The 72,089-nt window shown below is 32.2% G+C and overlaps 4 protein-coding genes and 1 non-coding gene across 6 annotated transcripts; 2 read left to right on the top strand and 3 right to left on the bottom strand.

Annotated features, from left to right (window-relative positions):
- Positions 1-25,710: 25,710 nt before the first annotated feature.
- On the bottom strand, positions 25,711-26,196 carry LOC133039723 (uncharacterized mitochondrial protein AtMg00860-like). Its single transcript, XM_061118651.1, has one exon. The coding sequence runs from the start codon at positions 26,194-26,196 to the stop codon at positions 25,711-25,713; it is 486 nt and encodes a 161-aa protein (XP_060974634.1).
- A 3-nt stretch (positions 26,197-26,199) lies between these two features.
- On the bottom strand, positions 26,200-28,422 carry LOC115696821 (uncharacterized). The gene has a single exon (XM_061118650.1). It carries the CDS (start codon positions 28,420-28,422, stop codon positions 26,200-26,202), a length of 2,223 nt encoding a protein of 740 aa, XP_060974633.1.
- Positions 28,423-28,720: 298 nt separating this feature from the next.
- On the top strand, positions 28,721-28,829 carry LOC115698431 (small nucleolar RNA R71). Its single transcript, XR_004008178.1, has one exon. It is a non-coding gene; the product is annotated as a small nucleolar RNA R71 (small nucleolar RNA).
- A 5,003-nt stretch (positions 28,830-33,832) lies between these two features.
- On the top strand, positions 33,833-35,387 carry LOC115696822 (uncharacterized). The gene is made up of 3 exons (XM_030623705.1): positions 33,833-34,663; positions 34,760-35,009; positions 35,152-35,387. The coding sequence occupies exons 1-3, from the start codon at positions 33,833-33,835 to the stop codon at positions 35,385-35,387; spliced, it is 1,317 nt and encodes a 438-aa protein (XP_030479565.1).
- Positions 35,388-45,352: 9,965 nt separating this feature from the next.
- Positions 45,353-49,591, bottom strand: LOC115698317 (14 kDa zinc-binding protein). 2 transcript variants are annotated; one of them, XM_030625534.2, is made up of 6 exons: positions 49,432-49,590; positions 49,232-49,321; positions 47,840-47,926; positions 47,316-47,463; positions 45,841-45,958; positions 45,353-45,676 (listed from the first exon to the last, which is right to left on the bottom strand). In XM_030625534.2, exons 1-6 carry the CDS (start codon positions 49,461-49,463, stop codon positions 45,609-45,611), a joined length of 543 nt encoding a protein of 180 aa, XP_030481394.1. In that variant the 5' UTR covers positions 49,464-49,590; the 3' UTR covers positions 45,353-45,608. The 2 variants fall into 2 exon arrangements, with proteins under 2 accessions (XP_030481394.1, XP_030481396.1); XM_030625536.2 differs by lacking the exon at positions 45,353-45,676 and having other exon boundaries at positions 45,902-46,038; positions 49,432-49,591.
- Between the last annotated feature and the right edge of the window lie 22,498 nt (positions 49,592-72,089).

The raw sequence follows: 72,089 nt of genomic DNA, 5'->3' as shown, positions 1-72,089 counted from the left end.
CACTTATAAAAGGTATAATTTCTAAGCATTAAATGTGTTACAATTTAATGAAACTACACAAAATTAAAGAAACTATGTTTAGGCAAAATATAACACTTATATTCTAAGAATTAGATGTAAACAATTTAATGAAAGACATTTAATCAAAGAGTATTATATTTTTGCATAATGAAGAACTAAGTGGAAATATGCTTTAACAATCAAAAATACATGATATTGAAGATGAAAAAGACATATTTTTGATAGAAAAATCCATAAACTTTATAGCACAAATGGGAAATCAACATACAAACATAAACACTATCTAGTTACATTTTGCTTCATCATCATCTTAATAATCTTGAAAAAAGATTAGAAGCTCATAACTAGATAAAAATTACAAAAGATAACCATACTTGACATGCTCTTCAAAATGTAAAAATGGTAGAAAGAAAATGGTAAAAATGACGAGTGTGGAATGGAGAAGTGTTTTGGGTTGAAGAGGTGTTTAGGGAGGGTGAAGAGATGTGTTTTGAAATGGTCTTCCTACACCATATTTATAGGCGAAATTTGAGGATTAAATTAATCAAAATAAAATAAATAAAATGATTAATTTAATTAGTGTTGGGAAGAGAAAGGATAAATAGAGTATGTGTAAGAGTATTGAAAAAAAATAAATGTTTGTTTGGATGGAAAAATAGTGAAAAAGATAGGGTAAAATAAAATAGGAATGTTTATTTAGGTGAAATAAATTGGGAAGATAAAATGGATATTTAGGTGTTAAGTGTAGGAGAAAATTATGGATTTTTTGGATTTTATTTGTAATTTTTGGCTGAACACATTTAATCAGCCATTTTTTTCTTCTTTTCCTTCTGCAGGTGCCACTTGGCGCGGCTTGAATGGAGGAGGAGCTGACGGAGAGCTCGCGTGGCGCTTGCTGGTTGGCTGGGAAGGCTGACGGTTGGGGACCACGCAGGCAAGCTGGAGAGAGAGGATTCTAGGCGTCACTTGCGCCTGCCTGGGGGTGACGTGCACTCGCCCATCTGGGCCGTCGGATCAGAGCACGGACGGCTCAGATCGGGTCAAAAGTATGACCGAAAGTGAGCTTTGCAAAGGGCCTCATCTGATTTTCTTTGAAAATTACACTTTTGGCTCAATTTCTCCAATATTTCTTCAATTTAATCCCAATCTTTTTCTTCCAAATACACCTAAAATACATAAAATTAATTAGAAAATTAAAATAAAATTAAAAATAAATACCACATAACATATTATAATAAAATAATTATAAAAACACACAAAAACATATAAAATTACAAAAAAAAGCTAATAAATTCAAAAATAATTAAAAGCTTACTAAATTAATTAAAAACTTAAGAACTAAGCAAATTTTAGTTAAAAAAAATGTGAAAATAACTCTAATTCCTAGAGTTATCATAACCCCAAACTTAAAATTTTGCTAGTCCTCAAGCAAAAGAAAAAATTAAAAACACACACATTTTTTTTTTTATTTTGGTGATATCAAAAATGTCCTCAAAAATTGCACATTGAAAATAGCTTATATAAAACATGAATAAAAATTAAGCTTATCTAATTAATTCAATAGTCAATCTTGCTTTGAAAATATATTTTAAATTCTAAATCTAAAATCTATTCATAAAATTATTATGTGAATTTTTGAAAAATTATTGTAACAAAATATTTATTTCACATAATAAAATGAATAATTTTTTTTTTTTTTTCAAAATTTGAATTTTTTTAAGCAAAATTGAGCCAAGAGTTAAAAATAAAGCTTAAAAGATATTCATATTTTTATAAATTAAAATCAAACTCAATCAAGGGTATTATCATAGGAAAAGGGGATATCACCAAAGGTTTTTTTTTTTTTTTAAGGCATAAATAGATATAGAAAATAAATATATTTTCTGGTTTTTTTTTTAAAATAGAAAAACGATAATAAACATTTTTTTTTTATAAAAATATATAATATAACTACTTTAGCATCCAAACAACAATTTTTTTTTTAGTGAAAAGTATTCTACCATTTCTAAGCACATGAAAGAAATAACCATAGGAACTCACCACCCCAAACTTTATTTATGCATTGTCCTCAATGTATCAAAATACAAATATAAATTGAAAGTGAAAGAGTTGAGAGTTTAGAATGGTCATACCTCATCTTGGAGCAATGTCAAGAGCAACAAAAAGATAACAACAATCAAAACAAAAAGTTAATCTAAAACATAAAGAAAACACATATTGCCAAGAATTGATGAGAGCAATTAAGGATCATGGTAAATTGGATCCTCAAGGAGGATTTCATCCACTTCTACATTTTCAATTCTAAAAATGGTTTCAATTTTTGTCCATGAACTTTGAATACATTACAATTATTAGGATTTTTCGATTTCAATGGCTCCATGTGGAAAAACAGTGCGAACAATGTATGGACCTACCCACCTAGAGCGTAATTTTCCCGGAAAGAGATGCAAACGAGAATTGTATAAAAGGACTTTTTGACCGAGAGAAAAGTCTTTTCTCAAAATGTTTTTGTCATGGTAAAATTTCATTCGGTCCTTATACTTTTTCGAATAGTCATATGCATCGTGCCTAAGCTCTTCTAACTCATTCAATTGAAGCTTTCTTTTCTCACCCGCTTTGTTTAAGGAAAAGTTTAGTTGCTTGATAGCCCAATAGGCTCTATGTTCTAACTCAACGGGTAAGTGGCATGCCTTCCCATAAACAAGTCTATAGGGAGACATTCCAATGGGCGTTTTGTATGCAGTACGATATGCCCATAATGCATCAATGAGTCTTAGGGACCAATCTTTCCTAGTGGGGTTGACAGTTTTCTCTAAGATGTGCTTAATCTCCCTATTTGATATCTCAACTTGGGCACTAGTTTGTGGGTGATAAGGTGTAGTGACTTTATGTGTAATGCCATATTGTTTCATTAAATGTTCAAAAGGCCTATTACAAAAGTGTGTACCATTATCACTAATGATCGCCCGTGGTGAACCAAATCATGAGAAAATATTCTTTTAAGAACTTAAGCACAACTTTATGGTCATTAGTGTGACATGCAATAGCTTCTACCCATTTACACACATAATCAACACCAACAAGAATGTATAAATTACCAAAAGAATTAGGAAATGGACCCATAAAATCAATGCCCCAAACATCAAATATTTCAACAATAAGAATAGGATTTAAAGGCATTGTTGGAAATTATTTTACCAGGATCTAGATTTACTAACAAGTATGTTGGATTAACAACCTAATATGAATTCTAAAACAATGAAAATAAACACATATAAAGTTAGAAAATCTTACAGTGGGTGCAGCGGAATAATATGACTCCTTCCGTTCAGATCTCTAGCCCTTGATTCCTTTCTGTAGCAGAGCATCACCAGGATCTGAACCTGGATCTTCTTTTCTCCTTCTTTGATGCAGAAATTCCATAGTCTTCCATACTATGATTGAGATGCCACTTGATGTGTGTGGGCACTACTCATTCACTCAAAGTTTCGAAATTTAGAGAGAAGAAAAGAGAGAGAGGCGTGTGAGGCTTTTTCTGAGAGAAACAAAGTGATCAAAGATGTGTGTGTTAGTTTCCTCAAGCCAACACTTTCTATTTATAGAAAACCCTCTAGGTTTAGGTTAGAATTTTATGGCATTAAAATAATGGAAACTACAAATGGTATTTCTCATGCATAGGGCTGGCCATACAAAGGGTATTGGGCCTCACTTTGCAACTTTCCCATTTTGTTATTTTCCATTCCCATTTTCTCAAAAATGCCAATTTTCCAATTTAACCTTTTAAATGCCAATTCTAATTATTTAATAACTTGGAAATAATTATTAAATAATATTGCCATTTAATATATTTATTAATTTAGACATATAAAGTCTCTTAATCAATAAATAAACCTAAAATCTCTTTTCTTTACAATTTCGCCCTTGCTTAGTGAAAATTCATAAGGTAGACATAGTCTAACTTTTAGAATTTTAATTGATTAATTAAAATCAATTAACTGAGTCTTACAAGCAGTATGGTCTCAACTAGTGTGGGGACCATGGGTCTATATAACCGAGCTTCCAATAAGTCGAACCGAATTTACCAAGTAAATTCCCTAACTTATTAATTCCTCATTGAATCCACACTTAGAACTTGGAATTGCACTCTCAGTCATATAGAAACGCTCTATATGTTCCACGATATAGACACGTCATTAGTTATCCATTGTTATAACCCTAATGTGATCAATGATCCTCTATATAGATGATCTACATTGAAAAGGCACTACTGTTACCGCTACACCTTCAATGTATTTTATCCTTAAAACACTTAACCCTGTATAAATGATATTTCACCTAAGTGAAATGAGATCTCCACCATTTATCTTCGTTTGGTTAAGCTCGAAGGAAATCATCCTTTACTTCTATTTGCCAAATAGAAGCTATAGATTCCATATTTATGTTAGCGCTCCCACTCAATTGGACTACCGTGTTCCCAAAATGTCCGTATCACCCTGACCCAAAAGTAGGCTTAACTAACAAATCAAAGAACACGAGTAACACTCTTGAGATTGAACCTAACCATATCAGGATTAAGATCATTTGATCTAGGATCAATAGGTGATATTGAATTGAATAGATATTACGGTAAATTTTAATATATCTAATCAAAGTTCAATATCGGTCCCTTCCAATGTATACTCCATACATCCGATACTGGTAAACTTTGCCAATGTCCTGGAAAGGACATAACACTTTTCCAAGGTGTAAGAATACCTATCGCTGATTATACCATGTCAGTCTAAATCCAGTGTTCTGACAAATCAGGGAATAAACTTTTGAACATATGATTAAGATTATATTCCACTGTGCTGACAACACTATAATCTTTAACCAACTCATATGTTCTGGACTTAAAAAGAATTCATACATTATATACATATAATCATGAAATAAATCATGTGAACCATGCAACATAAAATGTTATTTCTGATCTTTATTAATAAGTAAATCTGATTATATGAAATGAGTTTTATTTAGGGCATAAAACCCAACAAACTCCCACTTGCACTAATATAAAACAAAAAGTGCATTTCAAATAATCATTAACACCTTGATATACAAATCAAGTGTAATAGTAGTAAACTCCTCGTAATGGGATCTGACAGGTTGAATTAAACACAACCTCATCTCCACCATTACTCTTCCTTAATCACAAAATCCTTGATAATGTGAAATTCCTCTCTATATGTCTACTTTCTTGGGATACTGGATTCTATACTTTTGGGCAACTACTCTTTGGTTATTCAGGAAGTAACCCTAGTAGTTAAGGCAAGTTGGAACAGTGCCACAAATGTATAGAACTTTCCTTAGACTGAATAAGTATCTTTCCTGCAACTTTTAACATTCAGTCTCTCTCTGGTAGACCAAGAGATTTCAGATAGGTTTTTACACTTCTCCAAAATCACTATTCCACCCCCAAAGTAATCACCATCTCATCAGCAAACTTTCTAGCACACAGGCAAGTCTCGAAATCTGATGTGGTGTAGTCTAAGAGTTTCAAACACACTCTTATTGACTAACATATAGTTCCTCTTCTTAATCTTAAGATTTACTTGATTGTCTTCCAATGTTCTTCTACTAGATTAATCTGATACCTACTCATTACTCCCACTCAACAGCAGATGTCTGGTCTAAGGCATACTAAAGCATATCTGAGACCTCTCACTGTTGATTTAAGAAACTCTTTCATGGCTTTATCTTCTCTGGAATAGTTGAGACTCTGTTGGAAATTATTTTACCAGGATCTTAGATCTACTCACAAGTATGTTTATTAACATCCTAAATAAGAACTTTCTAAAACGATAAATTAAACACATATAAAGTTTAAGAAACCTTACATTGGGTGCAGAAAATATAATGACTCCTTCCGTTCAGATATCTAGCCCTTGATTCCTTTCTGTAGCAGAGCATTATCAATATCTGAACCTGGATCTCTTTCTCTGAATCTTTGATGCTGAAACTCCTTTACTGATGATCTTTCTTCACGATCTTCCTCACTATGATTGAGGTATCACTTGATGTGTGTGGGCACTACTCTAATCACTAAGGATTTCGACATTCAAAGGAAGAAGAAAGAAGAAGTGGCAGCTAAAGATAGGGAGAGAGAAGGCTTAGGTTTTTCTGATTCAGAAGTCTTAAGAAAAGTGTAATTTTCCTGAAGCCTTCACTATCTATTTATAGCATTCCACTAGGGTTAGATTTGAATTATATGGCATTAAAATAATGAAAAAATCAACTTAAAATACACACAATAGGTGGTCGGCCATGCCTTAGTGGATTGGGCCTTGGGTTTTGCAATTTTGCAATTTTAACACCTTTTGTATCTGATTTTCTCAAAAATGCCAATTTCCTAATTCAACCATTTAAATGCCAATTCTAACTATTTAATAACTATAAATAATTATTAAATAATATTGTCATTTATCATATTTATTAATTGAACCATACAAAGTATCATAATTAACAAATATGCCCCTATAAACTCTTTCTTTACAATTTCGCCCTTACTTAGTGAAAAATTCACAAATAGACATAGTCTAATTTGAGAATTATAATTGATTAATCAAAACCAATTACATGAGTCTTACAAGCAATATTATCTCAACTAGTGGGGGGACCATGGGTCTATATAACCGAGCTTCCAATAAGTAGATCAAGAATTTAGCACTAAAATTCACTAAATTATTAATTCTTCGTTGAATCCACGTATAGACCTTAGAATTGCACTCTCAGTATATAGAATGCTCTATATGTTCCACCATATAGACACATCATTAGTTATCCATTGTTATAATCCTAATGTGATCAATTATCCTCTATATGAATGATCTACACAGTAAAGGGATTAAATTACCGTAACACCCTACTATGTATTTTATCCTTAAAACACTTGACCCCGTATAAATGATATTTCAGCTTATGTGAAATGAGATCTCCACCATTTATTTTCGTTTGGTCAAGCTCGAAGGAGATCATCCTTTGCTTACTATTCGCCAGATAGAAGCTATAGATTCCATGTTTATGCTAGCGCTCCCACTCAATTGCACTACCGTGTTCCCAAAATGTACGTATCACCCTGACCTAAAAGTAGGCTTAACTAACAAATCAAAGAACACGAATAGCCTTTCAAGATTGAGCCTAATCATAACAGGATTAAGATCATTTGATCTAGGATCAACTAGGCGATATTGACTTGAATAGATTTTACGGTAAGTTTAATTAAATCTAAGTCAAAGTTCAATATCGGTCCCTTCCGATGCATACTCCATGCATCCAACCTGAGCTTTACTTTAACCAATGCTCTGGAAAGAACATAGCACTTCTCCAAATGCAAGTAAACTCTGTTGTAGATTATCATATCAGTAAAACCCTATGTCTGATAAATCTAAAAAACTTTATTCACATAGTCATGTTTACTTTCCAATGTGTTGACGGCACAATAAACAGGATCAAGTATGTGAAAAGGGTTTCAGATGAATCTATACATTATGTACATATAATCATGAAATAAATCATGTGAACCATGCAACATTAAATGTTATTTCTGATCTATATTAATAAGTAAATCTGATTATATTGAAATGAGTTTTATTTAGGGCATAAAACCCAACAAACTCCCACTTGCACTTATATAAAACAAAAAGTGCGTTTCAAATAATCTCAACACCTTGATATACAAATCAAGTGTAGTAGTAGTAAACTCCTCGTAATAGGATCTGAAAGGTTGAATTAACCTCAACCTTTTCTCCACTATTACTCTTCCTTTAATCACAAAATCATTGATAATGTGAAATTCCTCTCTATATGTCTACTCTCTTGGGATACTGGATTCTATATCTTTGGCAACTACTTTTGGTTAATCAGGAAATTAACACTAGTAGTTTAAGGCAATTTGGAATGATGCCAAAAATGTATAGAACTTTCCTTAGACTGAATAAGTACCTTTCCTGCAGCTTTAACATTCAGTCTCTCTCTGGTAGACCTAGAGACTCCAGATAGGTTTTTACACTTCTCCAAAATCACTATTCCACCCCCAGAGTAACCACCATCTTATCAGAAATATTTACTAGCACATAGGCGAATTTTGAAATCTGATATGGTGTAGTCTAAGAGTTTTAAACACACCCTTATAGACTAACATATAGTTCCTCTTCTTAATCTTAGGATTTACTTGATTGTCTTCCAATGTTCTTCTCCTGGATTAATCTGATACCTACTCATTACTCCCACTCAACAGCAGGTGTCTGGTCTAAGGCATACAAAAGCATATCTAAGACCTCTCACTGTTGATATAAGAAATTCTTTCATGGCTTTATCTTTTCTGGAATAGTTAAGAATTTTCCTTAGATAAATAAAATCTATACCTAAGAAGTTGTGAAGCTTCTATAGATTGTCATTAGAAAGAAAATGCTTCAGCATCTTACTAAAGTAAGTTGCTTGCATTAAAGTAAGTAATTCCCAGGTATACCACAAGCCATAGGTTTAGATAAACTCAAACCTATAATACTAGGAACAGGAAGTTTTGTTAAGTCCATTGAATGGACTTATAAACGAAAATTTCCTTTTATGTCCTTGTAATAGAAAACTTTAGGTTACTCCATGTGAATGGATTAAACCATAGTTCTATTGGCTTTCTTCTTAGTTTCTTATCTTGACAATCCATTACTTGTTTAAACTCACAATGGATTTTAATCACTAGTGTCTCCCAAGTCATAAGAAGGTGAGTTCCTAGAAACTCTCCCACTACGACAAGGCACCGTGAATTATGTCTAAGAAAACTAAATGGTATTGATCCACTACTACAATTTAACCTTTTAGTGACACGATTTAGTGACATGCACAAAAGTGCGTGTCACTAAAGAGTTGGGAGTGATTTTTAGTGACATGCACAATTAGACTCTATATATTCAGTGTTAGTCTCATATAATGTGTGTCACTAAAAATATAGAAAGTCACTAAAGAGTAAAACTCAAAATTTTCTAATTTTTATTTATTTGAAAAATGCTGGTATATAGTGACGCGCTAGGCACGATTGGATAAATATATCCCGACCCACCTGGCGCGTCACTATATCATAATCATAAATTAATAAAAAAAATACAGCTGTTATGTAATTAATAAATAAATAAAAATAAAAAATAATTAATAGGTTCTCTCTCTTGAAACCCTATTATCATTTTGCTAAAAAAGAGGAGCTAAATATACGCTATCTCTCTTTCTTCCCCCTCTCATTGCTGCTCTTTCTTCTTCTTGCGCAGGGTGACCATTCAATGGTGTGGGGTTAGATTTTCTTGACTCTTCGAGCTCCAATGGTAATGGCTGATTTCTCTAAGTAAAGAGGCAATGGTGGTTTTTTAATTCTCTTTGTTCATGCTTCGCAACATATACCTTGGAGTTTCATATCGTTTTCTCTGTCGAATAAGTCGCTGAGATCGATTTCCTCAAGCGCCCAATCTATTTCGAAATCAACATGGTTTTCTTAGCAGATTCAAAATTAACACCCATATTCGAAATCAATTTCCTCACCTAACCTGTTTGAAGACCCATTTTCCTTTTCAATCTTTCGTTCCCCATCTCCCGAAACTCCATTCGACCGGTCATCGTCTCTGCTTCGTCTCTCCAATGCAGGTAATCGGTCGTCGTCTCCGCTCGTCATTTATGCGTTTCTCGTCGATAACCGAAGAGCCGACCCAAGAAACCCAAATTTTTTTTTATATAATATTTTGATTTTTTTTTTGTTCTGGGAATATTGTATATTATTCTGGGTTGATTTTTTTCGTTCGGGATTGTATATTATTACGGGTTTGTTTTTTTTTTTTTTTTTTTTTCGTGTCTTTACAATTGCATTTTAATAGAGTGGTCTTGAATTCAGACTTCCCAAGCAAAGGTGGTATTTCAATTGTGTGATACATATTTTCCATTTGGCAAGAGGATGCTAGAGCCAAGGCAGCAGCTAGTTTGTTGTATTTATGTTTGTAAATTCTTTTTCCTAGTTTGTTAATGTTGATTTTAGGTGAAAAAATGGTGGATCAAAATTGTTGGTAAATCATTTGCACTATGTTTGTTTTTGTAATTTCAAATAGTGTAATTTGGATCTTGTGTAAGTTTTGAATTTGTCTTTAATTAATTTTGATTAAAGTTTTTAATTTATTTTATTTACTGTACTTTGATTTTTTTTTACTATTAATATATTTTTTTGATTGAAGTTTATTTTTTTTAGTAAAAAAATAAAAAATAGATATTTCTTTTAAATTGAATATGATTATATTTTACATTTATTTAATTTAAATTATTATTGTTATATTTAATTGTATTTGTATATAATTAATAGAAATTATTATTTATAATATATAAAATTTGAATTAAAGCAAATTAAATATTATTTTTTTTAAAAAAAATATTTAATATAGTGGCACTTTTTGTGTGTCACTATATCTCCAAAAATAATAATAAAAAAGAAAAAAAAGGGATATAGTGACACTTCATGTGTGTGGCTTTTACCTTTTCAGTCTGACAAAACATGACTTTATACGCCTATAGTGACACGCAGAAAATGAATGCAAAAGGTTTCAGTGACGCGTGTGAAGTGTCACTAAAAATTGTCTTTCCAGTCACCCTCATTAGTGACGCGCGTTGAAGTGTCACTATACACTTTTAGAGTTACTCAATGTGTGTCACTAAAACCCAATTTTCTAGTAGTGATCTCTTCGGTTGTGACAAGACAACAGAGGCAGTGGGATCATCATCTGTTATATAAGATGATAGAACACTTTTGGAATCAAGAATTAAATATCTCCTTTATTTGCTACTTGTTTTTCAGACTTAGTCATTTTCTTAGAAAAGTAGTATTTGTTTGAACAAACACTTTCTTATCTATTGACAATGGGATGGTCCACCCCTAATCACTTAGAATAGCTAACAAACCATGGTTAACAGTTCTAGCTTTTCTTAAGATTTTTATTAGGTCATCCATGAATCTAGTAATGATTTACATTAAGTATACAACCATTACATCATTCTGAAATTGTATTACCATAGAAGGAATTAGGCAACCACTAGTAACTAATCATCAACATGCAACTCGAAATTTTTGGGGAGGTAAGTTTGGATATAATTCAAAAATCAAATTAATGATCTTTGAACTGCATATCTACTAACTATTTCTCCACCCCTATCAGTTCGCAAGATCTTTAACCACTTACCTTAATGGTTTTAACCATTGCTAAAAATTAATGTAAATTTTCAAACATTTCAAATTTCTTACTAAAAGGTATAATCTAGAGTTTTCGTTTGAAGAATACAACGAAAAACTCATATCCACCCCTGAATGTACATCCATCTGCGAATGAGATGAACTACTTTCAGTGGATATAGGCACATTAACTCTTTGCAGAGATTGATCTTGTCAAATCCACTATGAACAAGATACAAATGCCATAGATTAAAAAAAAATGTGGTAGTGTCTTTTGATGACATAGGTTTATAAAAGAATTCTTAGAATAGTGCAAGTGGATCCTGGTCACAGAATACCTAACTCATATTCCATACAGTTTTAATCCATTAATAGAAGATGGATATTAAACACTTGAGAAAGTGTAACTGTATTGTATTCTGGAATTAGAAATATAAGAAAATTTCTATTTGGAATCTAAAATTAAAGTCAAAGACTTAAATTTATACCAAATATAATGAGTAATTCTATCTTGGACCACCACTACTAATATAACTATAAGTCTGATTTGCCCATACAAGTAGGAGATTTCTAAGATTGAGGTTTTATATCAATTGGGAATAGAAATTCAGGATTATAATCATATGCGACATTTAATTTCTTAAGAGAAAATATAGAATGACATGAAATGATTTATAGACCATTCATCCAATGATATGTTTTGAAGCTAATTCAAAATGAATAAGCTAAGAGGAATTAGGATAATTTCGTTTATAAATAAGAATCCAACGATGCTTCGATTAGCGAATGTCAAAGTAATCTTATTTATACAATCTTCTTGTTTCATATCGTAAAAATACTAGTCTAAGGTGTCATCAATTGATGAACAGCTAGATGTCGCATATACAACATTTATCTTTCGAGATCTAACACTATTATGTATGTCTAATGGTCAAAATCCACTAGGGATTTATCTCATTAGAAAAACAAACATGTTAGACCAACAATGAAGATTCGAAATTAAACTACAACTTAATAACAGAAAATAACATGGTTCAATATAAATTCATACACAATTCAGAAATTATAAACATATAGCAAGTAGGAATGACTAGTGAAAATACTAAAACATACAATCCTAAATAATTTCCAAGGTTTTCAACAAACTGATACAGTGTCCCGGTAGGCGAGAGTCAAAGCATCATTTATTGAATAGAGTTGTCAGCTCATCTAAAATAGAAACCATTCTAGCAACCTTTTATTCGATAAAAATAGGAATCCAACGTTGTCCCGGTAGGCGAGAGTCAAGGTTATTCTCATTTTATGAGCTTCCACCATTGTTTCATGTTTCATAAGTTTATCTCTAAGTAGTCACCGTAGGGGAGAGTCTAATAGAGACGAAAACTTACAAAACACTTATCAAATGAAATCTTACGGTGTTAAATGCGTTCAACGAATAACCATCCATAGGGGGACGAAGTCTAGCGTCTCGAGGTTATATTGAAAACATTTAACTTTTGTAAGACCAACAATGGAGATTGAATATCTTAATAATAATCAAGCTCATTATTTAAAGTGAGTTGTATTTTCTTTGATTCTCTTTATTTAATCTATTTATTTTAAATATATATTTATTTAAAATTTCCAATTTAGAATGAAAAATTCTAAATATAAATTTTAATTTAATATTTATAAATTTTACTTAGATGGATATGAAAATAACATGTATTTCTTTCATCTTAGTAATAATTTCCAATAAATATTTAGAAAAATATTCAATTTAAGTTGTTACAAAATTAATATAAATTAATTTACAACTCAAATTTAATTTTCTATAAATATATATTGCATTTCGAAAAATTAAAGTATATAAGAATACAATTTTCAAAAAATGCATATTAAAATAAAAAATAAATTCTGGAAAAAATTATTCTAATTTAATGTTGGCCCAAAATTAATTAATAAAATTAATTTACAATAAAAATATAATTTTCCTATTTAATTAAATATATAAGAAAAATTTAAAATATTTAAGTATGATGATGAAAATCAACTTAAATATTAATTTTCTATTTAATTAAATACACTAGAAAAATACTTCAAGCAAAAATATCATCTATCTAGATTTTCCTTTGACTAATTAATTCAATTTCTAATAATATACTTTAATTAAATTTATTTTAAATTAATCAATAAATTAAAAAATCATTGATTTAAGTTGATCCAAGAATTAATTAAAATAAATAATTAATTTACAACTTAATCTATTTTTCAAGATAAAATTCGAAATTCTAGCATTTAAGAAATGCAATTTCGAAAATTGATTAATAAAATAAAGAAAAAATATATTTTGAAAATTATTTAAATTTAGTTGAAAAAATAAATTTCAACTAAAAATAATTTTCTATTTAATTAAATGTCATGAAAAAGAAATATTTAAGTATGATGATAAAAATCAACTTAGATATTTAATTTTCAAATTAATTAAATGTATTAAATTCAAGAAATAAATAATTAATTGTAGAGAAGGCTTAATTATTAATCTCTAGTTTAATACTAGGAAAAATATACTTAAAATAAATTGTACCACAATTAATTATTTAAATAATTAATTTCACAATTTATAATATTTTCCTATTTAATATTAGAAATAATAAGTAGTCTAGAAATAACTATCTAGAAAATATCTTATTTGGCTAAGTATCTTTTCCACAAAATTTGAAAAAATATCTAATTTAAGTTGTATTAGAAAAAATCTAGAACTTAAATATTTTTCAAATTTAAATTTAATTAAATATCAAAAATTAAGTTGTAACCACTTAATTTGAAAATATTCCATTTTAAGTTAATATTCGAAAAGATATTAACTTAAAAAATATCTAAAGAATCTTAATAACCAATGCCTAAAATTCCTCAACTTAATTTTGAAATTTGAAATTCAAAAGATATTCAGATTTAAGTTGGTTAGTTGTAGATAACTAAATATCAACTTAAATAAGAATATTTAATGAAAAATTTAAATTAAGTTCCAGAAAGAATCTAGATGGTTATAATTCTATATTTAATTAAATACAAGAAAATACATATAGTTTAGCTTAGAATAAAAAATTCTTTAAACTATAATTTTCTTAAATTAATTTCAAAATAAATGAAATTAATTATGTTGCTAATCAATTTTATTAGGTTAAACTAGTGTAATTAACCTAGTACAGTTGTTCTAATCAGGCAAATGGGCCTTCACAATTGGGGTGGTTCATGTGAGGGGGTGCTGGGTTCATTATGTCGTACCCACTTCTATGGCTCCCAACTCTCACACAAGGCCCAAAAGAGAGGAATTCAACCTTAATAAGAACAACTGTTATTAATTGAATAGGCCCAAAAACTAAATGGGCCTAAATAAATTCTATCAAGAACTATGATAATTTATTTTAGCAACAACAACCTATATGTATCTATAATCAAATTAAACACATAGGCTCACACAGGCACACTTTGGATGGGTCCTATCATGTTGCTAGGTCATACACAGATGAAAGAAGATTGTAAATATACCTGTTACAAATTATTATCTTGACCAAGGGAGCCATCAGATCATTAGATCTGGCAAAAAGTAACCATGGCTATTTGCAATCAAGTAATAATAGGTTTTTGAAAACTTACAAACAAGCTAAAACACATACTCCTGCAACAAGGTTAGCTGAATAGTTGGATGTAGGATTTATTTAATTTTAAATTAAATAATTAATTTCGAAAATAATTAATTAATTAAAAAAAAAATCGAAAATTTAAAAAAAAAATTGAAAAAATTCGAAATTTTTAAAAAATTTAAATTTAAAATTAAACCTACAATTTTTGAAAAATTAGGTTTCAACCAACCTAAATATCATTTCAAAAATTTGCTAACTACTTTTAAATTTTAAATGTTATTTTATAAATAAAAATTAAATAAAAAATTAGAAAAGATAAATAAATATCTTTTCAAATTTTAAATGTAATTTAAATAAATAAAATAACAAAATTTTAAAAATTAGCAAAATATCTTATATCATTTAAAAATTACATGATTATAAATATCTTATTTTTAAATTTAAAATAAATAAGATAAGATATAATCAAATTTTAAAATAAGATAGATTTTTAAGCAAGAAGATAGATACTAATTCTATTCAAATTCAAATTACACTAATATCTTGAATTAAATTTAAAAAATATTAAATTAATTCAAAAAGATAATTAGAATTGAATTAGGAATATTAATAGTATAAATACAAAACTATACCAAAAATCGGAAGTTAATTCATGAAAAAGCATGAAAAATCGAAGAAAAACAAAAAAATTGTGAACTGTACGGACAGTTTCGCGATGGCAGGAAAATTTCAGCACAGCCCCGATTTTTTCAGATCTTCAAAAATTCATAACTAATTCAAATAAAATCGAAATTGAGTTCTGTAAAAGGCTAACTTGCTTAATTTTTTCCATACTATCCAATAAAAATAATTCCAGAAACAAAATCGCAATTATTATTCACGAAAATTTACAAACATCAATCAATCATCAAATAACACTCAATACAACATGATACCATCCAAAAACATACAAACAATCGTTTTAAAGTCCAAATTTCTTGCAAGTAAATCAATTACCATGGCTCTGAGGCCAGTTTTTGGAATTTATTTTACCAGTATCTTAGATCTACTCACAAGTATGTTTATTAACATCCTAAATAAGAACTTTCTAAAACGATAAATTAAATACATATAAAGTTTAAGAAACCTTACATTGGGTGCAGCGGAATATAACGACTCCTTCCGTTCAGATATCTAGCCTTTGATTCCTTTCTGTAGCAGAGCATTATCAATATCTGAACCTGGATCTCTTTCTCTGAATCTTTGATGCTGAAACTCCTTTGCTGAAGATCTTTCTTCACGATCTTCCTCACTATGATTGAGGTATCACTTGATGTGTGTGGGCACTACTCTAATCACTAAGGATTTCGAAATTCAAAGGAAGAAGAAAGAAGAAGTGGCAGCTAAAGATAGGGAGAGAGAAGGCTCAGGTTTTTTTGATTCAGAAGTCTGAAGAAAAGTGTAATTTTCCTGAAACCTTCACTATCTATTTATAGCATTCCACTAGGGTTAGATTTGAATTATATGGCATTAAAATAATGAAAAAATCAACTTAAAATACACACAATAGGTGGCCGGCCATGCCTTAGTGGATTGGGCCTTGGGTTTTGCAATTTTGCAATTTTAACACCTTTTGTATCTGATTTTCTCAAAAATGCCAATTTCCTAATTCAACCATTTAAATGCCAATTCTAACTATTTAATAACTATAAATAATTATAAAATAATATTGTCATTTATCATATTTATTAATTGAACCATACAAAGTATCATAATTAACAAATATGCCCCTATAAACTCTTTCTTTACAATTTCGCCCTTACTTAGTGAAAAATTCACAAATAGACATAGTCTAATTTGGGAATTATAATTGATTAATCAAAACCAATTACATGAGTCTTACAAGCAATATTATCTCAACTAGTGGGGGGACCATGGGTCTATATAACCGAACTTCCAATAAGTAGATCAAGAATTTAGCACTAAAATTCACTAACTTATTAATTCTTCGTTGAATCCACGCATAGAACTTAGAATTGCACTCTCAGTATATAGAATGCTCTATATGTTCCACCATATAGACACATCATTAGTTATCCATTGTTATAATCCTAATGTGATCAATTATCCTCTATATGAATGATCTACACAGTAAAGGGATTAAATTACCGTAACACCCTACTATGTATTTTATCCTTAAAACACTTGACCCCGTATAAATGATATTTCAGCTTATGTGAAATGAGATCTCCACCATTTATTTTCGTTTGGTCAAGCTCGAAGGAGATCATCCTTTGCTTACTATTCGCCAGATAGAAGCTATAGATTCCATGTTTATGCTAGCGCTCCCACTCAATTGCACTACCGTGTTCCCAAAATGTACGTATCACCCTGACCTAAAAGTAGGCTTAACTAACAAATCAAAGAACACGAATAGCCTTTCAAGATTGAGCCTAATCATAACAGGATTAAGATCATTTGATCTAGGATCAACTAGGCGATATTGACTTGAATAGATTTTACGGTAAGTTTAATTAAATCTAAGTCAAAGTTCAATATCGGTCCCTTCCGATGCATACTCCATGCATCCAACCTGAGCTTTACTTTAACCAATGCTCTGGAAAGAACATAGCACTTCTCCAAATGCAAGTAAACTCTGTTGTAGATTATCATATCAGTAAAACCCTATGTCTGATAAATCTAGGAAACTTTATTCACATAGTCATGTTTACTTTCCAATGTGTTGACGGCACAATAAACAGGATCAAGTATGTGAAAAGGGTTTCAGATGAATCTATACATTATGTACATATAATCATGAAATAAATCATGTGAACCATGCAACATTAAATGTTATTTCTGATCTATATTAATAAGTAAATCTGATTATATTGAAATGAGTTTTATTTAGGGCATAAAACCCAACAGACTCTTCCTTAGATAAATAAAATCTATATCTAAGAAGTTGTGAAGCTTCTATAGATTGCCATTGAAAAGAAAAATACTCCAGCATCTTACTAAAGTAAGTTGCTTGCATTAGAGTAAGTAATTACCAGGTATACTACAAACCATAGGTTTAGATAAACTCAAACCTATAATACTAGGAACAGGAAGTTTTGTTAAGTCCATTGAATAGACTTATTAATGAAAATTTCCTTTCATGTCCTTGTAATAGAAAAACTTTAGGTTACTCCATGTGAATGGATCAAACCATAGTTCTATTGGCTTTCTTCTTAGTTTCTTATCTTGACAATCCATTACTTGTTTAAACTCACAATGGATTTTAATCACTAGTGTCTTCCAAGTTATAAGAAGGTGAATTCCTAGAAACTCTCCCACTACAACAAGGTACCGTGAACTATGTCAAAGAAAACTAAATGGTATAGACCTCTTCAGTTGTGTTAAGACAACAGAGGCAGTGGGATCATCATATGTAATGAATAAGATGATAGAACACTTATGGAATCAAGAAAAAATAATCTCCTTTATTTGCTACTTTATTTTCAGACTTAGTCATTTTCTTAGAAAAAGTGGTATTTGTTTAAACAAAACACTTTCTTATCTAATGACTATGGGATGCTCCACCCCTAATCACTTAGAATAGCTAACAAACATGCAAACCAGGGTTAGCAGTTCTAGCTTTTCTTAAGATTTCGATTAGGTCATCCATGAATCTAGTAATGATTTATATAAAGTATACAACCATTGCATCATTCTGAAATTTTATTACCATATAAGGATTTAGGCAACGACTAGTAACTAATCATCAATATGCAACTCGAATTTCTGGGGAGGTAAGTTTGGATATAATTCAAAATCAAATTAATGATCTTTGAACTGCATATCTACTAACTTTTTCTCCACCCCTATCAGTTTGCAAGATCTTTAACCACTTACCATTGCTAGAAATTCATGAAATTTTTCAAACATTTCAAATTTCTTTTGCATAAGGTAAAATCTAGAGTGATCGTTTTAAGAATACAACGAGGACTCATATCCACCCCTGAATGTACATCCATCTGCGAATGAGATGAACTTACTTTCAGTGGATATAGGCATATTAACTCTTTGCAGAGAATGATCTTGTCAAAACCACTATGAACCAGATACAAATGCCATAGATTTATAAAATGTGGTTGTATCTTTTGATGACTTAGGTTAATTACATCAAAGAGTTCTTAGAATAGTGCAAGTGGATTCTGGTCACAGAATACTAAACTCATACAGTTTGAATCCATTGAAAGAAAATGGTTATGAAACACTTGTGAAAGTGTAACTGTATAATTAGTAACTCTTTCTTGGACCACCACTACTAATCTAACTCTATGATTTGCCTATACAAGTAGGAGATATCTAAGATTGAGGATTTATATCATTTTGGTATAAAATTTCGGGAATAAAATCATATGCGTCATCTAATTTCTTAAGAGAAAATAAGACTTTATATGATTTATAGACCATTCATCCAATGATATATCATTAAGCTAAGACGAAATGAATAAGCTAAGAGGAATTAGGATAATTTCGTTTTAAATAAGAATCCAACGATGCTCCGATTAGCGAGAGTCAAAGTAATCTTATTTATACAATCTTCTTGTTTCATATTGTAAAACACTAGTCTAAGGTGTCATCAATTGATGAACAGCTAGATGTTGCGTATACAATATTTATCTTTCGAGATCTAACACTACTATGTTAGTCTAATGGTGAAAATCCATTAGGGATTTATCTCATTAGAAAAACAAGACAAGTTAGACCAACAATGAAGATTCGAAATTAAACTACAATTTAATAACAGAAAATAACATGGTTCAATACAAATTCATACACAATTCAGAAATTATGAAGCACATAGCAAGTAGGAATGACAAGTGAAAATACTAAAACATACAATCCTAAATAATTTCCAAGGTTTTCAACAAACTGATATCAGTGTCCTGTTTAGGCGAGAGTCAAAGCTACCATTCATTGAATAGAGTTGTCAGCTCATCTAAAATGTCAAACATTCTAGCAACCTTTTATTCGATCAAGATGTGAATCCGCGTTTTCCCGTTTAGGCGAGAGTCAAGGCTATTCTATCTTATGAGCTTCCACCATTGTTTCATATTCTTGCAAGTCTTATACAGTCGCCACCATTAGGGTGGTCATAAACTATATAAAAAACTAACGAGATTACTTATCTTTCGAGATTAAACGGTGCTAACTTGCTAATGAACGTTCCTCCATTAGGGAGGATTACTCACTAAAACAATAGCTATGTAAAACCAACAATGGAGATCGATTATCCTTATAATAATAAAGCTCATTATTTAATGAAGGGTTGTATTTTCTTCTAATATTTATTTTAATCCATTTATTTTAAATATATATTTATTTAATTAAAATTTCCAATTTAGAATAAAAAATTCCAAATATAAATTTTAATTTAATATTTATAAATTATACTTAGATGGATATGAAAATAACGTGAATTATTTCCATCTTAGTAATAATTTCCATAAATATTTAGAAAATTATTCAATTTAAGTTGTTTCAAAATTAATTTAAATTAATTTACAACTCAAATTTAATTTTCTATAAATATATATTGCATTTCGAAAATGCTTTAAAATAAAATAAAATAAATCCTAAAAAATTACTCTAATTTTATGTTGGCCCAAAATTAATAAAAATTAATTTTCAACAAAAAATATAATTTCCCTATTTAATTAAATATCTAAGAAAAATTTCAAATATTTAAGTATCATGATTAAAAAATCAACTTAAATATTAATTTTCTATTTAATTAAATACACTAGAAAAATACTTCAAGCAAAACAGATAATATCTATCTAGACTTTCGTAGACTAATTAATTCTATTTCTAATTATAATATATTTTAGTTCATTTATTTTAATTAACCATTAAATGAAAAAGTCATTGATTTAAGTTGGTCCAAAATTAAATAAATAATTTTCAACTTTAATCTATTTTTCAAATAAAATTCGAAATTTCTGCATTAAAGAAATACAATTTCAAAATTTTGCGAAATGATTAATAAAATAAAATAAAATATATTTTGAAAATTATTCAAACTTAAGTTATTCTGAAATAAGATTCCAAACTTAAAATAATTTTCAACTTTAATTAAATAACATCAAAATAACAATATTAAAGTATCATGATGAAAATCAACTTAGATATTGAAATTTTCAATTTAATTAAATGAATTAAATTCAAGAAACAAATAATTAAGTAAAGAGGAAACTTAATTATTAATTCTAGTTTAATACTAGGAAAATATACTAAACTTAGATTGTACCAAAATTAATTAGGAAACAATTAATTTCACAATCAATGATATTTTCCTATTTAATATTAGAAATAATAATTAGTACTAGAAATAACTATCTAGAATATATCATTGACTAAGTGTTTTTCTAAAATTAACTTTAAAATATTACATGAAAAAAAATTTCATATATTTTAAAAGTTAATTATGTTGCTAATTCAATTTTAATTACGTTAGACTAATATAATTAACCTAATACAATTATTTAAATAAGGCAAATGGGCCTTCACAATTGGGGTAGTTCATGTGAGGGGGAGCTGGGTTCAGTATGTCGTACCCACTTCTATGGCCCCCAACTCTCACACAAGGCCCAAAAGAGAGGAATTTAACCTTAAAATAAACAATTGTTATTCATTGAATAAGCCCAAATCTAATTGGACCTAAATAAATTTCCTTATGTCAAAATTTATTTTAGCAACCTAGTCCATTTACTTAGTAAAAACTTAAATGGGCTTCCTATATGCATCTAAGCCCAAAAGCAAACATATAGGCTCACACAGGTCAAATGATTTGGATGGGCCCTATCATGTTACTAGGTTTACACAGATGAAAGAAGTACAAAATTTACCTGTTACAAATTATTTATAAGATCTATCGTCAATTGGACTATGATTAAAATCAGATCATTAGATCTGTCAACAAGTTAATCATAGCAATTTAGATCAGATAAATAATAGGTTTGTTAAAAAGAGTTTTTGAATAAACAATATTAATAAACAAACATTGTACATGTAACAAATGTGAAAATAAGATATTAATATAATAAAATTATTATTCTTAAACTAACCAAATAAAGGAAACTAATTTTAAAATATCTAGGTTTATTTGAATCAAATTAAATTAAATATATAATACGATCAATGATTTGAAAGGAAAGAATCTTCAATATCACTTTCAGATCTTATAATTTAATAAAATAAACCAATTTTTAAAATAGATTTGGTTAGATAATTATTATTTTAGGAATAAAATAATAAATGAATAACAATTACCATAATTATATGCCAAAATATCTCAAATTAAGCAATATTTAAATCTTTACAAAATTATCTATGTTATTTAAATATTTAAGATATGATTTATAAATTTCTAATAAGGAAAAAATGATATATATATATATATATAGAAAAAATATCATTTTTATACTTATAATTTATAAATAATTAAATATTTAACAAAATAACAAATTTTTGAATTTGAAAAATATTATGGTAAGTATATCTATAAAAATATCTATGTTAATTTCAAATTTATCAATTATTTAATTTGTCATATAAGATAATTTTAATATAATATTTTAAATAAAAAGACAAAGTTATCTTTTAATTTAAAATATCTTAAATATCAAAATATCTAATCTTATAATTAAATAATAAATAAATATTAAAGAAGTTAACAAATTTTTAAATCTGACCATAATAGGAAATATTTAAAATTGGAAACATTCCAAAATAGAAATATTTAAAAATTGGAAAAATTCCAAATTGAAAATATTTAAAATTGGAAACATTTCAATTTAGAAATATTTAAAATTGGAAAAATAAATTTTGGGAAACAATCCGAAGAAAAAATTGGATTTTTGGGGAAAAAACCTCAAAAATTCGCAATTTGTGGGGAACTGCCAGGATAGGCTGCATGTAGCAACCATGATTTCCAATCTTCCAAAATTCATATCTTTCTCAATTTTTATCGGAATCGAGTTCCGTAAAAACGAAAATTTCCGTAAAAACGAAAATTGCTCAATTTTCCACAAGGAATCCAAATAAAATATTTTGAAAAATTGAAAAAATATATTTCATGGAAAAATTTCGTACAACACATACATTCATTACATCAGCACATAAACCAACATGAAACCATCCAAATCAACACAAAAACATGCAAATCATCGTTTTAATTCATATTACATGAAAGTAAATCATTACCATGGCTCTGGTGCCAGTTGTTGGAAATTAATTTACCATGATCTAGATTTACTAACAAGTATGTTGGATTAAGAACCTAATATGAATTCTAAAACAATGAAAATAAACACATATAAAGTTAGAAAACCTTACAGTGGGTGCAGCGGAATAATATGACTCCTTCCGTTCAGATCTCTAGCCCTTGATTCCTTTCTGTGGCAGAGCATCACCAAGATCTGAACCTGGATCTTCTTTTCTCCTTCTTTGATGCAGAAATTCCATAGTCTTACATACTATGATTGAGATACCACTTGATGTATGTGGGCACTACTCATTCACTCAAAGTTTCGAAATTTAGAGAGAAGAAAAGAGAGAGAGGCGTGTGAGGCTTTTTCTGAGAGAAACAAAGTGATCAAAGATGTGTGTGTTAGTTTCCTCAAGCCAACACTTTCTATTTATAGAAAACCCTCTAGGTTTAGGTTAGAATTGTATGGCATTAAAATAATGGAAACTACAAATGGTATTTCTCATGCATAGGGCTGGCCATACAAAGGGTATTGGGCCTCACTTTGCAACTTTCCCATTTTGTTATTTTCCATTCCCATTTTCTCAAAAATGCCAATTTTCCAATTTAACCTTTTAAATGCCAATTCTAATTATTTAATAACTTGGAAATAATTATTAAATAATATTGCCATTTAATATAATTATTAATTTAGACATATAAAGTCTCTTAATCAATAAATAAACCTAAAATCTCTTTTCTTTACAATTTCGCCCTTGCTTAGTGAAAATTCATAAAGTAGACATAGTCTAACTTTTAGAATTTTAATTGATTAATTAAAATCAATTAACTGAGTCTTACAAGCAGTATGGTCTCAACTAGTATGGGGACCATGGGTCTATATAACCGAGCTTCCAATAAGTCGAACCGAATTTACCAAGTAAATTCCCTAACTTATTAATTCCTCATTGAATCCACACTTAGAACTTGGAATTGCACTCTCAGTCATATAGAAACGCTCTATATGTTCCACGATATAGACACGTCATTAGTTATCCATTGTTATAACCCTAATGTGATCAATGATCCTCTATATAGATGATCTACATTGAAAAGGCACTACTGTTATTGCTACACCTTCAATGTATTTTATCCTTAAAACACTTAACCCTGTATAAATGATATTTCACCTAAGTGAAATGAGATCTCCATCATTTATCTTCGTTTGGTTAAGCTCGAAGGAAATCATCCTTTACTTCTATTTTCCAAATAGAAGCTATAGATTCCATATTTATGTTAGCGCTCCCACTCAATTGGACTACCGTGTTCCCAAAATGTCCGTATCACCCTGACCCAAAAGTAGGCTTAACTAACAAATCAAAGAACACGAGTAACACTCTTGAGATTGAACCTACCATATCAGGATTATGATCATTTGATCTAGGATCAACAGGTGATATTGAATTGAATAGATATTACGGTAAATTTTAATATATCTAATCAAAGTTCAATATCGGTCCCTTCCGATGTATACTCCATACATCCGATACTGGTAAACTTTGCCAATGTCCTGGAAAGGACATAACACTTTTCCAAGGTGTAAGAATACCTATCGCTGATTATACCATGTCAGTCTAAATCCAGTGTTCTGACAAATCAGGTAATAAACTTTTGAACATATGATTAAGATTATATTCCACTGTGCTGACAACACTATAATCTTTAACCAACTCATATGTTCTGGACTTAAAAAGAATTCATACATTATATACATATAATCATGAAATAAATCATGTGAACCATGCAACATAAAATGTTATTTCTGATCTTTATTAATAAGTAAATCTGATTATATGAAATGAGTTTTATTTAGGGCATAAAACCCAACAGGCATCATGTTTCTTCTAGTTACACTTCCTAATTTTTGACAACGTTCACAAGATTTGCAATACATATAAGTGTCATGAAAAATAGTAGGCCAATAAAATCCACATTGTAAAATTTTCAAAGCAGTTTTCTTGGAATGCATCTTCTTATTATTTGATCAGGGCAATATTTAAACAAATAAGGATCATCCCACATGAAATTTTTCACTTCAGCATAAAATTTAGATTTATCTTGTTTAGGCCAATGAGAAGGAATTTCACCAGTGACCAAATAATTGACAATATCAGCATACTAAGGAAAAGAAGATACATGCATGAGTTGTTCATGAGGAAAAGTTTCAATGATAGTGGTGGAATCATGATTAGTTTCAACAACAATTTTAGACAAATGATCAGCTACAACATTTTCAGAACCTTTTTTATCACGTATCTCTAAATCAAATTCTTGTAAAAGCAAGATCCAACGAATTAAACGATATTTAGCATCTTTTTTCGACAAGAGATATTTCAATGCAGCATGATCAGAATAGACAATTATTTTAGATCCTAACAAATAAGACCTAAACTTCTCTAATGCAAACACAACAACAAGCAATTCTTTTTCAGTTGTAGTGTAATTCAATTGAGCTTCATTTAAAGTTTTGCTAGCATAGTATATTACATGAGGTAACTTGTTAATTCTTTGTCCTAAAACAGCACCAATTGCATAATCAGAAGCATCACACATTATTCAAAAGGAACATTCCAATCAGGAGGGCGAATAATGGGTGCACGAGTCAAAAGGGATTTCAATTTTTCAAAGGCAACATGGCATTCATTATCAAAGACAAAAGCATTTTCTTTTCCAAGTAAATGACATAAAGGGCGTGAGATTTTGCTAAAGTCTTTTATGAATCTTCTATAAAAACCGGCATGTCCTAAGAATGATCTAATTTCTTTTACGGTCTTAGGTGGAGGAAGTTTTGAAATAAGATCTACTTTTGCTCTATCAACTTCTATTCCTTGAGATGAAATCACATGACCTAAGACAATTCCCTTTTTAACCATGAAATGACATTTTTCCCAATTAAGAACTAAATTCATTTCTTTGCAACGAATTAAAACAAGAGAAAGATGGTGCAAACAATCATCAAAAGAATTTCCAAACACAGAAAAATCATCCATAAACACTTCAAGATTTCTTTCAACCATATCAGAAAATATTGCAATCATAGATCAATGAAATGTTGCAGGAGCATTACAAAGACCAAAAGGCATGCGACGATATGCAAAGGTTCCAAAAGGGCAAGTAAAGGTAGTCTTTTCTTGATCTTCGGGGGCAATGGCGATTTGGTTATATCCCGAATACCCATCAGGAAAGCAATAATAAGCATGGTCGGCTAATATTTCAAGCATTTGGTCAATGAAGGGTAATGGGAAGTGGTCTTTCCTAGTGACACTATTCAACTTTCTATAGTCTATACACACTCTCCACCCAGTTTGGACTCTAGTAGGGATTAACTCATTTTGTTCATTTTTAACAAAAGTGATCCCAGACTTTTTTGGAACAACTTGAACTGGACTAACCCATGGACTGTCAGAAATAGGGTAAATGATCCCTACATCTAACATTTTAATTACATCATCTCTTACTACCTCTTTCATGTTTGGATTTAATCTTCTTTGACTTTCTCGGGAGGGCTTAGCATTTTCTTCTAAATGAATTCTATGCATGCACACAGCTGGGCTAATTCCCTTAATGTCTCCCATGGTCCAACCTATGGCCTTTTTATGTTTTCTAAGGATATCTAACAACTTTGCTTCTTGTTTTTCATCTAAACCAGATGCAATGATAACAGGATAGGTGTTAGACTCTCCTAAAAATGCATATTTCAAAGTGTCGGGCAAAGGTTTGAGATCTAACTTTGGTGGTTCAGGAGTTGACTCAACACGCTCTAATGGAATACATGGTTCAATTTTGGCTTTCCATTTTTCAGTATCCATTAGTGGGGTAGACTCAAGCAAAGAATTGACATCATGAATAAAATCATCAACATTTAAGCACATTCCAAACATTTTAGCATAAGTTTCAAAAGATTCATTCATGTCCATTTCAAACATATTTTTCGTGTTAATCATGTTCATTTCATGTATTTCCTCACACTCAACAGATTTAGCAACATTAAAAACATTCAATTCAACAGTCATGTTTCCAAAAGATAATTTCAATACACCATTACGACAGTTGATAATTGCATTAGATGTAGCTAAAAATGGTCTACCTAAAATGATGGGTATTTGAGCATGAGCATTTTCAACAGGTTGAGTATCAAGAACAATGAAATCAATAGGAAAATAGAACTTATCCACTTTAATTAAAACATCTTCTATAATACCTCTAGGAATTTTCACTGAACGATCAGCTAATTGAAGTGTTATAGAAGTTGGTTTTAATTCTCCTAGACCAAGTTGCTTATAAACAGAATAAGGCAATAAATTCACACTAGCTCCTAAATCAAGTAAAGCTTTGTGAATAAAATGATCACCAATGATGCATGAAATTGTTGGACAACCAAGATCTTTATATTTCACAAGGCTTTTGTATTGAATTATGGAACTAACTTGTTCAGTTAAAAATGCATTTTTTGGAACATTAGTGTTTCTTTTAACAGTGCAAAGGTCTTTCAAGAATTTGGAGTAGGCAAGAATTTGTTTAATGGCATCTAAGAATGGAATGTTGATACTTACTTGTTTGAACACTTCTAAGATGTCACTATATTGGCTGCCTTTCTTGAGTGGAAGTAATCTTTGTGGAAAAGGAGCTTTTGGAATGGAAGGAAGAATTTGATCATTATCTTTTGACAAGTCATTTGTGTTGGAACTTTGGCTTTGGTCTTTTTCAACTTGAGGTGTGTAATCGGGTTTGGCAATTTGTTTTCCGGATCTAAGAGTGGAAATAGACTTAGCTTCTTCTTTATGACTTGGGACTCCTACTTCATATTGGCCTTTAGGATTTGGGACGGGTTGGCTAGGAAATCTCCCTTTTTCTCTCTCAGTTACGGCATTGGCAAGTTGACCCAATTGTGTCTCAAGTTTGGCAATGGATTGAGATTGATTTTGCATGATTTGTTGGGTGGATTGCATAAATTTTTGTAAAGTGTCTTCTAAGGAAGGCTTTCTTTGTGGAATGTAAGGTTGACTTGGTTGGGCATGATTCGGATTTGGCATGTTGAATTGGTTTCCTTGGGTCATTTTTGGTTGGTTTTGTCTCCATGAAAAATTAGGATGGTTTCTCCAATTAGGATTGTATGTGTTAGAAAATAGGCTATCATTTGGTTTACCATATAAATGTAATGCATTAGCCTCTTCGGAAAATGTTTCAAGAAAAGAAGGACATGATTGATCATTATGACAAGTACTAGCACAAACCTCTTTTTTAGGTTGAACATGAGAATTCATAGTTTGACTTATGACTAAGGCTTATACTTTTCTTGCTAATTTTTCAAAAGATGTTCTCTAATCAGTTTCTTCTTTAATTTCATATTTTCCTCCTCTTTTAGGTGAATTATTTGCTCTAGACCTAGGCCTAGGCTCAGAATAATTCCATTGTTGTAAATTAACAGATAATTCTTCAAGAGCTTCCCAAGCCTCTTGCCCTTGTAATTTCAAAAATTTTCCGGTATGCATAGATTGAATCATTTGTCGGTTTGAAGGGGTTAAACCATCATAAAAATATTTTACAAGTCTCCATTTTTCAAAACCATGGTGGAGACATTTTAATAATAAATCTTTAAATCTTTCCCAACATTCATAAAATTCTTCATTATCTTTTTGATAAAATTTGGAGATTTCTCTTCTTTAATTATCAGTTTTGGACATGGGGAAAAATTTGGCAAGAAATTTATTAAAAAGTTGATCCCAAGTTGTTATGGTTCCGATTGGAAGTGAGTTTAACCAAGCTTTGGCTCTATCTTTTAAAGAAAAAGGAAACAACCTAAGCTTAACCGATTCATCCGAAAAATTTTGAAAACGAAAAGTTGAGCAAATATCTAAAAAATCTTTTACATGCATGTAAGGATCTTCTCTTTCTAAACCATAAAAAGAAGGCAACAATTGAATGATTGATGGTTTAAGTTCAAAATGAGTGGCATTAGTAGTAGGCAAAACAATGCATGATGGAGCATTAGATGAAATAGGTGAAAAATATTCAAGTAGTGTTTTTTCTTGCGCAATATTAGGTTCTTGTTCCATTATGCTTAGATTTTCAAAAACACTTTCAATTTCACCTAAAGTTACTACTCTTTTTACCAAACAATTTTTAGAATCACGTTGACAATGATGCATGCAATGTCACAAATTTCACAAAGAAACACCAAGTAACACAAAATAATCTCAAGAAGACAAATTTCTGATGTGGAAGATCAGTTATAAACCGCAACCACAGAGCATACTTATAACACAAAGAGATTATGATTTCTTTAAAAAAAAAAAAATTAATTTTCAATTTTTTAATTTTTTTTTTGTTTGACTTGTTCCCAGGCCTATTTGATTCCACTTACTCACGACTTAATAACAACTCCCCGGGGTTAATTATTAAGTGTCGATGGGAACTTTGCCAAATTTTCTTTAAGCAAAAATTGCTTATGTTGAAAGAACAAGCTTTGTTTTTAATTTTTTTTTTCAAGTATTTTCTTAAGCAAACTAAATAAAATTACAAATAAATAAATACAATAAAAAAAATGACAATAATAATGATAGATAGTTATATTAAAGTTAGGAGGCACAAAATGCCATCAACTAACTATAATTGTAATAGTAGTAGTAATAATAATAAGATTTTAGGAGGCACAAGATGCCATCAACTAAAATGATAAACAAAAATAAAAGCTAGGAGGCACTAATGCCATCACTAGAGGAGATATAATAGGAGGCAAAAATGCACTCAACTATCAAGTATGTAGGAGGCACAAAATGCACTCAACCACTAAAGAAAAAAGAAAAAAAGTTAGGAGGCAAAAATGCACTCAACTAACAAATAGGTAGGAGGCACAAAATGCCATCAACTACCAATAAATATGTATATATAGTATACTATATAATATGTAATATATAACAATATATATGTATCACTTTCTTTTTTTTCAACTTTTTTTTTGTTGATGAAAATGAGAAAAGAAAAAAAAAATAACTAGTAGAAGAATATTACTTACCTTGTAGAAAGATCGTTTCTTTCTTGCAACTCCCCGGCAACGACGCCAAAAACTTGTTGTCCTCAAAAGTGAGTGTTTTAATATTTATACTCGCAAGTGCACGAATCGTTTCAGAATATAATGTTCATGTAAGTGCAAGATCGAACCCATGGGAGTTAGCTAACATCAAAAGAAACTATTTCAAACAAAACAAGAATATTCTAACCTAGCTCCAAATATTTGATAGGATTTTGGTTTTGCAAAATAAATAAAAGACAAGTAATTAAAATACTTATGATTAAAAATGAGTGAGTATGAAAATAATTTTCCAATAAGATGTGTAAAATAAGATTATTAAGATATTAGAATCTACAAAATGCAAGTTCAATAGTATTTATAAGTATATTGATTTCCAAGTTCATATATATATATATAGTTGAAATAAATCACACTATATTTTTCAAAATATATTGTTCTTTTAAGTACAAGTTATTTTCAAAAATGTAGGATTTTTCTTCACTTATAAAAGGTATGATTTCTAAGCATTAAATGTGTTACAATTTAATGAAACTACACAAAATCAAAGAAACTATGTTTAGGCAAAATATAACACTTATATTCTAAGAATTAGATGTAAACAATTTAATGAAAGACATTTAATCAAAGAGTATTATATTTTTGCATAATGAAGAACTAAGTGGAAATATGCTTTAACAATCAAAAATACATGATACTGAAGATGAAAAAAACATATTTTTGATAGAAAAATCCATGAACTTTATAGCACAAATGGGAAATCAACATACAAACATAAACACTATCTAGTTACATTTTGCTTTATCATCATCTTAATAATCTTGAAAAAAGATTAGAAGCTCATAACTAGATAAAAATTACAAAAGATAAACATACTTGACATGCTCTTCAAAATGTAAAAATGGTAGAAAGAAAATGGTAAAAATGAAGAGTGTGGAATGGAGAAGTGTTTTGGGTTGAAGAGGTGTTTAGGGAGGGTGAAGAGATGTGTTTTGAAATGGTCTTCCTACACCATATTTATAGGCAAAATTTAAGGATTAAATTAATCAAAATAAAATAAATAAAATGATTAATTTAATTAGTGTTGGGAAGAGAAGGGATAAATAGAGTATGTGTAAGAGTATTGAAAAAAATAAATGTCTGTTTGGATGGAAAAATAGTGAAAAAGATAGGGTAAAATAAAATAGCAATGTTTATTTAGGTGAAATAAATTGGGAAGATAAAATGGATATTTAGGTGTAAAGTGTCGGAGAAAATTATGGATTTTTTGGATTTTATTTGTAATTTTCGGCTGAACACATTTAATCAGCCCTTTTTTTCTTCTTTTGCTTCTGCAGGTGCCACTTGGCGCGACTTGAATGGAGGAGGAGCTGACGGAGAGCTCGCGTGGCGCTTGCTGGTTGGCTGGGAAGGCTGACGACTGGGGACCACGCAGGCAGGCTGGAGAGAGAGGATTCCAGGCGTCACTTGCGCCTGCCTGGGGGTGAGGTGCACTCGCCCATCTGGGCCGTCGGATCAGAGCACGGACGGCTCAGATATGGTCAAAAGTATGACCGAAAGTGAGCTTTGCAAAGGGCCTCATCTGATTTTCTTTGAAAATTACACTTTTGGCTCCATTTCTCCAATATTTCTTCAATTTAATCCCAATCTTTTTCTTCCAAATACACCTAAAAATACATAAAATTAATTAGAAAATTAAAATAAAATTAAAAATAAATACCACATAACATATTATAATAAAATAATTATAAAAACACACAAAAACATATAAAATTACAAAAAAAAGCTAATAAATTCAAAAATAATTAAAAGCTTACTAAATTAATTAAAAACTTAAGAACTAAGCAAATTTTAGTTAAAAAAAATGTGAAAATAACTCTAATTCCTAGAGTTATCATGATCGTTTGTCGAATTTTTACTTTCGGTGTGGTATACTCGGACATCCCTTTGAGAAGTGTATCAAATTTATGGAACATATGGACCATGGTAAAGATGATGATCTTCCTTATGGACCTTGGATGAAAGGATCAAAACTTCCTACCACAGGGTATGACAAGTATCGCATAGATTAATGCATGGCCATTATTAACCCGTCTTGCTCGTACCACCCTCACATCTACCATCCCTCGTTGAAACACTATAGGCCCTCCACAACCTCGACATTTGACTGATGCTTAATCACTTTCTGCCCCGGCTATTTCTCAACCAACACCTAGCCTCTCGCCTACCATTTTTTTCCCAAATAATTCTCAGCCAACAATCCCTCCGTCCACCATTAACACCCCACTGCCTCCACTATCAACAAGTCTTGCCACACCAGGTGGTAGAATTCCTCTTGGTTTACATTCCAACATACCCCTTTCATCTTCACACCCTTCTCAAACTCGATCCACTTCCCCACTGCTACTTTTTCACCATCTGTCATCCCACCAACATCAAAGTCTCACTCTGAAATGCATGCTGACTATAGCCACTTAGTCACCAATTTGTTTGGGATCTTTACACCAGACATTGGATCTGCATCTAGGCTATTTTTCCCCGTTGCCACGTATCCACCAACCTTGACACCTTCCCCACTTAAACCTGCTTACACAGCTGCTGATCTTGCAACAACCACACCTACAGTTTTGACTTCTTCAATTGTTACTGCTATTAGCAATAAAGAAAATGTTCCACCTATGCCTGTGACCAAAAGACACAATGACACACTCACTATGAGGCAGTTTCTCAAAAGATGCCGCAGCCAAAACAATTATGTTCCTACCCAACTTTCTATGGGAGAAAGCTCAAGCCAAAATGTTTCCTATGATGATATGGATTCGGATGGCTTCATTGATGATTCCGCGGAGATTGCTTTGCAATCCCGCGACACATTATGAAAATCTTAAGTTGGAATGCGCGGGGATTGGGGAACCCGTCTGCATTCAGGCATCTTCGATTGTTTGTCAAACAACAATCGCCCCATATTTTGTTTCTTATGGAAATAAAACTCCCACAAAATTCTATTTCTCGTTTTCGACAATCCTTAAACTTCACAAACGGCTTGGAATCACCACGGTCTGGCCTTAATGGTGGGTTGATGCTTCTTTGGCATCAAAGTATTGATGTTACACTTCTGAACTTTGGTAAAACTTTTTTTGATTGTCATGTTAAGGCTGAGAATGAAGCTAGTTTCCATCTAACAGCTTTCTATGGCGCTCCGAATGCTCAAAATAAGGCTGACTATTGGCTTCTTTTGCAACGACTTGCTGATGTTTCCCCATCTCTCCCTTGGTTGGTCATTGGTGATTTTAATGAGATTCTCTCCAACGACAATAAATCACGTGGCTGCCTCAGAAGTGAAAGACAAATGGAAGCTTTTCGTAAGTCACTTGATCATTGCAAGTTACATGAGACTGTTTTTGAAGGGGACCCTTTTACATGGATCAAAAATCGTTCTGTTGTGAACACTATTAAGGAGCGTCTGGACTGGTGTTTTGTGAACCATCACTGGGAGAATCAATTTCATGCACCTGTAGTTCTTCATCTCGATTATTTTAGCTTTGACCACAGGGCAATTGCAGCTTCTTTTGCACCAGTAAACTCACGGTTATAGCAAGAAAAGAGACGCAGTAGGTTCCGTTTTGAAAAACTTTGGCTCACTGATGTACAAAGTAAAGAAATCATTTCGGCTAGTTTGGAGCTCTTCACCAAGTTTGGATCCAATTGTTGTTGTTCTTGCTAATTTAGAGGAGTGTGCCTCTAATCTACAGAAGTGGCATATTGATAAATATGGTAACATGAAGAAGAAAATTATTGATGCTCAATTAAAGGTGGAAACTCTAAATAATGCTCCTTACCGAATTGCTGAAGCAATGAATTCTTTGAAAAATTCTGAAGCTTTTCTTGATGAGTTGTTGGAACAAGAGGAGATCTATTGGCAGCAACGCTCTCAGGTCGATTGGTTAAATGAAGGGGATCGAAATACCAAGTTTTTTCATGCCAAAGCCTCGGCAAGGAAGTCTAATAATACAATTAAGTTTATGCATGTTGAGAATGGTACTCGGGTCACTGCTAAACATGAAATTGCAGCTGCAATCCACGACTACTTTGCTGAGATTTTTACTGCTTCAACATTAGATGAGGATGCCCTTATTACCACTTTAAATGCCATTCCTACAACAATCGCTACCGAGATGAATGTCAACCTTCTAAAACCATTTGAAGTCGCCGATGTTGAAGTAGCTCTGCACTCAATGGCACTAGACAAGAGCCCCGGTATCGATGGTATGTCTCCAATGTTCTATCAACACAATTGGGTTGTGGTTGGTAACTTAGTAAGAGCAGCTGTCTTAAGTGTTTTAAATGACGGGGCAGATTCTACAAGGCTCAACAAAACACTTATTGCACTTATTCCCAAGATCAAAAAACCACAGCGAATGCAAGACTTTCGTCTTATCAGCCTTTGTAATGTTATCTCCAAGCTTGTCACCAAAGTGCTTGTCAACCGCTTCAAACAAGTCCTTATGTCATCTCAGAATCACAAAGTGCCTTCTTGCATAATCGTTTAACTACTGACCATATTCTTGTAGCCTTTGAATTGGTCAATGCTATTAAGAAAAAAAACATCAGGGCGAAAAGGTATTGTATCTCTGAAATTGGACATGAGTAAAGCGTTCGATCGGGTTGAGTGGAGATTCATTGAGAGAGTCATGAGTAAGATGGGTTTTCCTAGTGAATGGAGTACACTTGTTATGAGCTGCCTGCGTACTAATAGCCTCTCCTTTATTTTAAATGGTGAGGTCACGGGATCACTTACTCCATCAAGAGGGCTTCGTCAAGGTTGTCCACTCTCGCCATATTTATTTTTAATATGTTCTGAGGCCTTGTCAAGATTGCTACAACATGAAGAAGCTAGTGGTCATCTAAATGGGTTCAAATTAACCAGACATGCTCCCTCAATTTCCCATTTATTTTTTTACAGATGACAGCCTCCTTTTCTGTCAAGAAAATGAGTCTTCTTGCCTTGCAATTCAAAGATCTTTGGATATTTATCACAGAGCATCAGGTCAAGTTCTCAATCCAGACAAATCGGTTATGTCCTTCTCACCCAATACAACACTTGCTGCCCAAGTTTTCTTTCACCGACAACTGCAAATGCCAATCTGTGAATGCCATGGAAGATACCTTGATTTCCCATCTTACTCTCGGAGGGATTAAAAGCGTATGTTTAGTGATATTAAGGAGAAAACTTGGCGACTTATGCACAATTGGAGTGAGAAAATATTTTCAGTTGGTGGACGCGAAGTGCTTCTTAAAGCGGTAGTCCAATCCATTCCAACCTATGCAATGAGTTGCTTTCGATTGCCTGCTTACTTTTGCAATCAACTTGAGTCTATGATGACAAATTTTTGGTGGGGTTTAAATGAGAATGGCAACAAGGTTCATTGGCGCTCTTGGAAACTACTGTGTTAAAGGAAAGATAGTGGTGGTATGGGGTTTTGTTCTTTTATGCATTTTAACCAAGCAATGCTTGCTTAGCAAGCTTGGAGGCTACTAAAACAACCTGATTCCTTACTTGCAAAGCTGTTAAAGAGCAGATACTACCCAAACAACTCCTTCCTTCAAGCTAACCTTGGTCACTCTCCCACTTTAACATGGCAAGGCATCCATTGGGGTAGACGTCTTCTTACTGTTGGTTTACGTTGGAAAATAGGAGAAGGGTGCAGAATTAAATGTGCTGATGACCCATGGATACCAGGACATTCTAGCTTTCGTCCATACCACTTCTCAGGACCTCCTGATATGGTCGTTTCAAACATGATTACGGATGAAAGACAATGGGATTTGGCACTTCTTGATCAATAGTTTTCCCCACCCGATGTGGATCGTATCTTAACCATTCCGCTGAGTTTTTTCCAAAATGAAGACACCCTTGCTTGGCATCCCAGCTCCTCAGGTATTTACTCAATCCAAACAGGTTATCATCTAGCAGCTTCTCTTGAGGAAGTTGACGATAGCTCTTGCTCTTCACCAACGGGTACTTGGTGGAATTTTTTATGGTCACTGAAATTGCCACAAAAGATTAAGATTTTTATATGGCGTGTCTACAATGATGCTCTCCCCGTCGCAACAGCCCTTGTTAAGAGAAAGATAATAACCGATTCGACTTGTTCCGTCTGCCAGCAAGCATGGGAAACTGTCGGGCATGCCCTCTTTAGTTGCAAGTATGCTCGATCTGTTTGGCAACATTCTAACATCACTCACGACTGGAATAATGCTAGGACTATGCGCAAAGGAGATTACTTGGTACACTTGGCTGCAATATACACGAAACTGGAGATGGAACAAATTTGTTGTACGCTATGGGCAATATGGAATGAAAGGAACCGTGTGGTTCATGTTTATAAAGCAAAATCAGCTAAGGATCTTGCTTTTTTTACCAAGAATTACTGGCAGAACTACACACCGCCCCAACTGAAGCGCAGTCCTACTGCATCAGCATCCAATCCACCATCTGCTACTGCTGCTTCTTCGCTGCTACCCTGCTGCCGTGGACCCCTCCACTACCTGGAATGCTAAAGATGAACGTCAATGCGGCAGTTGACAGCACAAGGAAAATAACTAGTCTTGGTGCTTTAATTCGACGTTCAAATGGTACGGTTGCAGCAGCTCTATCAAAGCCGGTTGTTGGATGTTTTGCATCCCATGAAATGGAGGCAATTGCTATGTGTCACAGCTTAAACTAGCCTCTTCGAATTCAACCGCCTATAACTCTTATTAAAACGGATGCTCTTCGAGTTTCTAATGCTTTATGCAAATCTTCATCAGCAATTTCTTCTTTTCAGGATTTAATTGTTGATATCTCTAGCATTTTATCCTTTTTTCCTAATGTAAATGTTTCTCATGTCAAACGTTCAGCTAATGTGGCTGCTGACGGGTCGGCTAAGTTTGCTTTATGGGTGGATGAGCTTGTTTTTGGACAGAATGTATACATCCGCCTATAAACTCAGTTATTGTAAATGACTTTACACTTTGATTTATGATAACAAGTTTATTTCCTCAAATAAAAAAAAATATATACAGTGGAACCTCTATTTAAGAATACTCTATTCAAGAATAACCTCTAATTTGTTATAAAAGAAAAATCAAGTCCCAATTTGGGCCAGTTATAAATAAGAATAACCTCTAAATTGTAATTAGTTATACATTTTTAAGTCCCGTATTACCATATAACTCTATATAAGAATAATTACATCTTAATAAAATATATACATGTATTTTGTAAATTTATTTATATAAAATTAATAATTTTATTTTAAAATACAATACATGTATGAATATTATATTTACTCTAAAATATTTCTATTATGATATAGTATTAATGATTATTTATTGTTATTATTGTTACGTTGATATGTTTTGGTTTTTTAATTTTTTTTTTCTAGTGTAACTCTATTTAGTTATAACCTCTCAATTAGAATATAATTTATTTGGTCCCATGTGTATTCTTAAATAGAGGTTCTACTGTATATATATCTTTTTTTTTTTTAGATGAAGGGTTTATATATATCTTTGATTAAGAATCTTTTATGAGAATTTCCGAATGCAAAGTTTTGGCATATTCAAGGAGAAGGCAATGATGTTGCTCAATGCTCAGGGACCTAATAGCTTTAATGATAGAATATGTGAAGCGAAAGATGTTGCAGCAACAAGAGGGAGTAGGGACAAAGAAAGAAACTCAGAGGATAGGCAAACGAAGCAATTACGATAATATCACTAGTGTTGGGATTTCTTTAACACCAGACTTGTTATTTATGGCACTGATGACATTGTAATTGTATCAGGCACGAGATACAACTATAAGTGAAACCTTCAAATTACAGCCCATGTCAGTACTTGTGCCTATTCTCATGATATATTTTCAAATCGATCATTTTTTTCCTAATCAGAAATCAAGAAGCATATATAGAAAGGAAAACACTACGAAATCTGTTGTCACCTATGTATATGTTCACTAGTATCTACTTTAAATTTTAGAAGTCTCAAAATACACAAAAACTACAATCAATTAAAAATGGGGGCTGTTGAATAAACTGCTAGCAAAATAAAAGAGGAACGATATTACCGAATGAAAAATTCTGGATTGAGTCGCAGACTAAGTCGCTCTCTTTAAGACGTTCGTGGCACTGCCTAGGAGTGTGCAAGCAGTCGAAATTTGCCGGTCGTCCCCAGGATAAAACAGCCCAGTTGTCGCACTGTATCGGAACCCCACTACACTGTAGAGCACCGTCGAATAGACCCAGAGAATTTTGATATCGCAAATGGAATTTTTAATTTTTATGAAAACTGTATTTTTTTTAATACGAAAGAGATGTGTTCTTCCCATCAGTTCAATCGCATTATATAGCGAATGGATTGAATAATCATAACGGGAAGAATAACGTTTTCTGAATCGTGGGGTGAGTTGGTTTGAACGTTTCCCATTAACTGATATGACTGAGTAATCAGTTCCAATTAAACATGTTTCTTAATTAAATTAAAAAATAAAAAAAATAATTATTTTATTAAATAATTTTCTGTAAAAAATAATAGAGTGTCACACCACACCAACCAAGCCAACCCAGCTCGAATCGGACGGCGCACGCGCGTGTGTGGTGGGTCAAGTGTGTGTGTCCTCACCCATTTGCACAAAACTTGGTACCCCATGGGGCCCAAACCCAAATGCCAAGGTTGCACTCTTTATACCCTTGTAAATAAGGGTTCGTATCCCATGTGGGACTCTTTCCAATTCACACACACTAAGACACTTATATATTTTGTTAAAAGATTCACAAAATTTGAATACGATTTAGATTTTATTAGAGTGACTCGTAGTCTTCAACTCTATCTCTAACATTGTACCACGCAATAACCTTTTCAAGGGTGTAAACAAAAGCTCGTGCGTTAATGGCCATGCACGTCTATCCCAGTAAAGTGAACGCTCTAAAACTTTAACCCAAAATTTCATAGGAAGCAGCCCCACTCCCACATTCACATAGGTGAGTCTATCAAGAGTACTCACGTAGCTCTCTATTCCACTCCACTTGGAGTGTAGATCTCATTAAGAGTTTCTATTAACTGAGCCTTAAATCGCTTCAGGGATTCATGCTTCTCTTTTTCGTATAATTATAGCATGATCTCACTTGTATCACTTCATAACTTGTTATTACCCATTGAACCTATTTCTTGGGATCTCCAATCTATAGGTCGGGTTACCATTATGAGTGATTCATCAATCTAAGGGCAACACTCCCATTACTTTCGATGTTTTAAGGACTTTCTCTCTAGCTAAACCTTTCGTCAAAGGATCAGCCAAGTTATCATCAGTGCCTAACAGCTCCTGTTGAGAGAAACTCTCTAACAGTGTTGTGCTTACGACGTATTTGTCGTCTCTTACCGTTGTAATAACAGTTCTGAACTTTCGCAATAGCCACGGTACTATCACAATAGATCAACACAGCTGGAATAGGTTTTTCCCATAAAGGAATCTCAGCTAGCAGGCTTCTCAGCCAACCTGCTTCTTCACTAGCAGTAGCTAGTGCTATCATTTCAGACTCCATTGTAGATTGAGCCAAAATAGTCTATTTCTTAGACTTCCATGAAATAGCTCCACCAGCTATGCTAAAAATATAGCCATTGGTTGCCTTGGAATCATCTAATAAAGTGTTCCAATCAGCATCACTGTACCCCTCAAGTACAGCTGGAAACTTTTGATAATGTAATCAAAGAGTCAAAAGTTCTTTTGAGGTATCTCATGACCCTCTCTGTAGCATTCCAATGCTCTGCACTAGGTCTACTGGTAAACCTGCATAATAATCCCACGACTTAGGCAATGTCTGGTCTATTACAATCAGTGGCATACCGAAGACTGCCAATTATGCTCGCATATTCAGATTGTCTTACACCATCACCAGTGTTCTTAAATAATTTTATACTGGGATCATATGGTGTACAAGCAGGTTTATAGTTAAAGTAATTATATTTCTTTAAGATCTTCTATATGTAGTGAGATTAATCCAAAAAAATTCCTTTTTCAGACCTAGTGATCTGTATACCAAGGATTACATTCGCTTCACCTAGATCTTTCATGTCAAAATTTTCACATAACAAAGATTTCACATTGTTCACGACATGAATATTTGATCCAAAAATCAACAAATTGTCCACATATAAGCAAATAATAGTACACACATTATTTTCAGATTTATAGTAAATGCATTTGTCACTTTCATTTACTTTAAATCCATGTGAGATGACAAGATTATCAAATTTCTCATGCCATTGCTTAGATGCCTATTTCAAACCATACAAAGATTTATCTAATTTTTACACTTGATGTTCTTGACCAGGAATAACAAAACCTTCAGGTTGGTCCATGTAAATCTCTTCTTCTAATTCACCATTCAAGAAAGCAGTTTTAACATCCATTTGGTGCACAACGAGGTTATGAATAGCAGCAAGAGCAAAATGTACACGAATAGATGTAATTGTAGTAGCAGGTGAAAATGTATCATAGAAATCTACATTTTCTCTTTGTCCAAACCCTTTGGCAACAAGACGTGCCTTGTATTTTTCAATAGTACCATCGAGTCTTAATTTCTTTTTAAGAATCCACTTACAACCTATTGTCTTACAACCTGGTGGTAACACAACTAAATGACAAGTTCCATTTGACTCAAAAGAGTCCATTTCATCATTAATAGCTTCATTCCATAAATCAGCATCTAGTGAAGTCAAGGCTTCTTGGAGGTTAGAAGGATCCTCCTCTAGAGTATATGCACAAAAACCAGAACCAAAATCTTTGGTAATTCTAGCTCTTTTACTTATTCTAGGTTCAGTTTTCATAACCTCTTCATGCTCATTATCCCTAATAGCAGACATGTTACTAGATGATACACCCCCACTATTTCTCAATTTAAATGGAAATCTATGTTCGAAAAAATCAGCATCATTAGATTCCAAAATAGTATGCACATTTAAATCATAAAATCTATATGCTATACTATTATCAGCATATCCAATAAAGACACATTCATGTGCTCTACTAGCCAATTTAATTCTCTTAAGATTTGGAATTCTAACATATGCCAAACAACCCCAAGTTTTAAAATATGAGATATCGGGTTGTTTATTTTTTAAACTTTCATATGGAGAAATTTTCCTTTTAGATTTAGGAACTCTATTAAGCACATAACACACAGTTAATAAAATTTCTCCCCGCTAATGAGAAGCAGCACCCGAATTCAATAAAATAGCAACAACAGATTCAGTAAAAGTTCTATTTTTTCTTTTAGCTTTTCCATTCATTTCAGGTGAATAAGGAGCTGTCTTATCGTGTATGATTCCATGTGAGTTATAAAATTCAACAAAAGTAGTAGAATCATATTCAGTGCCTCTATCGCGACGAAACTTCTTGATCTTTCTACTAAGTTGATTTTCAATTTCAGCCACAAATATCTTAAACATATCAAGAGCTTCACTTTTATTTTTCATTAAATACACATAGGTAAAGTCAGAACAATCATCAATAAAAGTGATAAAGTAGCGTTTACCATTTCTAGTCAAAGTTCCATCAAGTTCACAAATATCAGAATGGATTAAATCTAGAGGCTCGGTTTCTTTTTCTATCACAGATTTATGTGGTGTTTTAGTATTCTTGGCTTGGCTACAAAATTCACATTTTTCAAAGTCATTTAAAGATAATTTAGGAATTAGGCCTAAACTACTCATGTTCTTGATTATGCGTTTATTTACGTGACAAAGTCTAGCATACCAAGTATTAAAAGAACAGAACATATAAGCAGAAGCATTAACTTTATTGACTAGAACATTCAATTAAACATTCCCTCAGTTGCATACCCCTTCCTTTCAAATATCCCATTCTTAGTTAAAATAAACAAATCAGCTCCTATTGTCTGTGTGAACCCCGCCTTGTTGAGAAGGTAGCCCGAGACCAAATTCTTCCTCATCTCTGGAGTGTGCATCACATCTTTTAGAATCACAGTTCTTCCAGAGGTGAAGTTCAATTCCACATTTCCAGTACCAGCAACAATAGTGGTGTGGGAGTCACCCAACAACACTTTCTGATCCTCAGTAGCAGCAACATATGTTATAAATATATTTCTATCATAGCAGACATGGCGAGAAGCACCAGTATCTACCCACCACCCTTCAGATCCACCAATGAGGTTGATCTCTGAAATCATAGCTGCAAATGGCAGCTCCTCTGTCAGGTTAGCCTGCGGAGCAGAACTAGGCCTGTTCTTACACTTTCGTGCCATATGACCTGGCTTGTTACAGTTGTTATACATGAACAAACTAGAGTCATTTCTATTAGGGGGTACTTGCTGCCTATTATTTTGGTTCCTTTGATGGTTCCAATTCTGATTGTTGTTATTAGTCTGAGGTTGATTGTTGCAATTTGGATTCGCTTTGCGATTCTGATTCTTAAAGTTTTTCCCATTGGGTTTCAGAACAGCAAAGGATCTTTTATTAGTGTTGCTTGTTGTTGGAAAGTTGTTGTTTCCAACAACAAGCACCTCTTCCTTTTGGTCTTGTTTTCGAGCTTCCTCCTCAATTCGAAGACGAGTGATTAGACTTTCTAACAAAAACTCTTTTGTTTTGTGTCTGAGAGTATTTTTAAAATCTTTCCACGAAGGGGGTAATTTATCAATCATAACAGCAACTTGAAATTGTTCATCAATAGTCATACCTTCAAACAGAATTTCGTGAGCTATTTTTTGAAGCTTGTGAGAGTGGGCTTCGATTGATTTATCATCGATCATTTGAAACTTCAGGTAGCGGCTCACAGCGTATTTCTTTGTTCCCGCCTACTCGGTATCATATTTTTCCTGTAATGCTTCCCATATCTCATTGGCAGATTTGTCAGAATTAAAATAATCATTCAAATCATCAGACAAACCATTCAAAATAAAATTCTTACACAGAAAATCATTCTCTACCCAGGAGTCTCTTTCCTTAACCTGCGATTCATACTTCTCGAATTCATCCTTCTTCTTGGCAGGAGGTGGAGTCTCAGACACAACTGGTTTCAAAACAGTACACACAAATGCAACTTTTTTCATAGTCAGAAAAAATAACATCTTCTGTCTCCAACATTTAAAGTACAAATCCTCAAACGAAAAGGCTTGTTAATGTCAGCAGTAGAACCATAACATTCATCGGTAGTAGTCATAGCAGAAAGAATGTCTTAAAATTGTTGAATAAACTGCTAACAAAATAAAAGAGGAACGATATTACCAAATGAAAAATTCTGGGTTGAGTCGCGGACTAAGTCGCTCTCTTTAAGACGTTCGCGGCACTGTCCAAGAGTGTGCAAGCAATCGGAATTTGCCGGTCGTCCCCAGGATAAAACAGCCCAGTCATCACACTGCATCGGAACCCCACTGCAGCACTGAGCACCGTCGAATACACCCAGAGAATTTTGATATCGCAGATGAAATTTTTAATTTTTATGAAAACTGTATTTTTTCTGATATGAAATAGATGTGTTCTTCCCATCAGTTCAATCGCATTATATAGGCGAATGGATTGAATAATCATAACGGGAAGAATAACATATTCTGAATCGTGGGGTGAGCTATTTTCTGAAGCTTGTGAGACTGGGCTTCGACTGATTTATCATCGGTCATTTGAAACTTCAGTTTGCGGCTCACAGCGTATTTCTTTGTTCCCACCTACTCGGTATCATATTTTTTCTGTAATGCTTCCCATATCTCCTTGGGAGATTTATCAGAATTATAATAATCATACAAATCATCAGACAAACCATTCAAAATAAAATTCTTAAACAGAAAATGATTCTCTACCCAGGAGTCCCTTTCCTTAACCTGCGATTCGTACTTCTCGACTTCATCCTTCTTCTCGGCAGGAGGTGGAGTCTCAGACACAACTAGTTTCAAAACACAAACGCAACTTTTTTCATGGTTAGAAAAAATAACATCTTCTGTCTCCAACGTTTAAAGTGCAAACCCTTCAAACGAAAAGGCTTGTTAATGTCAACAGTAGAACCAGAACATTCATCGGTAGTAGTCATAGCAGAAAGAACATCTTAAAATTGTTGAATACGCTGCTAGCAAAATAAAAGAGGAACGATATTACCGAATGAAAAATTGTGGGTTGAGTCGCGGACTAAGTCGCTCTCTTTAAGACGTTCGCAGCACTGCCTAGGAGTGTGCAAGCAGTCGAAATTTGCCGGTCGTCCCCAGGATAAAACAGCCCAGTCGTCGCACTGTATCAGAACCCCACTGCACTGAGCACCGTCGAATACACCTAGAGAATTTTTATTTCGCAGATGAAATTTTTAATTTTTATGAAAACTGTATTTTTTCTAATACGAAAGAGATGTGTTCTTCCCATCAGTTCAATCGCATTATATAGGCGAATGGATTGAATAATCATAACGGGAAGAATAACGTTTTCTGAATCGTGGGGTGAGTTGGTTTGAACGTGTCCCATTAACTGATACGACTGAGTAATCAGTTCCAATTAAACATGTTTCTTAATTAAATTAAAAAATAAAAAAAAATAATTATTTTATTAAATAATTTTTCTGTGAAAAATAATAGAGTTTCACACCGCACCACCCCGGCCCGGACGGACGGCGCGCGTGGTGGGTCAAGTGTGGAACCCCACTGCACTGTGCACCATCGAATACACCCAGAGAATTTTGATATCACAGATGAAATTTTTAATTTTTATGAAAACTGTATTTTTTCTGATACGAAAGAGATATGTTATCCCATCAGTTCAATCGCATTATATAGGCAAATTGATTGAATAATCATAACGGGAAGAATAACGTTTTCTTAATCGTGGGGTGAGTTAGTTTGAGCGTATCCCATTAACTGATACGACTAAGTAATCAGTTCCAATTAAACATATTTCTTAATTAAATTAAAAAATAAAAAATTAATTATTTTATTAAATAATTTTTCTGTAAAAATAATAGAGTGACACCACACCACCCCGACCCGAACGACGCACATGTGGTGGGTCAAGTGTGTGTCCTCACCCACTCGCACAAAACTAGGTACCCCTTGGAACCCAAACTGAAATGCCAAGGTTGCAGTCTTTATACCCTTGTAAATGAGAGTTCATATTCCATATGGAACTCTCCCTAATTCATACACACTAAGACACTTATATATTTTGTTAAAAGATTCACAAAATTTCTTGACACATCACAAGATGATAGTTTAGCTTAGTAATACAGATGAAAAATCCTCCATTCACTATTTCTAACAATTTTCAACGCTTCCAGCAATGAGCAAAAAAAATAGAAACATCTTCAACACTGATATTCCACATTTTTTGGAGACAAAAACTTCAAATGGAAAGGGAATCAATTACTCTTTCTAACAAATAAACATCAGAATTTCAACCAGGTGGCCATTTCAACTGTCTCCCTCCAAGGACATGCAAGTGCAAATGATAAACTGATTGGCCTAGAGAGAGTAAACAGTTCATTAACATATTGGCCTAGGAAAATTTAGCATCGTTGGATAGTTGGGTAACCATGAAATTTTAAGAAATCTTGGCACAACATTTAAGCGGAAAGAAAAATATTAAAGGAAAAACAGATAATGATGGTTGAGTGAGGATAACTTACAGGCATTTGGACCATTATTGATGACTACACGAAACCCATCAACAATACCTTCTTTCTCCGCAACTATTTTTGCAGCATAGAGAAGTTGACCCAGTATTTCCACCTGCCTTGGTTCAGCCTGACAAGAAACATATAGGGTGTCAGCATTTATACGCCATGTGCATATCATAAACTTGTTTTCCCTCAGCAATAAGAAACCTGCAAACATGTCAATGTAATTATCAAAAATAGCACAAGAATCACAATAATTATCATTGCAACACTGGAAAATTGGAGTTGTGACCAATACAAATCATGAAATACATACATGTGCAAATTGCAATGTCAATAAAAGTTGCCAGAATTGATTTTGCGCCTGGACAAAAAGAAACTGCATCCTGGATGTCCTACAGCACAACAATAACTACTGTGGATGCTTTGGTTTCAATGGATGAGAACTGTGTATTGAGACCCATAAAGTTCCATCCCAAAACTAATAATAATGGATGCAGTAACCTATGATCTTATAAATGTACTAATGTTTCCAAATCTATTTGATGTGAGACTTTTAAATACCCCTCAAGATGATGGTAGTTATTTTCTAGCACCAATCTTGAATTAGTACATCTTTCTTTTTCTTGTGACATTGGAGGTGACAGATTTGAACTCAAGAATTAGTAAGCCTTTTTAACTCAACATTCGTGTTCTTGTAGATAGTGTGCTCGTTTAAGCTGATAACTATATGGCACTGCATCTAAATACTTATTGATAATGAGTGAAATAACTCATAATCCTAAAATTGTATTAGTAATTAGTGTTCCCACTTTTAGTTGATGTGGAATTTTTTTACTATGCAGCTAGTAGCTACTCACACAAGCAATAGGAAGCTTTTATTATATATAAGAACAAAAGTATTTTAGAATCTAACTACCAAAAGTAAGAGCATGAAGGTCAATACTAGTTCAGCAAACATGATAATATAACTAAAAGGACATAATGTAACAAAAATCCTTTGGGTATAGCTAATGCTTAAAATACTATAAAGAAAGTAACTATATACTATCACTTCTCTCCTGCTGCGAATGTTATGAATCCATGTAAAATTAATATCACAAAACGACACTGTCCAAAACCAAATTCTGCTTCATTTTATTATTATTACAAGGTGTATTGAAAGATATTAATATAGTATGCCTTACAGAAAGAAATAAAAAAAAATACATGTGTAGCCATGTAACCAATATGATTAATTGAATGCTCATTTTGAACAAAAAGAAAGACATACCTTACAATATCTAATGAAATATAGTTGCATAAGCAGTTTGTAATTTCTTTAACAAATATTGTAGTAATTGTACATTGTTAGTAGTACCATTGCCATATTGTAGATATGACCAATGAGTACAATTTCACTTGAGAGGCACTATTCATAGTTGCAATTCAGCATGAAAAGAAAGAACATTTATTTGTAAGTTTCTGAAGGAAAAAGAAAAGACCTTTCCAAGCTGAGTTAGTCCATCCCTCAACTTTGGAATGACTAATATATGAACAGGAGCCTGTGGATTAACATCCCGGAATGCCAAGACCTTATCATCCTCATATACAACACTTGCTGGGATTTCCTTAGCTATAATCTTGTCAAATCTGAAAGAAATGAGAAAACAACAGAGCTGCTCAGTTATTAGGATCAAATATGCCTCAGCAATGAAGCTGCTGAAGCTCCAAACTTCGTTTTTTTAAAACCATTAATGGAAACGTTGCCATTATAAGTCAGATATGCATCTTAAAATTCTGTCATTCGACATCATAATGGTTCACCCAAATTTAAACTACTCGTAAGAAACTCTTCCAACTTTCTGAAGATGTTGGAGAATCTCCTGCACAATCAAAGTCTGCCACTAATTTTGACTTCTAAGTTGGATGCCTATTAAAAGATCCCATTATAATTTCCCGGGTAAATAGCATGCTATTACTTGAACATGAGATCAAACCAGTTTCACAATGGCAAAAGGAATGATACATGGTTGGAGCTCCACTGTCAGCATCTACTGCAGCTATCTTGGCAGCTGCTTCTTCATTGTTTATAGCATTGATATGACAGTAGGATCTGGAAAAAAAACATTTGCAAGTGATTACTTATATTAATGATAAAGAAGACATCACATGATATCTGTACAACAAAGCAATAAGTCAAGATATTCCATATCATAAGTCATAACTACTACATCAAATCAAACACGCCTTGATCTTTCATATACTGAAGGATCACCCACATTTATCGCACTAAATTATCCCCAACATACACGCCTTTTGATTAACTTACTGTTGGGTGTACAACTAAAGTCACACATTAGCTAGAAATAGGAAGGATCTTGAGTATATAAGGATGGACACTATCTCCATTGGAATGAGGCCTTTAAAGAAAGTTACCAATAACAAATCCGTGAGAGCTTCGGCCCAAAGCGAACAATATCATACTAATGGGGAAATAGATAGTGTCCTACGGTCCTAACACTTACCATTTCATTCTAAAAGCTTAAACTAGCACTTCGATAATAAGTTAGGCAACCGATAAAGAAATATATATTTTCAGGGGCAACGTTAGCTAGTTTAGAATCTAAATTGATAACTTTTATTAGAATGGGAATATATAACAAAAGAGATCAGCAATAAAATCTATAGTAACTTTTCCCACACACCCATTCTATCCAAAAACAATGGCATTTTCTCTTATAACTGTACTAGCAATGTAGATACAATCTTTTCCTTCACAAGCTTAAGCAATTTATGATAGATTTTCTTTGACATTTAGGGCTAGTTTAGTATGTCGTATTAGGTCGTATTGTATTGTATTAAATTAAGCAATATATCATATTTTTGTATAATATTATGTTAAATTTTACTTTATATTAAAATATTATCTATTTATATGTCTATAAAAGTCAAATACCACATATAATTTTATATAAAAATATGACATAAAATACAATTTAATATAATACTATACAATATTATACGGTGTATTAGGGCGTACTAAACGAACTCTTAAAAAGATGATAAAAATGCATATTATAAAAGGTTTCCTTTATTGCTAAGTTCATGCAACTCTCTTAATATGATATGGTATGAAAGAAAGCGTACTAGCCTTTCCTCCAATTAGCTTCACATAGCATTACTTTGGTTTAAAATCTTGTTTAAGGTTAACATATTATAACTAAAATAAGTTGTTCACAAAACTACATGGTGATTTATGAAACCCTCTAAAAATAATTATAAATATATAAATATAAATAAAATAAAAAGAAGTATATTTCACAAATAAATTAAGTCAATCGAAATATAAACTAAAAGAAATTTGGAAAAATTAAAGAATACAAAAATAAAGAAGGGGAAAAAGGAAGAAAAAAAAAACCTGCGTGTTTGAAAAGGAATAAACTTTGGAAAATTGTGGTTATAAGTTCTGACAGCCCCAAAAGCCCTTGCAGTGGTCGCCGCAGAATTCCTGTAGAAGAAATTCCACCAAAGCAAACAAAATTCGCATTATTTCTGAGAACAAAATTGAATTTTACTTCCAAATAAAGAAAAATATGTAAAAGTAACTGTAAAAAATACCTAAGTAGCGAAAATGATGGAATTGCAGCCATTACAGAGTTATCCTAATACCTTCTTCTCGCTAGCTATTCTCAGCTATAACAGACTACGTTTTGCGAGAAATTTTATTTAGAATAATTAGCCACTCAAATTTGGATACTAAGCATTTGATTGGTTTGTGATTCAAAAATTGTATTTTTTAAAATGTGTTTTAAAAACAAAAATTTAAATTTTGTATTTGAAAAATATTATTTTATTTTTATATTTACATAAATTTATTTTTGGAGAATTGCCTTAAATACTATTTTTTTAACCTTTTTTTTTAAATTTACGGTTTGAATTTCTAAAGTGGTTGTAGCGCTAGTTGCAATAGAGGTTTACGATTTTTTGTTACAATTTAGGTTACAGTGCTAGTTGCAAAAGGAGTTTCTATGTAAAATTCCTTAAAAATACAAAAAAAAAAAAACTGTTTTGAAGTGTAAAAAAAAAAAAAGGCCCCTTTATTTTATTTTTCAAGTTATATATTTATTCATTTTAAATAATAATTTGTCCTTACTAATTAATAATTTTGTCCCTTAAATTTTAATAACTATCAAATCATACTTACTCAAAATAAAAATATAAAAATTTAACTTTTTTTTAGCTAAATCTTAAAAAATTAATTTAAATCATTAAAAAAATGTTATTTTAAAAAATAATTAAAAAAAAATCAAAACTTTAATGTTCACTAAGTGATTTCAAAAATTAATTATTTTTTATAAAAGTATCTATTTAAATATAAATATATATATACATGAAGAACTAAATTTTATGGGAAATTTTTTGAGTCTATATAATATTTTTTTTAGTTTAATTTCTAACTTTTTTTAATATATATATTTATTGAATTTGTAGTTAATTTTTTATTTTTTAAAATAAAAGTTTGTAAATATAAATAAATTTGATTTTTATTCTTTATTAAATCTTAATTTGCTTAAATTATTTATTAGATTTTTAAAAAATTTGGTTTGATTTTTTTAAATTATGTGTTTATAAATAAATAAAATTTGAATATATATTTATATATCTATATATATACATATATATTTGGAATAATTTAAGATTTTTAGGTAAATATATATTTTTTAATTAATTTAATATTTTTATCAAAATTAATAGAAAATTATAATTTTTAAAATTAACTTTTTATTAATAAAAGGAGAAAAAATTTTGTATTGATTAAAGTTGAGAGGGTAAAAATACTAATCTTTAATGGTAAAAGAGACGGAATTTAATAAGAGCATCTCCAATAGTGACATTCTCTAAGAGTGTCAAAACTTCCACATCACTTAAAAATATATTATTTTATTTGATCTCTCTTCGATATTATTTTTTGTACTTTTTGTTCTAAAATGCTCTAATAGTAAGCATCTCTTAAAATTATTAATATAATATTATATTATTATTTAATATATATTAAATAAACAAATTTTCTTATTTTATGATAAAATAATAATAAACAAATAAGAAAGAGAAGATGTAAAAGATGTTATGGTGTGATATTTTTTTTGTGGCATTCTTTTGTATTCCAATAGTAAGCATCAATTAAAAAATACTAAAAATATATCCATGTCATCAAGCATCCTTCATAGCATCTCCATTGGATATGCTCTAAGGTGCATGATGATGTAATTGAGATATTTTAGAGGGAATTTTCAACAAGTCATATATTTTATGGGGCAAGATCAAGTAGTGTCAAAAGTTTAGAGGACAAAATCTTAATTATTCTTTTATTTAATATCTTCTGTTTTTCCCTTAAGAGTTGTCATAGCAGTAGGGCAGAACATTTACAGCTAAGACTTGTCCTAAACCTAAAAAAATTGGATTTTGAAGAAACTATTGTGCAGGTCGAGTGAAACCCATTTTTTTAGGGGCGAGTTCGGATACGTGAAAACACCTCTTTATGGGTACAGGTATAGCCCGATCCACCCGGTACTCGAAATAAAATAAAATAAAATATTAGGCTTTTCCACTTTCATTTTACGAACAAAATCAAAAAACCCTAAAATTTAAAACATTCGGTCCCTTCCCTTTCTCTATGCCACAATCAATCTCTCTCTCTCTCTCTCTCTCTCTCTCTCTCTCTCTCTCTCTCTCTCTCTCTCTCTCTCTCTCTCTCTCTCTCTCTCTCTCTCTCTCTCTCTCTCTCTCTCTCTCTCTCTCTCTCTCTCTCTCTCTCTCTCTCTCTCTCTGTACCAGATTATGGGTGGAGCTTACTTCCCTTCAGCTCCATCACTACAAGTTCTCTAGGCATCCACCAACGTGCCTCCTCCCCCTTTCTCTTCCATGGTACCACTACTACTGTATATATATAACATTATTTATCAATATAAGAAAAAAGAAAAAAAAAAGAGAGGAGAGAGAGAAAAAAAAAAGCCCAATTTCAGTAGCCTAGCCCAACCCATCGTTGGTTTGTAGGGTTGTTCAAGGGTTCTAGCCAAACAGTTAATAATATAAATATATGTTACTTTAAATATACACACATATTATATATATACTGCTTTAAATAAAAATAAGACACAAATTTACGTAGTTCAGTAAATTGTATTTGCCTACGTCTACGATAGCAAACAGTCAGTTGTGCATCTTTATTAATATGAAATATTACAAGGATCACGAGCAAATGATGTCTATATTCTTACAAAAATGATCAATCTTGGGCATATGTAGTGACCTAGATTAACCTATTTCGTAGATAAGGGAGGTGTATTAGACCATATAACTGTGATTGTAAGAAAAAAGAAATGACTATGAATAGAAGAACTTATGATTCGTAGAAGAACCTTGGTGAGCTGATGTGTTGGAAGGTAGTGTGAACAGTTTGGTTTTCATAAAGGTTATGAAGTAAGCAGTGTGGTTTTTATAGGAGCTTGCTAAATAGGCAGCCTAGTTTTTATAGGAGCTTGCTAAATAGGCAGCCTGGTTTTTATAGGAGCTTGCTAAATAGGAGCCTGATTTTTATAGGAGCCTGCTAAATAGGCAGCCTGTTTTTTTATAGGAGCTTGCAAAATAGGAGCCTGGTTTTATAGGAGCTTGCTAAATAGGCAGCCTGATTTTTATAGGAGCTTGCTAAATAGGCAGCCTCTTTTTTATAGGAGCTTGCTAAATAGGCAGCCTCTTTTTTGGTAGAGGTGTGATTAATTAGAGAGAGTTATTAAGAACGAGATGGATGTGTATGAAAGAGTTTTTATGAGATGGGATGGTTATGTGTAGGAAGAGAATTTATGAGACGGGATGGTTGTGTGTAAGGGAAGAGAATAGGGAGCAATGATGAAAACTGAGATTTTTAGAGAGAAACTCTTCTTTTCTTCTAATGTCCGTTATGTGTCCTCTCAACCTTCCTTTTATAGGAGTTGAGTACATAACCTACCCTACATGCAACCTACCCTACATAGAACCTCCTTGCACTAACCTTATCTTTTAATCAACGTGTTGATCGATAAGGTTGTATCTCATTCGTAATTAACTAGTTCACCAAAGGGTTTTTATTAAAGACAATAACCCTTCCTATTATACCCTTTTATTTATCAACATTTAGCCCCTTGTCTGTATAGAGAAGATTGTATTTTCTTTATGCAGACAATATACTGACACTTTATGTAGTTCCTCGATACGCGCTCTATAGTCCTTTGCTACTTTTTATGGTGAACATCCCTTGAAGACTGCTTATAAATGTACCTTGTTGTATACTTATTTCATATCATTTTATCTATTAGGAGCGCTAAAAAAATGTCATCTGGGAATAGCCATGTTTCCCGTCCTTCACCTGTTAATGTAGTTGGTGAGTTAAGTGAGCTTCCTTTTGATGCTCTATCGTATGTCAATGATTTGCATAACTGTGTACGTTTTCTAGAACGTACACTTAATGAATCTGATGACACTAACCGTATTAGGGCATCTGAATGTCGCGATCATCTTCGTCACCTTGACAATCTTAATGATCGTTTTGATGACCTTTCTCTAAAAATAATTTCTGTTAGGACTGAATTGCTCCAAGCTTTGTCTGTAATATCTAGAAAGGAAGTTGAGCTAAGGTGCATTCTCGCTGAGCACGAGAGAGATATGGATTTTCTTTGTTCCTAATTCAATAGGGATGTAGAGCTCCTAAAACATGAGGTTCAAGTCTGATTTCGTCATTACTTAGATGAAAAACATCCAGTCTCATTGACAGTTCCTAGTCCTAATGATAACGTTATCCCTTTCGGTAACACATTTGAAGTTCCGTTTTCAAATCCTTTTAGTGGCGCTGGACCCTCTCACTCTTGATGATATTTAAAAGAAAGTTCTCTTTTTTTTTTCTACTTTTCAATTTATTTTTTGACTTTCATGTACCAAGCGTACGTGTGACCACTTTATTTCTCTTTATAGCCTAATTTTGCGGTAGTGTTGGTCTTGCAACAGCTTGTAGAAAGAGGTTGTAAAATCTTAACAGCCTAGTTTTGTAGTACCCTGCTATTCGTAATAGCTGCATAGAGATGTCACTGAGTCTCAACAACTTATGTTTGTAGCACCTTGCTTTCTTTTGTAATAGCTGCAAAGAAATATTATGAACTTACTCTATCTTAATAATATGTTAGTTATATATAATATAATATAATATAACTTGTTTACTAAAATAGGTATACTGCTTTTATGTCAGGCTAGATGGAAGAAGCTACTTCTCGTGATAAGGCTATATTCAGAGCTTACATATCATTATCATAATTCCTGACATATTTCCTTGTATCTCCTTAACACCTTCCTATTTTTTTTTTCTATAAATAAGACTAACTGTTTGGTACATTTATCATACTCTGTGTTGTATTATCTGCTTATTTCTCTTCCAAATATGTCGTCCTCCACATCTGGCAAACATACTTTGAAGGACACAACTATCATTCCTGTTCCTACCAAAAAGCAACATTCGTGTTTCCATGATACTATTGGAATTATTTTACCAGGATCTAGATTTACTAACAAGTATGTTATTAATATCCCTAAACATGAACTTCTAAAACGATATGAAATAAACACATATAAAGTTTCAGGAACCTTACAGTGGTTGCAGCGGAATATAATGTCTCCTTCCACTGAGATCTCTAACCCTTGTATCCTTTCTGTAGCAGAGTATCACCAAGATTTGAGTTCGAATCTCCTTCTCTTGAAACTTGATTCTTCATAGCCTTACACACTATGATTGAGTACCACTTGATGTGTGTGGGCACTTACTCTAATCACTCTAGGGTTTGAATTGAAGAGAGGAAGAGAGAGAGAGAGAGAGAGGTTTCGGTTTTGGTATAGGAAAGGAGGCTCAAAATTTTACTGAAGGAATGAGATGCATCATCTTTTCCCTTTAGCCATCACTACCTACTTATAGGAAACCACTTAGGGTTAGGTTAAATTTAATTAGCATTAAAATAATGAAAAAATAAAGTGGCAAAACCCTTCCCAAGTGGCCGGCCAAGAATTGTGGGCCCCACTTTGCAATTTCGCCATTTTTCTTATTTTTTCATCTTATTTTCTCAAAAAGGCTATTTTTCCAATTTAACCACTTAAATGTCAATTCTAATTATTTAATAACTAAAAATTAATTATTAAATAATATTGCCATTTAATATATTTATTAATTAGACTCAACAAAGTCTCTTAATTAACAAATAAACCCTAGAATCTCTTTTCTTCACAATTAAGCCCAAGCTTAGTAAAATAAACTAGACATAGTCTAGTTTTAGAATTATAATTAATTAATTAAAATTAATTAACTGAGTCTTACAAGTAGTATTGTCTCAACTAGTATGGGGATCATGGGCCTATATATCTGAGCTTTCAATAAGCACATCTAGAATTTACCAAGTAAATTCACTAACTTATTAATTCCTCGTTGCATCCACCATAGAACTTGGAATTGCACTCTCAGTTATATAGAACGCTCTATATGTTCCACTATATAGATACGCTATTAATTATCCATTGTTATAATCCCAATAATCAATGATCCTCTATAGATGATTTACATTGCATATGGATTAATTTACCGTTACACCCTTCAATGTATTTTATCCTTAAAACACTTAGCCACCTATAAACGATATTTCAGTGAACTAACATAATAACTGAAATGAGTACTCAACCATTTATCTTTGTTTAGCTAAGCTCGAAGGAAATCATCATTTCACTTCTATGTCCAGATAGAAGCTACAGATTTCATATCTATGATTAGCGCTCCCACTCAATTGCACTACCATGTTCCCAAAATGTACGTATCACCCTAACCAAAAAGTAGGCTTAACTAACAAATCAAAGAACATGTATAATACTCTTGAGATCGAACCTAACCATGTCAAGATTAAGATTATTTGATCTAGGATCAACTAGGTAATATTGAATTGAATAGATATTACAGTAAATTTATCATATCTGATCTGAGTTCAATATCGGTCCCTTCCAATGCATACTCTATGCTGTTTGGTTTTATGCCCTAAATAAAACTCATTTCATATAATCAGATTTACTTATTAATAAAGATCAGAAATAACATTTTATGTTGCATGGTTCATATGATTTATTTCATGATTATATGTATATAATGTATGAATTTCTTTTTAAATCCAGAACATATGAATTTGTTAAGATTATAGTGTTGTAAGCACAGTGGAATATAATCTTAATTATATGTTCAAAAGTTTATTCCCTGATTTGTCAGAACACTGGATTTAGACTGACATGGTATAATCAGCGATAGGTATTCTTACACCTTGGAAAAGTGTTATGTTCTTTCCAGGACATTGGTAAAGTTTACTAGTATCGGATGTATGGAGTATACATCGGAAGGGACCGATATTGAACTTTGATTAGATATATTAAAATTTACCGTAATATCTATTCAATTCAATATCACATGTTGATCCTAGATCAAATGATCTTAATCCTGATATGGTTAGGTTCAATCTCAAGAGTGTTATTCGTGTTCTTTGATTTGTTAGTTAAGCCTACTTTTTGGTCAGGGTGATACGTACATTTTGGGAACACGATAGTACAATTGAGTGGGAGCGCTAATATAAATATGGAATCTATAGCTTCTATTTGGCAAATGGAAAGTAAAGGATGATTTCCTTCGAGCTTAACCAAACAAAAATAAATGGTGGAGATCTCATTTCACTTAGCTGAAATATCATTTATACAGGGTTAAGTGTTTTAAGGATAAAATACATTGTAGGGTGTTACGGTAATTTAATCCCTTTACAGTGTAAATCATATATATAGAGGATCATTGATCACATTAGGGTTATAAAAATGGATAACTAATGACGTGTCTATATCATGGAACATATAGAGCGTTCTATATGACTGAGAGTGTAATTCCAAGTTCTAAGTGTGGATTCAATGAGGAATTAATAAGTTAGGGAATTTACTTGGTAAATTCGGTTCAACTTATTGGAAGCTCGGTTATATAGACCCATGGTCCCCATATTAGTTGAGACTATACTGCTTGTAAGACTCAGTTAATTGATTTTAATTAATCAATTATAATTCTAAAAGTTAGACTATGTCTACTTTATGAATTCTCACAGTTTAAGGATGAAATCGTAAAGAAAACGGTTTTTAGGTTTAATTATTAATTGAGAGAATTATGCATGTCTAATTAATAATTATTTTAAATGACACTATTATTTAATAATCTATTTTAGTTATTAAATAATTAGTTTTGGCATTTAAATTATTAGAATTGGAAAAGTGGCATTTTTGGAGAAATAGAAATAAAATTGAGGAAACTCCAAAATCCAAGTGAGGCCCATTTCACCCTATGGCCGGCCACATGGTTTGATTTTCCCAATTATTATTTTCAATTTTAATTGCCATGTAATTGCTAATCAAAGCCTAGCAAAAATATGAAAGTGGTGGATCACACTAAATAAGGCAATTAATTGATTACACAGTAATTAAGGAAACTGTTTTATTTGGAAAGTTATGCTCTCCCTTCTCCCTATATAAAGCAACCCTTTGTTCTCTTCTCTGGTATGCTAAAAGCCACGAAATTCAAGAGAGAAAAAAGAGAGAAAATTTCGAAATCCTTGTGAGATGAGTAGTGCCCACACACATCAAGTGGTATCTCAATCATAGTATGTAAGACTATGGAAATTCTGCATCAAAGAAGGAGAAAAGAAGATCCAGGTTCAGATCTTGGTGATGCTTTGCTACAGAAAGGAGTCAAGGGCTAGAGATCTGAACGGAAGGAGTCATATTATTCCGCTGCACCCACTGTAAGGTTTTCTAACTTTATATGTGTTTATTTTCATTGTTTTAGAATTCATATTAGGTTGTTAATCCAACATACATGATAGTAAATAGATCATGGTAAAATAATTTCCAACATATGCATCCAACCCAAGCTTTACTTTAACCAATGCCCTGGAAAGGACATAGCACTTATCCAAGGTGCAAGTAAACTATGTTGTAGATTATCAAATCAGTTAAAACCCTGTGTAGTGATAAATCTAGGAATATATATTTAATCACACAATCTTGATTACTTTCCACTGTGTTGACGACACATTAAATAAGAATATTAATATGATAAGGGTCTGGATGAATTTATAAATCAAATAAACATATAAATGACATTATGAACCAAATGACACACTAAATAAGTGATGAAAATACTTCTGTCTCTTTATTGATAATTAAACGATAGAGATTACATTGAAATAGAGTTTTATTTAGGGCACAAAGCCCAACAGATACTGGCACGAAAACTATGGAGGAGCTTCGTGCTGAGCTCTTAAGGTTAACTGAGGAGCTTTCCTCATCTAAAGAAACAGTGGAATATTTATGTTCTTTAGTTACCCTACTTCAGGGTGATGTTTCGAGTTGGCGGGGTAAGCTTTTCGCCGTTGAAAAATGGAGAGATGATCGTATTTCTGATGAACTCAGGAACATCCTCTCTCATTTGAACGGAGGTCATTGAGAGACTTGGCTCAGCCTCTCTTTGTTCTTAATCCCAAAGTTTTCCACTATAACTATAGAATAAATCATGAGTGGTAGACACCTGTTTGGGATTTTTTTTTTGTGAAGAGAGTTTTTTTTTTCTTGTTTCCCCCCCCCCCTTTTTTTTTTTAATTTTAATAGTGTTTGGGAACACCGTAAGTACCTTTTTTTTGTAACTGATGTTGATAAGAAGAATATGAGAGTCTAGCTCGTTTTTGTTAAGCTTTTATTTTAAGTACTTCAAATTAACTTAAAAAATAATGTACACGATAAAGAAATATTTATATGTATAATTTAACGTAATTATATATTTTTTATAACTCTAAATATTTAATTTGATTTTTCATTGGTAGTATTCTTAAATTAAGATTTATAACATATAAAACTTGATTTTACTAATACTGTTGTGGTACCACACTATCGTCGTCAAACTAAAGAATATGTGCAAGTGACATGGTTTGATAATGAAAATTAATCCATATATGTTTATATTTTTTTTTAAAAAAAAATAGATAAATAAATAAATAAATAAGCAAAAGAATCAAATAAGGTGAATCATGTCATGTGATCACTCTCTTAATTTATCACCCTTCCTTTTTTTAGTAGAGTTTTCAATGAACTCTTTATTTTAGAGAGGTTGTGGTCATGATTCTACATTGGGCTCATAAGATCAGCCTAAAAAAAAAACCCAACGTTAATATTAAATGAAAGCAGAGAGATTGTGGTCTTAGAGATTCTATATTAGGCCTATAAGATGAGCCCAAAAAATAAAAAGGCTTTATTATATCCTATATATCTTAGTAGTTAAGTATTATATATTATATATTATACATACATTATATCCTAAACATCTTCTACCTCTCTTTCATGAACCGCTTCATGTTTATTTTTTGATCTTCGAGAGCTTGAAGATGTACAGGTACGTCTCTCTTACTCAATCGACTTGTTCCATATATATATATAAATTTTTTCTTTTATTAATTTCTTTATTTTTTTTTTCTTTAATATCATGCTTCTATTTGTTTCATTATTGTAGGTAAATAAGAGGTATAAAGTAGGAATTCAAATATTCTTTCCTCTGCTAGCATGAGGTGCTTGCTTTTTTATTATTTGTATCAAGATTTTAAATTTAGAATGATTCTAAGTGGTGACAGTGATTAATTGTGAACACATTTATGATTTTACAATTTAACACATTATTCTATGTTGTATAACCCCATGAAAGTTTTGGGTGTTGAGCTTTGGTTCCATGGCTTTAAATGATTTATGATGATCACACATTTGCTTATTCTATTTAGATGTGATATACTGGTACATCATATTACCAAACTGTTCATAGATTGAATTGCTCGCTTTTGAAATGTATTTGTTATGTATATATTTGTTTCAAGATTTTGAATTTAAAATTCAGTGAGTGCTACTTTATTATTTTTATTCTCTCATTTAAAAAGAAGACTGCATCTTTAAATACATATAAATATTGCTTTGAAATACTATATTTAAATACATATACATACAATGTCACGTGAGAACGAGGCAAATTTGTCCATATTTTTTGTTTCAAGATTTCATTATGTATATATTTAAAATTTCAATGCCTAAGTTCACATTAATATACCCACGTTATAATACATTTACTTACCAATGTAATTAGATTATATAATTTACATCGGTAGATAGCTATTGCTGCTTAGCTATGTTTATATGGTTTGAGTTTTTAGTTTTTTTCTTGATACATATGTATGACAATATTCTTTCTTTCAAACAATTAGTTTTAATTTTAGTTATGGCATTGTATTGTATGTATCGCGCAACTCTTTTAAAGCTTTTGGCTACTTCATATTTATCGTTTAAAATGGATTTATGATGTAGGATCATTGAATTTGACATTTGTTTTTGGAGATTGAATAATACCTTATTATGATTTGGATGGCCTGCCATGATGTTTGTTCCCCCCCCCCCCCCCCTCTTTTTTTTTAATTTTGAGAGTTCTGCATCTATCCTCTCATTGTATTGGCCATGCTCTTGGCCTTTGCTTCTTTTATATACTCTCTTTTTTTTTTTAGAGGAAACTTGTGTTGCTTCTCCTGTACTGTAGTATGCATAATTTCATATACGAATATATTTTTCTACGAATTATAATGTATATGGCTATGGATAAAAAAAGTTTCTTTTGTGTATGTGTTTCTGCAGATTGAATGGAACTCCATACTATGGGCCATAAAAGAAAGGCAGTTTCTTCAACTGTTGAGAGTGTAGTTTCATTTGAATGTGATGACGCTCCACCTTCTCGTGATGAATTATTTCCTATTATCTATGAGGAAGGTGGGATTTACCTTTATCAGGACTCACCGAGAGATCATATAATTTCTAGCCAAGATCTTCCATTGTGTTGTCGTTATGAAGGCAATGATTTTGAAATTGACTATCGATCACTTTCTGGTGCAATCAATGGTTGGAAGGAATGGAGTACTTCTATGTCAACATATTTTCATGCACTTTTAAAATCAGTGAGTATATTATCTTCCATGTGGGTATGCTCTGGTATTGAGCTATTTCGTGATGTGACTATTTTGAACCAATTAGTGAGTTCCTGGTTTCCTACGACTCACACATTTTTGGTGAATTGGGGTGAGTTTTCTGTAACATTAGAAGATGTCTATGCTCTCCTTTTATTGCCTATATGTGGTATTACTTCCGCGATTGAACCTCTGTCGAAAGAAGAGAAAGACCTGTTGTCAGCCTTGACGGAAGCATCCAATGATTTTAAAAAAATGATGCCACGTGTGATATGCATGAATGGATAACCCATTTCCATAAAGGTAACGACTATAGTCTTGTAGAATTGGCTTCTTGTATCACTTTATGGTTAAGTAGGTACATTTTTTCCTCAAAACAATCCAGGTCGGTACGTCGTGCTTTATACCCCTTAGCATGTAAACTTGCCCGCGGGAAGCAACTCCCAATAGGAGCTTTTGACCTAGGAACTTTGTATCATAACTTTGACTCCATAGTTCGTGATATCAATTCCAGAAGTATGAAGACAATTAGTGTCGTGGATGCTTCTTTCCTCCAACTATTTATTTGGGAGCATTTTCATAAGCTTGCCCCACCCCACAAATTTTTGAAGGATGGAAGTCCTCGTGCTTGGTCACGGTTTTGTTCTCGTTTAAAGGGCTCAATACAATTGACTGATATTGCTGACTATATTTTAGAATTCAACTTTCGCCCGTATCTTACCAAAATAGATGCTTATTTCACCCTGGACATGTATGATGGAAGTGTGGTACCATTGACGAGCGAGGTTCGAACATCTCTGAATATTTCTTGTGGCAGTATAGGATTTTGGTTTGCTATTTGTCTTCCTCGGTGGTTGTTGTGCCTTCAAGATAACTCCAAATCTCTTTCTTGGTCTTTTATTTCACATCGTCCTGATCTTGGCTAGACAATTTGGATTTGATCAACATGTTCCCCATGATCGTAAGGCAGGGAGTCTAGAGAAGGCATCAAAATCATGTTTGTTAGGTTCTCTTCAAGTTTCAAAACGCTCGCATGACTAGTTCCAACTCCCATGTAAGGAGAGGCAGAGTGGGGTATCCTCAAAGTTTGTTGACTTGTGGATGCGCCAAAATAACATATGGTCAGTCTGTCAGAGTAAGAATCTGTTGGGATTTTATGCCCTAAATAAAACCTATTTCAATCTAGTCTGATTTGTTATCAATGAAAGATTAGAAGTCATTTATGTTTACATGTAGTTTTCATGTTTATGGTTTAATATATACAAAATTTGTAAGTCCCGAACATATAGTCATTCACAATTACAGTGATGTCAACACAGTAGAATGTGATTGTGATTATATGCTTCAAAAGACAAAGTCCCTGATTCATCAGTGCATTGGATTTACACTGATGTGATAATCAGCGATGAAGTGTACTTACACTTTGCATAGGTGTTATGTTCTTTCCAGAACATTGGCAAAGTATGCTAGTTTTGGATGTATGGAGTATACATTTGACTGGGACCGATATTGATCTTGGTAAAGATATTATAATCTTCCTAGTGTATCTTTCCAATTTAATATCACTAGTTGATCTTAGATCAAACGATCTTAATCCTGACATGCTTAGGTTCAATCTCAGGACTGCTATTCATGTTCTTTGATTTGTTACTTAAGCCTACTTTCTGGTCAGGGTGATACTTACATTTTGGGAACATGATAGTACAATTGAGTGAGAGCGCTAAACATAGATATGGAATCTATAGCTTCTATCAGGACATAGGAGTGAAGCGATGATTTCCTTCGAGCTTGGCTTAATAGAGGTAAATGGAAGAGCTCTTGTTTCAGTGATTATATTTTAGTTCACTGAAATATCATTTATAGAAAGCTAAGTGTTTTAAGGATAAAATACATTGAGGAGTGAAACATCAAATTTATCCCTACTCGGTGTAAATCATCTATAGAGGATCATTGATTATTGAGATTAGAACGATGGTTAAATGTTTATAGCGTATCTATATCGTGGAACATATAGAGCGTTCTATATGATTGAGAGTGCAATTCCAAGTTCTATGGTGGATGCAATAAGGAATTAATAAGTTAGGGAATTTACTTGTAAATTCTAGTTCTACTTGTTGGAAGCTCGGTTTTATAGGCCCGTGGTCCCCATACTAGTTGAGACCATACTGGTTGTAAGACTCAGATAATTGATTTTAATTAATCAATTATAATTCTAAAATTAGACTATGTCTAGTTTATGAATTTTCACTAAGCAATGACTTAATTGTGAAGAAAAGAGATTCTAGGTCTTATTTATTAATCAAGAGACTCTATTAAGTCTAATTAATAAATATATTAAATGATAATTTTATTTGATAATTAATTTTAATAATTAAATAAATAGTTTTGGCATTTAAATGGTTAGAATTGAAAAAAATGACATTTTTGAGAAAATAAGGAAAATTTGTCAAAAGTGGAAAACTTCTAAAGTGGGGCCCATTACTATGGTCGGCCACTCCTATGGAATTTCCACTTAATTTTTCCATTATTTTAATGCCCAATAAATCCTAACCTAAACCTAGGTAGTTGTCTATAAATAGATAGTGATGGCTCACACTTAAAAAAGGATGAAATTTTTTGCCTTTAGGAAAAATTGAGCCATCTATTTCTTCTATATTCGAACCACCTCTCTCTTCCTTCTTCTTCCTAATTTTCATACCTTGAGTGATAGAGTGAGTGCCCACACACATCAAGTGGTATCTCAATCATAGTGTGTAAGGCCGTGAAGAATCCAGAATCAAGAGAAGGACATTCGGGCTCATATCTTGGTGATACTCTGCTACAGACAGGATACAAGGGTTAGAGATCTGAGCGGAAGGAGCCATTAATATTCCGCTGTACCCAATGTAAGATTTCCTAAACTTTATATGTGTTTATTTACATTATTTTAGAAATTCATATGTAGGATGTTAAATAACATACATGGTAGTAAATCTAGATCCTGATAAAGCATATTCCAACAGAATCGTGATCGCGAAAGGGGTATGGACTCTATCTTATTTTTTTTTCTTATCATTCATATCCTTTTAGTACATATTTATGTATTAATAATACTTTTTTTTATGCCTTCATCACTTTGTCATATCCACATTTATATATGTGACTATGCATATATCATGCATATTCATATTTATATATATTAATCATTACCTGATCTTTGATAGGTCCTACAGAAGGAGAGGATCTTACCACTGATACTGGGGCACACATCACTTCACAAGAAACACAGCCTGTAAACCCTCCTGGACATGGCTTGGTTGGTGAGCGTCATGTTCCTTCTAGGTCTTATACCGGATGATATGATGTCAGCTTTTTTGGAGGGTGACCAAAGTGTTTTAGGTGATACATTTTGGGATAGTAACTTATCTGAAAAAGGTGCTGAAACTCATACAAATCATAAGTTACAACGTTTGCCTTGTTCAGCAAATAGTAGCCATGATGGGGCCATTAGTGGATCAATTCAGACTACTATTCTAGTTGGACCAATTCCTACAATTGCATCCTTTGAGGTACGAAAGTACTTAATTCTCATCTTCATTCTTGCTTTATAGTATATTATGAATAATTTTCTTATACTCATACATACATATATGCATATATACTTACAAACGGGAGGATTCCTTGACTTCTCAAAAACTTCAAATCTATTCTCTCAGGATCAAAAGGATATTTCAAGTCGTACATCAAATATGGCTAACATTGGTCAGAATGCCCCATAAAGCATGCTCATCAGCTCCTACTGATAATCCTTTAGTGATTGAACACACTCAAGTAGAATTTGAGTATGGTAAAGATTTAGTGGCATTTGTTGGCTCGGATTAAGAATGTTTGGCCCCACTTGGGCCTTACACATCACGATTTTGCTCACTTTATGCCTCACTGGACAATGATTTTACCTCTTTCTTGGAGAATCTTTCCCTAATCAAAAAGTCACTATTTATTCAGCTAAGTTCTTCTTGTTTACCCTTGCTTCGTTTAACATTTGAAATTTCTGAGCAACACTACTCTCAGTTGTTGGAGTATTGGAAGATACTTTGTCTTATTTTCTCGAAACGGCCTTCTATGTTATGAAAAATTGTAGATACCTATTTTGAGGCTGTCAACCCATCTATCTGCTATCGTCATTCGATGGGAGAACTTGAAAAGATGTGTGAAGAATGGGATATAAAAGTTAGAGAAATTGAAGAGCTAAATAATAAGATAGCAGATATAAAAAAAAGTTGTAATGATCAAGGCTCTCCATCGAACACCTGGGTTTATACTCCCCCTTGACAATTTCATGGTATAGATGCCTTTCCTTTTTTTAGCCTATTGTTTTGCTTGGAAGCGTTTACACAATAGCTTGTCTTTAAGGTAGAATATACATGTACTGTATTATCTTATACATACATATGTCTATATATATATGTGTGTGTGTGTGTATGTGTGTCTCTGGTAATTATGTTTTGAGATATATTTTTTTTTTGGTAATGACTATCCCTTGTACCAATTGGTGCATACACATTTCTAAGTGTGTGATTGTGTACATTGTCGTTATTGTTTTTTAGTTGCTTGCTTTGTAATAGGCCCTTTTAGGTATGTATAATGCATGTTTACATATAGAATGACATTTATATTTTAAGTTAGTATTGGTTATTTTTTTACAAGTTATGTTTTACTCTCACTCGTGTAGAATGTAAAAAGTAGAGAATGTTTTATCATTTCAATAAAACTAAATTAGTTAATATACATATATATAAATATATATATATATTGTATGACACCAAGAGTAGAGAATGCGAAGATGCCTATATATATTAAGTTTTATTTCTTAGGCCTCATTATGATGAAATAAAACAAAACTAGTTAATATATATTATGTGACACAAAGAGTAGAGAATGTGAAGATATTAATATATGTATATATATTAATTCTTATTTTTTTTTAGATCTTGAGACCTTTTATTGTCATTCTAAGAAAAATACTTCTTAATGTATTTTATATTTGTAACAGGAAGTGTTACTCCTGTGTTAGGATCTAAGAGGGTGCAATAGCCACTACCTTTTATTTCTTTAACAGTGTAGGATCCTTCCCAATTGGGCACAAAGTTAGTTTTATATGTCCCTCGCATCACACGGTCTGTAGCTTTTAGTACCATATCCCCTTCTTGGAATATTCTTGGTTATACGAGCTTGTCATATGCTTGAGCTACACGCCGTTGATACTGTAATAAATTACTTTGGGCTTTATCTCTTTATTCATCAATTAGCTTTAATTCTTCTAATCGTGCTTGATGTACATCCATTTCCGCAGCCATAGCTAATCTAGTTGATGGCATAGCGAGTTCGGCAGGTAATACTGCTTCTGATCCATAAACCAAAGAAAATAGTGTGAACCCTGTAGATCCCCGTTTTCAAGTGCGATAGGCCCATAGAGCTAAAAGGATAAAATTGTGCCATATTGTAGGACTATCGTGCACCATGCGACTTAAGACCCGCAATAATAACTTATTAAATGCCTCAGCAATGCCATTTCCTTGTGGGTAATACCTAGTTGACTTCCCATGAAAAATTTGATAGTCTTCTAATAATTTCTTGGTTGCTTTTCCAGTAAATGGAGTGCCATTATCTGACAAAATCCTTTTCGGGATACCTAAGCGACAAATAATGTGTTCTAGAATGAAATGGCCACAACTTCTGTAGAGGCTTTTTTCAAAGGAATTGCTTCTGACCATTTTGTGAAACATTCTGTTGCAGCAAAAATCCAAATTCTTCCTTGAGAAGGTGGTGAAATTGGACCTATAAAGTCCATAGCCCAAGTGTGAAACGACCAAGAGGTGGTTACAGATTGGAGAGGAATGGCTGGCGCGTGAATTTTGTTTCCAAAAATTTGGCATTTTTGACACTTTTTTGTGAATTCCATTATATCTGCATCCATGGTTTGCCAATAATACCCTATACGAATAATTTCTTCAAATAGTTTCTTCCCCCCTTAATGTTCACTACAGTCCCCGCGGTGGACTTCTTCCATGACTTCCTCAGCTTCTTCTTTATAAATACAGCGTGTAACAATTTTCCATTGAATCCTCTATGGTAGAGGTCACCATCATCTTTTAAGAAATATTTATTTATGTGTTGGAGTAAATTTTCTTTCTGTTTTTTATCGCATGGCACCACCTTGCCTCGTAAATATTTCTTATATGGCATTCTCTAATCATCAACCTCAATCATTAAGATTGCCTCAGCGCTATTGAACATGAGTTGGCAATGTGGGCAATCTCTTTGCAACTTTGCAGCGTCTTCTTCCATTTCTAACCAGTAATAGCCTGCCCTCTGCAATCTTCTTGATAATTTGGGACCTTCTATTCCACATGTGATATTATGAATCTCCTCCATTCGATTAACAACCTCCTCTTAGTTTAAACATCTTGCCAACACCCCGTCTGATAATCAATAGTGAAGTGTTCCTTCAATGATGACATAACGCTATATTTCTTTAAGATGAGTCATCTTAGGCTTTGTAAATTTATCGATTATTTGGTGTGGTCAATCTTTTCCTGTGGTTTCTCTCTTATACCTTGAAGTGATTAAACACTTCTGATAGATTACTTTAACCACTAATTTTTGAATTTCTGACACTTCAATTTTCGAAGCCATAGTAGCTAATGTTGGAATTTATTTTACCAGGATCTTAGATCTACTCACAAGTATGTTGTTTAAACACCCTAAATATGGACTTTCTAAAACGATAAATTAAACACATATAAGTTAAGAAAACCTTACATTGATGCAGCGGAATTAATGTCTCCTTCCGCTCAGATCTCTAACCCTTGTATCCTTTCTGTAGCAGAGTATAATCAAGATCTGAGCCCGAATGTCCTTCTTCAAGTTTGATCCTTCACAGTCTTCCAATCTATGATTGAGTTACTGCTTGCTGTGTGTGGGCACTTACTCTCTCACTAGGGTTCGAAATTGATGAAGGGAAAAGAGAAGAGGGATTTCGGCCAGGTATAGAAAGTGAGGAAGGCTCAGTTTTTTTTGAAGAGAGAAATTTCTGTCTGATTACTAATGAAAAGCCTCAGATTTGACTGAGCCATCACTTTCTATTTATAGGCAACTACTAGGTTTAGGTTAGGAATTATTTGGCATTTAAAATAATGAAAAAATAAATTTGAAAATCCACAATAAGTGGCCGGCCATGGTGTTGTAGTGGGCCCCACTTGATTTTGCAGTTTTATCAAATTTTATTTCTATTTTCTCAAAAACGCCAATTTTCCAATTCTAACCTTTTAAATGCCAAAACTAATTATTTAATAACTAAAATAGATTATTAAATAATATTGTCATTTAATTTAACTATTAATTAGACATATAAAGTCCATTAATAAATAAATAAACCTAGAAACTCTTTTCTTTACAATTTCACCCCTGCTTATTGAAAAATTCATAAAATTAGAAATAGTCTAACTTTAGAATTATAATTGATCAATCACGAATCAATTAATGAGTCTTACAAGCAGAATGTTCTCAACTAGAATGGGGACCATGGATCTATATGCTGAGCTTCCAATAAGTGAACCAAATTTACCAAGTAAATTCCTACTTATTAATTCTTCGTTGAATCCACTCTTAGAACTTAGAATTGCACTCTCAGACTTATATAGAGCATATTATATGTTTCACAATATCAATATGCTATCTCATTTAACAATTTTTATAATCTTATTGTGATTTAAAGATCCCATATATAGATGATCTACATCGAGATGGGATTTCTTTACCGTTCTTACCCCTCAATGTATTTTGCCCCTTAAAACACTTAGCTACCTGTAAATGGTGTTTAGTGATCTAATAATTAGTCAGTTAAACAAGAGCTCATCCATTTACTTCTATTTGCTAAGCTCGAAGGGAATCATCACTTGACATCTATACACCAGTAGAAGCTATAGATTCCATATTTATGTTCAACACTCCCACTCAATCATACTATCATGTTCCCAAAATATACGTATCACCCTGACCTAAAAGTAGGCTTAACTAATAAATCAAAGAACATGAATAGCACTCCTGAGTTGAGCCTAAGCATATCAGGATTTAGATTCTCTTAATCTTAAGATCAACTACTGATATTGACTTGGAAAGATATGTATAACAGTAAGTTTGTAATATCTTAACTTAGTTGCAATATCGGTCCAGTCCAATGTATACTCCATACATTCTAAACTAGTATACTTTACAAATGTCCTGGAAAGAACATAACACTTACTCCAAGTGTAAGTACACATCATCGCTGATTATCACATTAGTGTAAACCCAATAACACTGATGAAACAGGGAGCAAGTCTTTTGATTCATATGAACACAATCACATTCCACTGTGTTGACGATATTGTAATTGTGAATAAACATATGATCTGGATTTAACTGATTCTGTGTGTAAATGTAATAGACATATTTAAACCATTAGCATGTAAAATTCATGCAAACATCAATCACTTCAAATTTCTTATATTGATAACTAGTCAGATTGTAAAGAGTTTTATTTAGGGCATAAAACCCAACAAACTCCCACTTGCACTAACCTAAAACAAACTGTGCAAATAGGTCAATCTGATGTCTTGATCTACAGATCAAGTGTAGTATATTAGAATTCACCCAAACTTCTTGAAACTAGTTCATAAATACACTTATGAAACATCCTTTACTATATGCTTTACTCATCAAGGGATACTGAAATCTTTACTGTTTTGAAAGTACATCTGAATTAACAGAAGACATATCTCTCATATTTTAAAATATGTAATTGAGGTAATACAGTGTAGACTTTTCTTCAGTGATATAACTTTCTGGTATTTTCGAAATGACAAAGTTATAACTCTTCTCTGGTAGAGCTTAAATTATTATACAATAATTCCTCCACCCCCAAAGTAAGCACCATCTCATAGAAATCTTCGAAATCAGTTGGTGAGATACAAGGACAACTGATACACAGTTCCTTAATATCTAACATATAGATCACTTTCATAAATCTTTCTTGAATATCTTCTAATGTTCCCTATTTGATTACATCTCAGATAGCTCCCACTCAATAGCAGATGTCTGGTTAAATAATACTTTTAACCTCTGATTGTTTAGAGAGTTAGTTAGTTGTGACTTTTGTATTAGTCTTAAAACTTTAAGTGAAGACTAAGTCATCAACATAGCAGACTAGTATTTGAAGTGAAAAATACATACCAGAGATAAAGTATTCAAAATTAAGATACCATAAAATTTTATGAGGATTAAGAATTCTAGGTTCAAGTCATTCCAATGGACTGAACTAGAATTCTTTATCTTATTCTCATAATTCTGATAAGTTATACCTATCCATGTGAATGGTTAGATTTGCTTTTCAGTAGTGTTCTTAAGTACCTATCACAAGTATCAACCTGATGAAGATGGGTATAGAATTTTAAAATTCTCCCACTCAATTAAGGTAGTGTGAAACTTTAACAAAGAACTTTCAAAAGTATCAAACTTTTACTTACAACAGTAAAATCGAAATGGAACATACAATCAAGATCAAGAATTTTTATTGATAATAGCTAACTCATTATATTACTTCCATGTTTAAAGAAATTATGTGTCACATAGGGAATTGTGGAATAAACTCCACCCCTAAGAATATACATATAGGGTACTTGTGGATAACCTCCACCCTTAAGTATATAGAGATTATGATCCACCCCTAAAGGTTGTAAAGATCATTATTTTCTAAGTGTGATAGAGTTTATGTGGAGTTGAATACTATCCAGAGTTCATTAGATATAAAAGATCGTTGAACTGCATAGTTTTCTTAACTTTTCTCCACCCCTATCAGATCAAAAGATCCTTTTATTAAACAAATTCTTAATAATTGTATTAGAATTAACAATTATTAATAAACATAGAAATAGTTTCTAGTGTTTATTTAATATAACTCTATGAAGAGTTGTAAATATTATAGAATTTGCATCAATAATAAAAACACTCACACATATAAACATATAAATATAATGTGGTAATAATTGATGAAGATAAAGTAAATGAAGCTCAATCTCATATATTGCAATGGGTTGAATTTCGAAAATAATAGAAACTTTATTAATAATAATAAAAAATGTATTGCAACAATATGAGAAAAACAGGGATAAATATCCCTTACTAAAATTTGAAATCCAAATTGTTTAAACTAAAACAATTAATTCAAAAAATAAATTGAAGAGCTTCATCTTCATCTGGACGATTTCACCCGTGGTCCAGCTTTCCGATCCAACTCATTTGAGTTCAAGTAGCTTGGCCTATAAGAAGAAGAAAACAAATAAACAAAGTTAGTCCAGAATCATAAATCCAATTGGATAATAATTCACTAAAACTGTTAAAGTTTATAAATAGAAATACCTTGTTTCTTTGCAAGAAGTTTAGGACACTGGGGTTTCCAATGACCTTTTTCATTGCAGTAGAAACACTTTCCTTTAAGGGTAGCATCACCAGAAGGAGCAGCCTTTTTGTTCTTCATGGCTTTTGTTCGCTTCTTGGTATTCTTCCACTTCTTCTTCGATTTGGGCTTCGAAGCAGAGGCAACATTTGCTTCAGGTTTCATCGTCCCATTACCATTCCCAGGATTGTGAGGTTTACTCCCTTTCTTCTTGGGTCCTCCAATCAAATTTTCATAAGTTTGAAGGTCATTGAGTAATTCATGAAAGTCAATTTCCTTCTTATTCATGACATAATTTGAAGTGTATGGTAGAAATGTTAGAGTTAGGCTATTCAAGATAAGACTTACTTGAGTAGCACTATCCATTTCAGCACCATGATCCTGGGCTTCTTGGAAATAACTTGACATTAGGAGAACATGGTCACGCACGTTTTGATGAGGTTCCATCCGTGCATTAATGTACTTCTTAGTCGCGTCAAAGCGTGACTGAAGTGATGCCTTACCGAATAGCTCATTTAACTTCGTCATAACTTCAGCAGCCTTGTCGGTTTTAGAAAACCGAGTTTTGAGGGTGTCAACCATGCTTGAAAGCATAAAGTATAGAGCTTTGTCATTTGCTTTCTGCCAACGCTCATACTTTTCTTTCACAGCTTTGGAAGCATTGTCCCCAGGCACTTCAGGTG

Source organism: Cannabis sativa, chromosome 7 (genome assembly GCF_029168945.1).
Source record: "Cannabis sativa cultivar Pink pepper isolate KNU-18-1 chromosome 7, ASM2916894v1, whole genome shotgun sequence".
NCBI lineage: Eukaryota > Viridiplantae > Streptophyta > Magnoliopsida > Rosales > Cannabaceae > Cannabis > Cannabis sativa.
The sequence above is the reverse complement of the archived record's forward strand: the minus strand, read 5'-3'. Positions and strand labels throughout refer to the sequence as shown.

Coding starts and splice junctions, on each gene's coding strand:
- LOC133039723 (XM_061118651.1), bottom strand. CDS start 26,196: ATGATTGCAATATTTTCTGATATGGTTGAAAGAAATCTTGAAGTGTTT.
- LOC115696821 (XM_061118650.1), bottom strand. CDS start 28,422: ATGAATTCTCATGTTCAACCTAAAAAAGAGGTTTGTGCTAGTACTTGT.
- LOC115696822 (XM_030623705.1), top strand. CDS start 33,833: ATGTACAAAGTAAAGAAATCATTTCGGCTAGTTTGGAGCTCTTCACCA. Junction 34,664..34,759: donor TCTCCAAGCTTGTCACCAAA/GTGCTTGTCAAC, acceptor ATATTCTTGTAG/CCTTTGAATTGGTCAATGCT. Junction 35,010..35,151: donor ATCAAGAGGGCTTCGTCAAG/GTTGTCCACTCT, acceptor ATTTTTTTACAG/ATGACAGCCTCCTTTTCTGT.
- LOC115698317 (XM_030625534.2), bottom strand. CDS start 49,463: ATGGCTGCAATTCCATCATTTTCGCTACTTAG. Junction 49,322..49,431: donor CCATCATTTTCGCTACTTAG/GTATTTTTTACA, acceptor TTTCTTCTACAG/GAATTCTGCGGCGACCACTG. Junction 45,677..45,840: donor CAATAATGGTCCAAATGCCT/GTAAGTTATCCT, acceptor TACTCTCTCTAG/GCCAATCAGTTTATCATTTG.